The 72,089-nt window shown below is 43.6% G+C and overlaps 2 long non-coding RNA genes across 2 annotated transcripts; both read right to left on the reverse strand.

Annotated features, from left to right (window-relative positions):
• Positions 1-18,299: 18,299 nt before the first annotated feature.
• Positions 18,300-39,544, reverse strand: LOC140492396 (uncharacterized). The gene is made up of 3 exons (XR_011963550.1): positions 39,034-39,544; positions 30,367-30,465; positions 18,300-18,331 (listed from the first exon to the last, which is right to left on the reverse strand). It is a non-coding gene; the product is annotated as an uncharacterized lncRNA (long non-coding RNA).
• A 24,894-nt stretch (positions 39,545-64,438) lies between these two features.
• LOC140492397 (uncharacterized) lies at positions 64,439-67,577 on the reverse strand. The gene is made up of 3 exons (XR_011963551.1): positions 67,391-67,577; positions 66,875-66,928; positions 64,439-64,668 (listed from the first exon to the last, which is right to left on the reverse strand). It is a non-coding gene; the product is annotated as an uncharacterized lncRNA (long non-coding RNA).
• Positions 67,578-72,089: the final 4,512 nt, after the last annotated feature.

The following is a 72,089-nucleotide window of genomic DNA, read 5'->3' on the forward strand; positions in this document are numbered from 1 at the left end:
AATGTTAGTCCATAATCCTCAAGTTTAAATAAAATCGCCTGCTATTCTCTCGCAGTGCTACAGATTAAACACTCATTTCCTTTATACTCTCTTTCTCATCCAGGAATTAGTCGAGTGAAACTCCTTTGCACTCTCGATCGCAACAAAATCATTACTTACAAAAGAGAGTAAACCTGCCAACAGTGCCCCGAATACTGTCTCAGCAACACTCTACAACTGCAGGAAGATGTCTTTACTCCTTTACTTGAATAATTTTATAATGAATGACAACAGATCATTCACTGTCCTGATTACTTGCTTTTTAGCAACTGCAGTTCCCAACCTCTCATCTTCTAACCAATACAAAATGGAAAGGGCTACATTTGTTGCTCAAATTCAAATTACTTTTTTGCCTTGTGAACAGCTGTGTTCCAAAAACTGATACATTTGATACCATATGAGCAATGATCTTCAGTTCAGAGCAGGACCTTACTCTCTGTATTCTCCCCATTATCCAATTCTCAATCCAATTAGTATATTCACCCCTTACTGAAGGACGCTAACGTTCTTCGCTCACCATTCAAATGCCTTCTGAAAATTCAAAGACACCATTCCCATTGGTTCTCATTTGTCGATGTCACAATCTACATCCTCCAAAACTCCTACTAGTTTAGCAAAAACGATTTTCCCTTCCCTGAATCTCGGCTGACTCTGCAAATCATATCATCATTCTCCAAAGATCTAGTTGTTATTAATGACAAAAAAATCTAATATTTTCCTCATAACTGACGTCAATTTATCAATCAGTTGATAATCTGTTGTTCCTCTCTCTCTCCCTCTCCTGTTTTAAGTATTTACAACAACAGTAGCTACTTTCAAATCTGCAGGACCCTTTCGATAATATAAAGCGCTTTGACCAACTTTGACCTCCCTCATAGAGTGATGGAATTGACAGTACAGAAGGAAGCCACTGACCCATTGTGTCCATTCCTGCTCCGGACAGATCTATCCAGCAAACTCAACTCTCCAGCCCTAAATCTGTGACCTTCTCAATTCATCACTCATCTGGTCCAGAAACTTATCAAGCTTCAATACAATGAGTTTTTTTCCCAGTATTTCCACTTTAATAATTCTAATTTCTTGCAGTTCCTCATTTTCCCTAGACACTCTGCTCCTTAATATTTCAGGAGGATTTTCTGTTTTTTCCTCGGTGTAGACAGAACCAACATATTTACCTCGCCAGACAGAGATGGCCTCTGTCACCTCATGAATACACAAGAGGATGGCACTGTGGCATAATGGGTATGTCACCCACTCCTGCCTGGAATGTTCCAGAACAAAACCATTGTTGGAGATTGTGAGTACAGTCCTCTCCCTGGTGTGAGACTATTGGATATTGGAAGGAGGTTCACAGCTCTGAGATCTCCACATTGTTGAAATAAACTGGCTTCAAACTTTGCATCTGGAAAAATATGTCATTGGGAAATATTTGTAGAAGTTTCAGAAAAAGATCCGTGTCCTGCTCCTCCCTGTAGACCCAGACACTCTCTAAGTGCAGTGCCCACACTTTGTCCAGAATGGAACACTAGACACTGGAATCGTCCTGAATGATCGCAGCAGGTGATACCACAAATCCGAGAAAATCATCCACAGAACCTCCACTGACTTTCCACGACAGGAACAAGTCAAAACGCTGTAGACAGGCACATGCACTCAATGTTAAAAATGCTTTTCGCTTCAGTTTCTATTCTGGGCTGAAAATCCATAGGATCTCTGCATTGTCGCTGGCACCTGAAATATTAACAGCTTTTTTCTCCATGGAAGTATTTGACAATGAAACTGCACAATTTTCTTTTCCTGTCATGATAATAGCAACACTGCTATTTCTGATTGAGTTGTTGGTGGGGGGGGGGGGGGGGGGGGGTGGTGGGGAGCGAGGTGATGTTCTCGTGTTATTTTCTCCAGACAATACATCCAGAGAGCCAGGTACCTTCAATCTCCCTATAGCAGATGGTAGAATTTGAATACAATAAATTATTTGGAACTAACAATCTATTGAAACATTGATGGTTGTTAAAACTAATAACCCCTGGCTCAGTAGTGTCGCTCAGGGAAGGAAACTTGCTATCATCACTGGTCTGACCTACATGTTACTCCAGACCCTCAGCAATGGTAGATTCTCAAATGCCCTTTGAAATGGCCAAGTCAACCATTCAGTTATCAAGATCTACAAGATCTCAGAGAAGTGAAACCAGATAGACCTGAGCACTAGCAGCCGACAGCACATCGAATTACAGTGGTTCAGAAAGGCAGTCCCCCAACCGCTTCTCAAGAGCAAATAGGAAAGAGAAATAAACTCTGGCCCAGCCAACATCAAACATGTCCCATTCATAAAGGAAAGAAGATGGCCACACTGAGGGAAGAGATCGAGGGGACAGAATTCACTTCAAACAGGGACGTGCATATGTGCCCACACATGCATGAAACTCAGGAATATGGGAGGAGGTGAAAAATAAATTAAAATAATGTCACATTTTATTTCCATCTCTGCTGACTATCAATAATCCCTTTGTTAATGTATTCTATCTCTCTATTTCCCCATATGTTTATCTCACCTCACCAACACACATTAAATGAATTCCCAGCTGCTTTCGGATCTGATACATGGTGAGTGGACTCACAGTGTTAACTTTGTTTTTCTCTTGCCCCACTCTGCCCAACCTGCTCCATTTCCCCTGCACTCTGTTTCTTTTTGGTTCAGGCTTGCAGTACCTTCCATTGTTTGATTTAACATATGTTTCCTTACTTTATAGGACAGATACCTTTCGAATCCACATTGACAAACTGAAAAGCATTGCTCCCCGACCCACCTCATACACTACTCCTGCATTTCCCAACTACTAATCTACCCCTGCATCTCACATGTCTATTACACCGAGCTGCACATGATTGGTGGGACTGTGGGAGGAACCTGGAGCACCGAGAGGAAACACTTGCAGACCCGGGAGAATGAGAAAATTCAACACAAAAAGTCCTGAGGGCAGAAGCAAACTGGGTCCCTGCTACTATGAGACAGCCGTGCTAATCACTGAAACATCATGCTCCCACCCCCTCCCCAAACTGTGTCCCTGCTACTATGAGACTGCCGTGCTAACCACTGACACACCATGCCCCCCACCCCCACCCCCCAAACTGGGTCCCTGCTACTATGAGACTGCCGTGCTAACCACTGACACACCATGCCCCCCACCCCCACCCCCCAAACTGGGTCCCTGCTACTATGAGACAGCCGTGTTAACCAATGACACACCATGCCCCAACCCCCACCCCCCAATCTGGGTCTCTCCTACTATGAGACAGCCGTGCTAACCACTGAAACACCATGCCCCCCCACCCCTCCCCCCAAACGGGGTCCCTGGTACTGTGAGACAGCCGTGCTAACCACTGAAACACCATGCCCCTCTCCCCTCCCCCAAAATCGGGTCCCTGGTACTGTGGGATAGCCGTGCTAAACACTGAGACATCATGCCCCCCTCCCCCAAAACTGGGTCCCTGGTCCTGTGAGACAGCTGTGCTAACCACTGAGAAACCATGCCCCCTTCTTTCCCACCAAACCTGTTCTCTGGTACTTTGAGACAGCCGTGTTAACCACTGAGACACCATTTCCCAATTTCCCACCCCCACCACTCAAACTGGGGCCCTGGTACTGTGAGACAGCCGTACTAACCATTTAGACACCATTCCCCCCTCCCCCTCCCCACAAAACGTGTCCCTGGTACTGTGAGACAGCCGTAATAACCACTGATCACCGTGCACCCTCCCCCTTCCCTCAAACCGGGTCACTGGTACTGTGAGACAGCCGTAATAACCACTGAGACACCATGCCTCCCTCCCCCTCCCCTCAAACCGGGTCCCTGGTACTGAGAGACAGTCGTGATAACACTGAGACACGATGTCCCCCTCCCAATCTCCCTCCCAAACCGGGTCCCCGGTACTGTGAGACAGCCATGCTAACCACTGAGACACCATGCCCCCCTCCCTGCCCTGTCCCCCAAAACGGAGTCACTGTGCTCGGTAATACTGGGGAAAATGTGAATAAAAGTGATGAGCTTAGAGCTATGATGTTGTGGCCATAACAGAGACGTGGGTTTCTCAGGGGCAGGAATGGATGTTGGAGGTTCCAGGGTTTAGAACATTTAAAAATAATAGGGAGGAGTTAAAAAGAGGAGGGGGTGTAGCACTGCTCGTCAGAGAGGGTATCACAGCTACAGAAGTTACCATTATCGAGGAGGGTCTGCCGACTGAGACAGTATGTGTGGAAATTAGGAATGGTAAGGCAGCAATCACCTCATTAGGGGTTAATTACAGGCCCCCCAATAGAAGCAGGGAGATTGAAGAAAGCATAGGTCGGCAGATTTTGGAAAGGTGTGAATGGAATTGGATAGTTGTAATGGGTGACTAACTTTCCCAATATTGATTGGAACCTCCTTCCAGTAGATGATTTGGAAGGAGCTGTTTTTGTAAGGTGCGTTCAAGAGGGTTTCCTAACTCATTACGTTGACAGGCCGACGAGGGGAGAGACCATTTTGGATTTGGTGCTCAGCAATGAGCCGGGCAGGTATCAGATCTTGTGGTGGGAGAGCATTCTGGTCATAGTGACCAAACCATTGAGGAGCAGGTAAGCATGCTGCAACAGATAGAGATTGAGGAAGCTGATGTGTTGAAAATTTTGACAAACATTATGATTGACAAGTCACCAAGGCCAGACTAGATTTGTCCTCGGCTGCTCTGGGAAGCGAGAAATGTGATTGCTTCGCCGCTTGCGATGATCTTTTCATCCTCACTCTCCACAGGATTCGTACTGGAGGACTGGAGGGAGACAAATGTAATTCCTCTCTTCAAGAAAGGAAATAGGGAAATCCACAGATATTACAGACCAGTCAGTCTCACGTCTGTCATCTGCAAGGTGTCAGAAAGGATTCTGAGTGATACGATTTATGACCATCTGGAAGAGCATGGATTGATTAAAGGCAGTCAGCACGGCTTTGTGAGTGGCAGGTCATGCTTCACAAGCCTTATCGAGTTCTTTGAGGATGTTACTAGACAGGTTGATGAGGATCGAGCGGTGGTTGTTGTGCATCTGGACTACTGTAAGGCATTTGATAAGGTTCCCCATGGTAGGCTCTTTCGAAAGGTCAGGAGGAATGGGACACACGGAAATTTAGCTGTCTGGATACAGAATTGGCTAGTCGACAGAAGACAGCGAGTGGTACTGGAAGGAAAATATTCTGCCTGGAAGTCAGTGGTGAGTGGTGTTCCACAGAGCTCTATTTTTGGGCCTCTACTCTTTGTAATTTTTTATTAATGACTTGGATGAGGAGATTGAATTATGGCTTAGCAAGTTTTCAGACGACACAAAGGTTAGAGGTGTCGTTGACAGTATACAGGCCTATTGTAGGCTGCAGCTTGACATTGCCAGGATGCAGAGATGGGATGAGAGTTCTAAAATAGAATTCAAACTGGATAAATGTGAGGTGATGCATTTTGGAAGGTTGAACTTGAAAGTTGAGTACAGGATTAAAGGCAGGATTCTTGGCAGTGTGGAGGAACAGCGGGATCTTGGTGTGCAGGTACATAGATCCCTTAAAATTTCCACCCAGGTGGACAGGATTGTTAAGAAAGCATACGGTGCTTTGGCTTTCATTAACAGGGGGATTGAGTTTAAGAGCAGTGAGATCTTGTTGCATCTCTATAAAACTTTGGTTAGACCGCACGTGGAATACTGTGTCCACTTCTGATCGCCCTATTATAGGAAATATGTGGATGCTTTGGAGAGGGTTCACAGGAGGTTTACCAGGATGCTGCCTGGAATGGAGGGATTATCTTACAAAGAGAAGTTGACTGAGCTCGGACATTTTTCGTTGGAAAAAAAAGGAAGAGAGGGGACCTAATTGAAGTGTACAAGATAATGAGAGGCATAGATAGAGTTGATCGCCAGAAACATTTTCTCAGGGCAGAAATTGCTAACACGAGGGGTCATAGTTTAAAGCTATTTGGAGGAAAGTATAGAGGGGATGTCAGAGGCGGGTTCTTTACACAGAGAGTAGTGAGAGCATGGAATGCGTTGCCAGCAGCAGTTGTGGAAGCGAGGCCATTGGGGATATTTAAGAGATAGCTGAACATGCATATGGTCACAGAAATTTGAGAGTTCATACATTAGCTGTACCTCACATGAGGATCAATGGTCGGCACAACATCGTGGGCTGAAGGGCCTGTTCTGTGCTGTACTGTTCTATGTTCTGTGTTCTAAACTGTAAACAGTGACAAAACACCACAGATGTGTCAGGATCTGGAGGTAGAAACAGAGGCAGCATATAGGGTCTGATATGATCCTCTTCTGAAAAACTCATATCGGACTCAAAAAGTTAATTGTGTTTCTCTCTGTTCAGAACTTGCAAATATTTTTCTGAACTTTCAATTTAGTTACTCTTCTGGACAGTGGATGTTTGTCTGATCTGAAAGGGAACAGCGAAGCTGCCATTTCTGTTGATGCTCAAGAATTTGGTTATGGTTTTTGAATGAAAAATGAAAAACTATGTGCCTGACAGCTCCCCAAATACCGATAGTTTATTGCCACTGTCATAATACATTATGAAAATGTTGAACTCGGTGGTCATGACATCACATGATCAATCCGCTGAAAGTAACTGATTGAAATACTGATCCCAATTGTTATCAATGTCTTATCATGCTCCTGATTTTTCAGGCATCATACTCATCCAGCAAGGTCTTACCTTTCCGAAAGTTTACACACAGCAATGAAAACATAAAATATCTTTGTATTTTTAACAGGACATATTCATCCAGGGTTTTGGAAGGCACTAGCAAGGGCAGACTTTATTTGTCATCCCCAATTACTCTGGAATAAGCGACACAGAGTTGCCCTGTTTTAACTCCTCAATCCAAAGTGATGCAGATCCAGACAGAGCTGTTTGTAGGGGCATTTCAAGATTTTTAACAAAAACTTGTGAAGGAACAGAAAAATTAGTCTCTAGTCAGGATGACATGCAACTTGGAAGATACCTTTCAGAGACTGATTTTTCTCTTGTTCCCATTCCCAGTGCAGAATGTTCTCTAATTCCCATTAACCACAGTTTTGCTCAGGGTCCTTGATTCCACCCTCAGTCAAGTCCTGCTTCGGTTGAAAGGGAAGTCACTCTGCTCTCACTTCAAATTACACGGGAAGTTCAGTTGAAAGAATAAAGAGCAAATGACAAGAACATTGCTTGTTAGAACAATGTCCTTGCAATATTCAAAAGAAAATTGATGCACGGTCTTCCTTCAGGCATTATTTCGACACGACATCACCTTTTAAACAATATTCAGAATGGTGGGTATTTGTTCTTTTAATTTGCTTCCAATTCAACGTTGAAATGAGACCGTGAATTGATCTTCTATAGTGTGTTTATAATCCAGAATTTAAATCAATCCTTATCATCATTTCTCTAGTTCTTTCAAACAAAATTAATGAATGAGTCTGTGTCCATCCTTCAGATTAAAAAGTTCTTTTATCTTTAACTATTGCAATGAATGTTGTAAAGAACAATCTGCAGGCCCATGTAAAATGGAAATATTGCAGGGCATGGTGCCAAAAGTTAGTCAAATGTTTATGATGTCCAAGCCATATGAATAATACATATGGAGGGGTGGAGTATAAAAGCAGAATTCAGCTCGATATCCGAAATAATATTTGTGGCTCCCTCACAAAAGAGCACAGCTGATTCATGCTGTAAATTCACCAAAATAGAAAAAAAACAAGAGACTGGAATTCCCAATTCTGCAACAACATCTGTAGAACAGGAAGAAAATCAAGGTTTGTTTCTGAAATTTATAAATGTTGATGATAAGAATGTGGGAGATGGAGGGGATGTTGGAGAATGATGAACCATGTTGTCGATGATTAGCCGGGTGGGTCAGAGTGATCAGGAATGTGTTGTTCACAAGAGGGTACAAATGGATGGTCAGATGGTCAGATCAATGACTCATAAACGGTAACTCTGAAACATGCGAGATGCTGCATTTTGGAAGATGTAACAAAACAAGAGAGAAGTCAAACCATGAAGATCCGTTGCATTTGCTTTTGGAGCAGAGAAGAGTGAGGGGTGACCCTGACAGAAGTGTATTACAGCATGAGAGGTATGGGACGACTGAACAGATAACAACCATTCCCCTTAGCTAAACGGTCAAAAACAAGAGGAAATACGCTTGAAGTGAAAGAGAAATTTGTGAAATCTGTTTTGACCACAGAGCCTGATATGTGTCAAAAGTGTATTGCCTGAGAGCGTGGTTCATGAAGGTAACCTCACAAACGTTATGAAACACTTGTATCAGCACAGGGTGGTGCAGAGTCGATGGGCCTTGTCTTTATTACATGATTACATGTGGTGGCAGCCTTGAAAGCTTTGGTATATTCTGAAGCAGCAGCCAATTGGACTTGTTGGTTTGTTAAATCGAACTGTGCTCAGTAAGTGGCGAGATTACAAACAAGCATCATCCCATGGAGTATCAGCACTTACTCAATCTAGGACAGCCCAGCCATCTCTGAAATCATCCAGGATAATTCACATGCTCAGTGTAAGAATCGTCCAACACAGCATCCACATTATTCCAGCTGTTTGACACCATTATTTTAAGTTCACCAAGAAACAGAATTCGCTTCATTTTTATATAGACTTCTCGTGTAAGGTTATTATTTCTCTGAAGACTAATAAATTCCTAACATATATTTGTATTGACAAAGAGTTTGTTATCCTGCGAGCTGTTCCTCACAGCGTGGCGGCTGGTTTAACACTCCATCCATCACCAGTAATATTTACTCCCAGTTAAACCGGCACATGAGATGCACTGCTGGTACTCTCTCTAAACAGCCACTTGGATGGACCAACGTCAACTGGACTGGAACTTCTTAAGGGCAATTAATGCTGGTCTAACTCCATTAAAATCACAAATGAACTAAAAAGACAATCCGAATTTCTAATAATTTTAAACAACGAGGACATTTTATTGATCTGATGAGCTTGTAACTGTCTTTGAAATGTAGAAACTAGCATCAGGAGTAAGGAATCAAAATAGCTCCGTCATTAGATAAGGTCATGGATGATCTGATTTTGACCTCAATCACACATTCCTCCTTTGCTCTTACAATGTTAGTGCGTCATTCTTAGTCAATAGTCTGCCTGCCTCTGCCTAAGGAATATTCAATGTCTTATTCTCCAACGCTATCTGGGAAGAGAATTCCACAAAGACACAACACAATGAGATGATTACAACAAATCGCCAACTTCTTAACAGAGACATTCTTCAGTTTTATACCATCCAATCATGGTAATCTCTCATACAAACTGAAACATTGTTTCAGAATTCAACTTGAAAGACTACTTGGAATATTCTGGGGTTAAGCAAGATCACATGTTGTTCGCCTAAAGCCCAGCAGATCCAAGGCCAGTCAATTCAAGATTTCCTCCAGAAATACACACTCGTCCCCGGAGTCAGCTGAGTGAATCGTCTATGGATTGCATTTCATATCATTGTGGTCATCGCTCTCTCGGTGTGCTAACACCATTACCTTGTAGATCTGTAGAAAATCGCCCCTACTTTTAAATGTATTCTGTGTCAGAAAGTTTGAACATTTATCTTATCTCCCTAAACGTTTGATGTACACGTAAAGTTTTTATTTTGTAACCAAGGTGCCTGGTTCCTCTGCGCCTAAAGCCAATGTCTCCACTGAAATAATACATTACGTTTCCATTCAACCCGCCAATATCTTTGAGCACAGACACATTTTTCCTACTATGTTCCATACACCAATATTTGCCTGTTCACTTGGCCCAACCTGTATCTCTTTATAGACTCATGTCCTCTTCTTATCTTCCTTCTCCAACAGTTTCAACAATTTGTATTCTTCCCTAATACAGACAGAATATTTGGCCAAAGAAACACACTGTGGCGACATTTCAAAGTAATTTAAAATGAAATATTTTTACTCTATGTCTAAACTATAAATTTAAGACAAAGCTAAAGAGTGTTCCAGTCCTATCACTCAGTTCCCATTACTCAATGTAGGGTCAGATGGTGTGGAATGTGTGCGGGTAGAATAGAGGAACCACAAATGTGCAAAACCATAATTGGAGTAATATTCAGGCCTTTGAATCATAGTCAGGAGTTGGAGCGCATGATAGACCAGGAGATAGAAAATATATGTAGAAAAAAGGCAAAGTTACAATGAGTGGGGGGATTTCGATATGCAGGTGGATTGGGAAAATCAGACTGGTAGTGGTTTGCAAGGAAAGGAATTTGTGGAATGTCTACACGATGGATTTTTGGAGCAGCTTATGGTGCAGGCAACAAGGGAACGGGCAATCCTGGATTTAGTGTTGTGCAGTGAGGCATACGTGAGAAGTAATCTTAAGGTGAAGGAACCCTCCGGAGGCAGTGATCGTAATATGATTGAACTTAATCTTCAATTTGAGAGGAAGAAAGTAGAATCAGAGTTAATATTACAGCTGTACAAAGACATGAGAGAGGGGCTGGGTGGAATTGACTGGTAGAGGAGCCTAGCAGGAAAGACAGTGGAAGAGGAATGGCGGGAGTTTCTTGGAGCAATTTAGGAGTCACAGCAGAGATTCATCCCGAGATGCCTTGTCCAGGGAGGATGAGGTATCCATGGATGACTGGGGAATGCATGGCTAGGGTAAAAGAAAAAGAGAAAGCAGCTAACATGGCAAATGGCAGTGGGAAAACCAGAGGATTGGGAAGCTTACAAAGAGGAACAGAAGGCAACAAAATAAGAAATAACGAGGGGGAAGATTAAATATGAAGTTAAGCTATCCAGTGATAGAAAGGATGACTGAAAGAGTCTCTTTAGATATATTAAGGGCAAAAACAGGAAGCAGAAGTGGATATTGGGGCACTGGAAAATGACGCTGGATTGATAGTAGCGTGGAACAAATAATAGATGAGAAACTAAATAATTATTTCTTGTCAGATTTCACAGCGGAAGACATGAATAATATCCGAAAAATTCAAGTGAGTGAGGAGGCAGAGCTGATTAGGACAAATTGCTCGAAAAACTAAATGGGTAAATAAACTGGATGGAGACATCAATGGTGATATTCCAGAAATCATTGGAATCAAGGAGGGTCCCAGAAGACGAGAAAATTATGAACGTGACACCCTGTTTGTTTTTAATAAAACAAGATTTTTGAATTTTTTTTACAAAATTACAAAAATAGTACAAACTAGTGTATTCTGCTTTACAATATAATAACAACCCAAATATAGAATTTTTAAAAAACTATTAATCTATTCTCCAAATCAGCAAACCATAAAATAGGTTATCCTACATTACTAAAACTAAACAAAAGGAGAAAAGAAAATAAATAACTCGATACAAATGTTTTAAAATATATATTAAGCCATAACAGAACCCATACTCATACAGGATTCCTCCTCCCAGGACCCCCCGAAGCAGCCAGAACTATCCCCACGGCTAAGTAAAGGCCCTGAACAATGTGGCTGATATATCTGTGTCAATGTAGTTTAAAAAGGTCTGCCATGTTCTATGAAATAATTCCGTCTTTTGGTTCACCATATTCGTAAGGAAGTCAAGGGGGGTATATTCCATGATTATCCTGTGCCAATTTGAAAGCCCTTTGAAAGGGAACCTTCGGATATCCAATTCACTAAAACGTTTTTGCCCGGACGAAAGAAAAGAATAATGAATAATTTCCTCCTGTATATATCCAAAGAAGGGAAATTTGGGAACCCAAAAGTAGAGGCACTGGGTCCCACCCAATCTTTGCCAAGGCATTCTCTACTCTGTCCCAACACATGCAGATCTTATGGCATGTCCTCAGACAATGCGTGAGAGGACTAACTTCTGTTTTGCATATGGGACACATTGAAGATGCTCCTGCCTGGAACTTTACAAGTCACTCAGGTGGCATCTGAGCCCAATGAAGTATCTTGAATTGGATAGCCTGAGTTCTGTTACAGATAGACATCTTCCTAACGTTTTCCCAGACGTCCTCCCACATCTCTCAGGAGAATTCCATCCCCAATTCTTCACCGCAGATTTTATATAACCATTCCATGTCCTTTGATATCTTATTAAATAGTTTATGGTAGAGAGTACTGACCACGGGCGGGCCCATTGGCCGACGCACTCTCCTTTCCCTATCCGATTTATAAGGATCAATTATCAACATCGTCTCCTATTTGAAATTATCGAAAAAGATCGTTGCTACGCAGCCCAAACTTCTGACGCAGCTGTTTGAAGGACATCATGACTCCCCATCGAACAGGATTCCCAAACAGGAGATACCTCTTGACTCCCAGATTCTGAATACATCAATCAGCCCTGGCTGGAATCCCAACATTCCCACGATAGGGGTATGGGGGAGGATTTTTGTAGGTTACCCTCATCCTGTCACATTATCGTCCAGGCTTTGATTGTATTTAATACAATAGGATTTTTACAATGATACGTAATAACTCTCACCTTGTCCATAAATAGTAAATTGATGAGGGGATATTTTGCTTGGGATGCCTCAATATCGAACCAGATTGTTTGTGGATCACAAGAGACCCAATCAGCTACGGAGGTAATAGAGAACTCAAGTGGTACCTCCTCAAATCCGGAAAATCCAGCCCATCCCTTACTTGTGGAAGCTGCAGCTTTTCTAATTTAATAAGGGACCGTCTATGACTCCAAATAAAGGAGCCGAGCCAATCATAAAGCTTACGCAGCGCTTGTCTCAGCAGCATCAAGGGGAGCATTCTCATAGCGTATAAAAAGCCAGGTAGGATGTTCATGTTGACCAAAGCTATTCTACCGAGCCAGGATATTGGGAGATCTTCCCAGCGTTGAAGGTCCTATCATAATTTCTCCAATAAATGTGTATAATTGACTTTATATAGCTGACCAAACGCCGGAGTATTAAAAATACCTAAGTAAAGAAAACCTCCCAGTGACAACCCAAAGTCAAAACGGGATTCATCCGGAAAATTGGATATACTGGCAAGACTGCTCAGCGGCATAGCCTCTGATTTCACAAATTGATTTTATAACCTGAGAACATGTCAAATAATTTAACCACTTGAATTAAGCGGGGCACAGATGTCAATGGATTATTTAAGAATAGGAGGACATCAACTGCATAGAGAGTAATTTTGTGCTTACCCGATCCAACCTCCGGAGCCATTATATGAAGGTCAGCTCGTACAGATTCCACCAACGGCTCAATCACTTGTGTAAATAATAATGGTGAGAGAGGGCATTCCTGACGACAATCTCTGCCAACGTGAAACTATCTGAACGTAAACGTTTGGTGATCACCGCTGCTTTGGGATCATTATATAATACTGTAACCCATTTAGTAAAGACCTCTCGAACACCAAACCATTCGAGCATATAAACGAGATATGGCCATTCTATCCGATCGAATGCCTTCTCTAGGGAGACAACTAATCCTGGCGTCGCTCCCTGCTGGCAGGCTTGTGCCATATTTAAGACTCTTCTAGTGTTATTAGTTGATCTGCGACCCTTTATAAATCCCATCTAGCCTTCTTTAATAATGAATGGCAAAACCCTCTCCAGTCTTCATGACAACACTATTGAGAGAATTTTAAAATCCACATTCAACAAGATTATAGGTCTATATGAAGAGCAGTCATTTGGAGCCTTTTCCTTGTTGAGAATGAGACAAATATTTGCTTCTCTCAGAGAAGGCGAGAGGCAGCCCAGATTATGTGAGTAATTATACATATTTATAAGTGGCCCGACTAATTCCCCCATCTGGTCCGGGCTCCTTGCCACTCTGGAGTTGCATCACTGCCTCCTGTATTTCCTGGGTTGCTAGGGGGGCATTGAAGAACAACATCTGCTTCCAGGTTAGGGCCGGGAGGGCAAGGCTTTTTTTTAAATAAAGACTTTATCTTCCTTGTTCTATCCTCACAGCCCTGTGGCCTATAAAATTCGAAATAGAATCTTCTAAAGACTGCATTGATCTTTTTTACGATCACAGGTCAAGGTACCATTACTCTTTCTAAAGACATAATTGCTTGGGCGGCCTTCTTCTTTATGGCAAGGTATGCTAGATACCTGCCAGGCTTGTCACTGTATTCAAATAATCTCTGCTCTGCCAGTATTATCTCCCTCTTTGCTGTTTGATTAAGGTATTCAAGGTTACCCTAAGTGCTGTGACCCACTGTAGTTTAGTAATGGAGGGTCTTAGCCGCCTTCCGGCAAGCCTCGAGCAGACACTGTTGTTCTCCCTTTTGTCTTTTCCGGGGCACAGAATATGAGATAACCAAGCCTCATGCATGTGCCTTAGCAGTCTCCCACATCACCGACGGGTTACTGGCCGTGCCTGAGTTGATATCCCAGAAGGTTTTAAATTCTTCAAGAAATATTTTATATACTTACTATCCTTCAATAGGAAAAGGTCCATACCCCAATGTCGGGAAGCTATCTCATCATCACTAGTCTTAACCTCCATTTATACTGTGCCATGGTCGGAAATATATATATGACCGACTTCACAAAACAATATTGAGTTCAAAAATGTTGAGGGGACAGAAGCATATCGATTCCGGTATGGCACTTGCGTGGGTTAGAATAAAAAGTAAAGTCTCTAGCCTCCGGGTGAAGACACCTCCATACATCTACCAGCCCCAACTCCACATTCAGATCCGCCAACTGCCTAAATCTCAAAGATATACCCGCAGAGCTCTTAGGTATTCTGGCCATTCCTGGGTCGATGATACAATTATAATCCCCCGCTAAAATTGTGTGGTGCACCCCGAGAACCATCAACTTGGAGAACGCTTCCATTACAAATTTAAATGTGTGCACGGGGGGGGGGGGGGGGGCAACAAAGATTCAAAATCCCAGATTCCTTTCCATGTACTAGTGTATAACTTAATATATACCATCTAGAGTCATCTTTTATCTGGCTTACCATTTGGAAGGGAAGATTCTTCCGAATTAGAATGGCTACTCTCCTACTTTTTGAGCTGAATGATGAAAAGAACACCTGGCCAAAACCACCCTATTGCAGCTTCGAATGCCCCTTATCAAGTAGATATGTCTCCTATAGAAGGGTTACATCCGCCCTTTCTTTTTTAAGACTTGATAATAGCTTGTTCCTTTGATTGGTGAGTGGCTCCCCTTGACATTCCAGGTGCACCACCGAAACAAATGACTAGCCATGATCGTCCAAGCAAGCCCGAGACCCCCCAGGAGGGAGATCCCCACCCAAAGACATTGAATAAATCCAAAAATGATTCACACATAAAACACTCTTTAAAACAGCTAAATCAATAAAAAACTAAGAACTACTCCTAAAAACAAATAACATAAAACATACTTAAACGGAGACTTTCCCCCTTGTTCACAGGAGGCACTACTACCTTCCAATAATCCCGTCATAGCATGTCCCAGCCAGAGACATGCCCTCGGACAAGGCATTATAAATTAGAGCAAATAAATTCCAATGTCTTATAAGACAGAAGTTAAAGATGGGTGACCCTCCCACTTCCCCCCCCCCCCCCCCACAACACCATCACCTGGATACACATAGCAAAACAACACAAGATGAAAATACATAAAATTACAAAATTACAATCTCAGCAAGTAATAAGCAAACAAATTTTAAAAATCCCAGAAACATTCCCAACCCGCACGAGCTATAGATAAGAGTCCATAGAAAGGATAAGGAATGATCCACACACTACCCCCACCCCCACCCACCAAGGAAAGATGGAGAAGAGAAAGAGGAAGAAAGGAGGATGAAAAAAACAAAAGGAGGGCAAAATAAAGGCATTATCCATACAGTTCAAGTCCCACAGTCGACTTGAGAGCATCCAGGAATTAGTTTATTTCTTCTGGTGATCCGACGTTATGCACAGATCCTCCATGACTGCAGCACAGCGTTGCCGGATATTGCACAGAATATTGAATACTTAAATCCCTCAGACGCTTCCTCACCTCATCAAATGTCTTCCTCTTGCGGTCCACAGACGGAGAAAAGTCCTGGAACTGCATTATCCTAGAGCGCTTGTATATCATGTCATGAGAATCCTTCCCCGAGACTATGGAGGCCTCCAGCAGCATCTATTTTTCCCTGAAATGCTGTCGTTGACCTAGGACTGGGCGGGGTCGCTGGTCTGACCCCTTCTGGCACACAGCATCCCAGTGGGCCAATTCAGTCCACACCTAGCCCAGCTCTGACTCTAGTTACAGCAGCTGTGGGTGCCATTGCTCCAGAAAATCAACACGCGGGCCTTCCTCCTCCCGTTCGGGAAGGCCAAGCAACCGAATGTGTTTCCAAAGACCTGGATTTCCGATGTCATCAATATGTTCCTCTAAGTTCGGGACTCGATTTTCCAGAACCCAGACCTGACCCATGGATGACTCAGAAGTGGTCTTGGAGGCCATTGCCTGTTACCCCGCTCTCCCCGACACGCTGCCTGAGTTTCTCAATGTCTTAGTCATGTTTCTGCAGTATGACCGAGACTGACTCCCACCTGGACTCTGTCTCTTCAATGGACGTATCAATCTTCTCTCGGAGTTTTACTAGCTCCGAGATCAGGCTCACCCCTGCAGGTGACTCCCCCGGGGCGGACGCAGACGTCTGTCTTGCTGCGGGGTTGGGGGAGGGATCCCTCTCCGTTGTGAACTCCGAGAACCTTTGCCTTCGGTCATTTTAAAAAGCATCAAATTATAAAGTTTGATGTAGAATGGCAAGGCTGCTGTGCAAAAACTGGTTTAAACAATTTAACAGGTGAGGTGAGGTTGTGTACCCCACTTTGCCAGAGTCTTGGGCAGAGCTATGCAGTCTCATACCTACTGGGTCACCGCCATTTTGCATCTCCCTGACACCCTGTTTAAAAAAAGGAATAAGGCAAAAGACAGAAAATTACAAACTGATCAGCCTATCCTCAGTCGTGGGTAAGTTCCTGGAATCCATTGTGAAGGATGAGATTTCTGAATAATTGCTAGTGCATGGTAAAGTAGGGCAAAGTCAGGATGGCTTTGTCAAAAGAGAGGATGCTTATGAATCTGTTAGAATTCTTTGAGGATGGAACAAGCAGGTTAGACAAAGGAGAGCTAATGGATACTATCTATTTGGACTACAAGAAGGACATTGACAATGTGCTTCACAGGAGGCTGCTGAGTGTCAGGAGGCCCATGGTGTCAGAGACAAGGTACAGAAGCTCAGCTGTCTGGCAGAAAGTAGAGATTACAAATATTAGGGTCCGTCTCTGTATAGCAGACGATGGAAACTGGTGTTCCGCAAGGAAACCACAACTTTTTACTTTGAACATTAAGGATCGAGATTAAGGAACTGAGGGCATTCCGGCGAGGCTTTTAGATTTCGCAAAGGTAGGTAGAGGGACAGGTATCATTGAGGAGGCAGACGGATTTAGATAGGGTAGGAGAATGGGCAACGAAGTGGTAGATGGAGCTCAACCTGAGAAAGTGCGCGGTGATGCACTTTATAGGATAGAACAGAGGCATGGACTATTTTATAACTGGGGAGAAAATTCAGAAATCCGAAGTACAAATAGATTTTCTAGATCCAGTCCGGGATTGTCTCTAGGTAAATGTGCAAGTTGAGTCAGTATCTAGGAAGGTGTTATATCTGCCACACAGTGTGTTGGAAATCTTACATTCAGAAAAAGAACTGAGTCAACTCTTATAAACAATAATATTTGTTTATTGAACACATTTAATGTTAGAAAAATAAAATGCATTATAATGTAATGAAAAACATTACAAACTAACTTAACTTTGGATGATCACATCCCACCCCACGAGAAGGTGACCGGATTCCATGTGGTGAACACTAATTGTTCTTCTGATAGTCTCTTAGAGGTGTCTTCTCTTCAAGTGGTTATTATCGAGGGGTTTTGCAGCAATTCTTATCCTTCCAAGTCTTCACGCCTTTTTTGGAGGGTATGGAGGATCTGACAATGGAATGATCAGTTTCAGTTACCCTGATCAATCAGACTCAACCTGGGGTTGTCACATTGATGGCCCAAGGACGTCATTCCATTGTCCCATTCAGGTCCAACTTCATGCAGGTGTTACAGGGTCTGTAGCTGTCAAGTTCGTTGGTATTTGTAAGGAGATGCAGCCTGTCTGGATTCTGTAATATGGGGATTACCACAGAGACTTCTGTCAAGGCTGAGTTCTACTTCCCAGCATGCTTTAATCATTGTTCATTTTTGTAACTCCATGGTAAATTAATTATTGTCTATCGTAAGATTATTCTTTCAGGTGGTCCATCTGGTAAGAAATGCAAATACAGTGATAGCATTTATTTTCAGAGGGCTTCAATATTAAAGCAACACGGAGTATTGTCTACCGTTTTGGGCACCATAACTCAGAAAAGATGTACTGCCCCGGACAGTGTTCAGAGGAGCTTCATAAGAATGGTCTTAGGACTGAAAAGCTTAACATATGAGGTCTCTGTGTCTATACTCGCTGGAGTTTAGAAGGATGAAGATAGATCTAATTGAAACTTACAGAATACTGGTGGCCTGGTCAGAGTAGACGTTGGGAAGATGCTTCCACTGTTAGGAGAGAAAGGACTCAAGGACATAGCCTGAGAGTCAAGAGAAGATCTTTTAGAACAGAGATAAGGAGAAATAACTTCAGCCTGACAGTGGTAGAATAGCAGTTTCATTCCCTAAAGGACATCAGTGAACCAGGTGAGTTTTTCTCGACAATCGATTCATAACCACCATCAGTCTCTTAATTCCAGATTTGAAGTCAAGCTCCGTGACTTGTTGTAGCAGCATTTGAAGCCAGGTCAGTCGAACATTATCTGGGTTTAGCACATACGAATTCAGTGAAAACACCACAAGGCCACTAATTTGCCCAATCCTCCACAGTGTGACTAGCATATGCTGAATGACATGTCCTATGATTTGCCTTCATGTTAACTTTGACTTCCTTATCAAGATATGGATGATTTTTCCCCATTATGCAATTCCTCTTCGGTCTTTAGTATCTCCCTAGTTATTTGCCAAATTTCTTCATCTGTCCTGCCTTTGACTGTTCTTTTCTCCCCCAGTCCACCCAGGACAAATCCTTCCTTAGCCTAGTATAATTATTATTGCCTAACACTAAAACTCTCAGGTATGACTCAGTTTTCACTCTTTCAATCTGAATGTGAAACTCCAGCAAGTTGTGGTTCCTCTTTCTAAGGCAAAGCTCATCCACCAATTCTTCCTTGTAACATAATATCAAATCTAAATTAGCCCATTCTCTGGTTGTTTCCATGACGTCCTGCTCTTAGAAATAACCTCTCATACTCTATGAATCTTTATTCGAGGCTATCACTGTTAAGTTGATTAATTGAGTCAATTTGCATGTTCAAACCACCCATAGTTACTGTTGTGCCCTTGTTACAAACCCTCACTCTTTTTTAACCTCAGAAGGACTTTGGGGCAGAGAGGCTGAAAATTAATCTTCCCTAGAGGTTTCTTCCCATGCTTTTTATTTGCACTGAGACGGATTTCAAACATGTTTTGACACAAAACACTTTGAAAAGTTCTGAGTTCCCACTTGCACAAACAAATGTTTATTTTCTTTACACTAACCACATTTCACAGTAAATATTGAGGAATTAACAGAGCTAAAAGTGGTCATGACATATCTTTAGCAAACAGGATTGAGGAAAATCCCAAAGCCTTTGTTTTCATATATAAGGAGCAAAAGGGTAACGAGAGAAATGTTTGGCCAACACAAGGATAAAGGAAAGAAAGTTATGCGTTGTGTCAGAGAAAATGGGTGAGATTCTTAACGAGTACTTTGCATCTGTATTCACCAAGGAGAGGGACATGACGGATGTTGAGGGATAGATCTTTGAGTATTTTGGGTCAAGCCGACAAAAAGAGGGAGAAGGTTTTGGATATTCTAAAAGGTAGTAATGTAGACAAGCCCCCAGGTCTGGATGGGATTTACCACACGTTACTAAGGGAATTGAGAGAAGAAATAAGTGGGAATTTAACTTATAGCTTTACAGGATCCTTGAATATTGATGAGGTCCTGGAGGACTGGAGAATTGCTAATGACGCCCCCCCCCCCACCCCGTTTTAGAAGGGTAGCGGGGATAATCCAGGTAATTATAGAGCGGCGAGCCTGACATCAGTGGTAGGAAAGCTGCTGGAGAAGCTACTGAGGGACTTGAGTAAGGCGTTTTATTCGGTTCCCCAGGGTAGGCTGATGGAGTAGGTGAAGTCGCATGGGGCCCAGTTTGTTCTATATAGATGGAAAAAGAACTGGCTGGGCAACATGAGACAGAGAGTAGTAATAGAAGGGGATTTCTCAAAAGGGCATAAGCGTCGATTCTCCTGCTCCTTTGATGCTGCCTGACCTGCTGCGCCTTTCCAGCAACACATTTTTAAGCTCTAATCCCCAGCATCTGCAGTCCTCACTTTCTCCTAGTTTGCAGATACCAAGATTGTTGGAGTAGCAGATAATGAAGAGGACTGCCCGAGAATGCAGCAGAATATAGATAGATTTGAGAAATGAGCACAAATATGGCAGATGGAGTTCAATCTGTGCAAATGCGAGGTGATGCATTTTGGTGGATCCAATTCTAGAGCGAACCGTGCATTAAATGGAAATGTCCTGGGGAAAAATGACGTACAGAGAGATCTGGGTGTTCTATTCTTTGTTTCCTGAATCTGGCAATGCAGGTCAGTAAAGTGGTCATTAAGGCATTTGGCATGCTTTCCTTGATTGGATCAGTTCTTGAGTACAAGCGCTGGCAGGTCACCTTACGGTTGCTTAGGACTTTAGTTTGGCCACAATTGGAATACTGCATATAGTTCTGGTTACTTCATTACCAAAAGGATGTGGATGATTTAATAGAGTGCAGAATAGGTTCATCACGGTGTTGCCTGGGATGGAGGGTGCTGGTTATGGAAAGAGGTTGGGTAGATTAGGATTATTTTACTTATAAGGACAAAGGTTGAGGGGGAATTTGATTGAGGTCTATTAAATCAAGAGAGGGATAGACAGGGTAGATACCAAGAAGCTTTACCACAAATTGTGAACTCATGACCCCTAGTAATGGAGTTCCAAAGTGAGACGGAAAGGTTTAGGGCCTCAGGGATAAATGTGGGAAGCTCGGAGGTGGTAGGGGCAGGAACGATAGTGTCATCTAAGATGTATTTGCCAGATACATATGAATGGGCGGGGAGCAGAGGGATACAGGTCGTTAGAAAATAGGTGGCAGGTTTAGAAAATAGGAGGATCTGGATCAGCGCAGGCTTGGAGAGCCGAAGGGTCTGTTCCTGTGTTGGAATGCTCTTTGTTCTTTATCATTCATTCTAAAAATTGCAAGTTTTTAACTTATTGTTTGCTACAATTTAATAATATAAACCATTTATTTATTTGGCAGTGCATGTCAAATTATTGTCATTGCTAAATTTCAGACACAGAGTCATACAGATGTACAGCATGGAAACAGACCCTTCCGTCCAACCCGTCCATGCTGACCATATATCCCAACCCAATCTCGTCCCACCTGCCAGCACTCAGCCCATATCCCTCGAAACACTTTCTATTCACATACCCATCCAGACGCCATCTAAATGTTGCAATTATACCAGCCTTCAGCACTTCCTCTGGCAGTTAATTCCATACACGTACCACCCTGTGTGTGAAAATGTTGCCCCTTACGTCACTTTTACATTTTTCCATCCCAACCTAAACCTATGCCCTCTAGTTCTGGACTCCCCCACACCAGGCAAAATAGCTTGCCTATTTCCCCATTCAAACCCTCATGGTTTTATAGACCTCTATAAGGTCACCCCTCAGGGTTCCAGGGAAAATATCCCTAGCCTATTCAACCTCCACCTATAGTTCAAACCTCCAACCTTGGCGACATTCTTGTAAATCTTTTCAGAACCCTTTCAATTTTCACAACATCCTACCGATAGGATGGAGACCAGAATTGCACATAATATTCCAAAAGTGGCCTAACTAACCTCCTGTACAGCCGCAGCATGACCTTCCAAACACTGTACTCAATGCTCTGACCAATTAAGAAAAGCATGCCAAATGTCTTCTTCACTGTCTTATCTATCTGTGACTCTACTTTCAAGGAACAATGAACCTGCACTCTAAGTTCTCTTTGTCCAGCAACACTCCCTTGGAACTCACCATTAAGAGTATAACTCCTGCTAAGATTTGCTTTCTCAAAATACAGTGTCTCGCATTTACCTAAATTAAACTCCATCTACCACTCCTCAGCCCATTGGCCCATCTGATCAAAATCCCATCTTAATGTGAGTTAACCTTCTTCGCTGTCCACTACACCTCCAATTTGGGTGTCATCAGCAAATTTACTAAATATACCTCTTATACGCACAATCAAATAATTTATATGAATGACTAAAAGTAGTGGACCCAGCACCGATCCTTGTGACACTCCACTGGTCACATGCCAACAATCTGAAAATCAACTCTGCACCACCACCGTCTGCGTTCTACCTTAAGTCAGTTCTGTATCAAAATGGTTAGTTCTCCCTGTATCCCACGAGATCTATACTTGCAAACATCAAATGCCTTACTGAAGTCCTTTTTGATCACGTCCACTGCTCTGCCCTCATCAATCCTTTTTTGCTACTTCTGTAAAAAAACTCAATCAGGTTTGTGAGACATGATTTCCCACGCACAAAGCCATATTTACTCTCCCTGATCAGTCCTTGCTTTCCCAAGTAATTGTGCAAACTGTCCCTCAGGATTCCCTCCAAAAACCTGCCCTCCACTGACGTCAGGTTCAATGGTCTATAGTTCCCTGGCTTGTCCTTACCACCTTTCTTAAACAGTGACACCACGTTCGCCAACCTCCAGTCTTCTGACACCTCACCTGTGACTATCAATGGTACAGGTATCTCAGTAAGAGGCACAGCAATCACTTCCCTAGCTTCGCACAGAGTTGTAGGGTAAACTTGATCGATCAAATCCTGGGGATTTATCCACTTTTATGCGTTTCAAGACGTCATCACTTCCTCCTCTGTAATAAGGACATTTTTCAAGATGTTACCATCTATTTCTCTGTATATCTACATCTCCCATGTCTTCTCCTGAGTAAACACTGATACAAAATACTCGTTTAGTATCCACCCCATCTCCTGCGGCTCCACACAAAGGCACCTTGCTGATCTTTGAGGGCTCTATTCTCTCCCTATTTACCCTTTTGTCCTCAATGTTTTTGTAAAATCCTTTTGGATTGTTCTTAACTCAATTAGCCAAAGATATCTCATGTTGCCTTTTTGCCTTCCAGATTTTTCTCTTTAGTATGCTCCTACTGCCTTTATACTCTTCTGAGGATTCACACGATCTATCCTGCATATGCTTCCTTCTTTTTCTTAACTGGACCCTCAATTTCTTTAGTCATTCAGCACTCTCTATACCTACCAGCCTTTCCTTTCACCCTAACAAGAATATACTGTCTCTGAACTCTCGTTATTTCATTTCTGTACGCTTTCCATTTTCCAGCCTTCCCTTTCCCCGTGAACATCTGCCGCTATCAGCTTTTTAAAGTTCTTGCCTGATAATGTCGAAATTGTTCTTTCTCCAAGTTAGAACTTCAACTTTAAGTTCTTGTCTGTCCTTTTCCATTGTTATGTTCAAACTAATTGAACTGTTGGCAAATAGCTGGTGGTCACACATTTCAGTGAGAAATTAAATCGATTGATTACATTTAAATGCGTAAGAATGATAAGTCGATTTGATTGTTCAATCATTTGCTCACTTTGAACATGCAAATCAGTCAGAGGTCAACCACTTTGCAAATGATAGAGCAACAATGTACGCATTTGAATACTGAGATTCAATGTGTAATTGTGATCACCAAAATAGTCAGACAACATGTTCTTTTTCGATACAAAACAAAATGTGCATTCTTTACTTTTGTATCATAAACGTTTGGTGTTTATAATTTAATTCCATCAATGTAGAATCAACGTAATTGTTTTCAGAGATGGTGCAGTTATTGTGCAGTTGAATAATTGTAGCTCATACCTTATTGTTTCCCAATTCACAAACATGGCAAACTCCTGATCATTGTTCAGATCAGTAAACCCATCACTTTACATCATGACCGACATTAAAAGTGGATTCCAAAAGGCCTGAATTCGGTTACAGTGCTCCTGGACCTCACAGCTGCCTGTGGCACTGAGTGAGACACTTGCCTGCTCCTGAATCTGTCCAGAAAGTTTCCAACCTAGGTCAGGACAGACATTCAAATATTCCCTCTCAGAGAATCATTTGGAATCCACCTTTAGCAGCAGGAAACTAGCCAACAGGCTATCACTGCTCTCAGTGTAGGTACAAATGCTGTCTAAATTAGATACCAGCGACTGACGAGGAACCAGGTCTGACTAATTTATCTGCAGTCAGAGCCTGGCCCATGGAGCAGATGTATGGCCATTGAGTCTCAGAATCACATCGCACAAGTTACATATGGTGATGACATCTGGCATGTCCCCCAGACTCCATACATTTGTCCCGTGGACAAGACACTGGGTGAAAATGTTCACAACTGGCAGTCTATTGCAGCATTTTGTGTCTCACAGTGAACCCTCTGAAACTCTATCCAATAAATGCGCCTTCATATTCAACAGTATCAAAATAAAATTGTACATGTCTGTGGATGGTCAGATACTAATTCATAGGTCATCCAACGGAATGTATCTGAAGAAACCAGGAGCAAACAGCAAGCCAAGCATCGTTTTAATAATTGAACCTGGTGGATTTTGTCTGGTCTAGGTAACCACGCATATTGTGCTGGCATTTAGGTGAATGTAACAATGCACTTCAAAACTGGAAGTCTTGGTCTAACGTCCCACACCGGCTTCCTGACCTCATGCACCGCACTCCCTTGTACACCTCTCTCCCTCGCACACCTCTCTCCCTCGCACCCCTCATTCCCTCAACTAATTACAATTAATGAGAAGCCACAAACTGAGTGAAGCTTAGAACATAGAACAGTACAGCACAGTAAGAGCCCTTCAGTCCTCAATGTTTTGCTGGCCTTTTATCCTACTCTTAGATCAGACTAACCTACATTACCTTCAACATACTAACTTCCATGTTCCTATCCAAGAGTCTTCTTAACTATCCCTAATGTATCTGATTCTACTACCACCGCTGGCGGTGCATTCCGCCCACCCACCACTCTCTGAATAAAGAACCTACCTCTGACATCTCCTCTAAACCTTCCTCCAATCACCTTAAAGTTATGCCCTTTGTTGATATTCTGCCCTGGGAAAAGGCTCTGGCTATCCACTCTGTCTATTTTCTCAACATCTTGAACACCTCTATTATGTCACCTGTCATCCATCTTCGCTCCAGTGAGAAAAGCCCTAGCTCTCTCAACGTTCTTTCTTAAGACATGTCCTCCTTCCAGGCAGCATCCTGGTAGATCTGGTCTGTACACTCTCTGAGGCTTCCACATGTTTCCTATTATGAGGCAACCAGAACTGAACCCAATATTCCAAGTGTGGGTTGAACCACAGCTATGTAGAGCTAAGCATTAACCTCACCCCTCTTAATCTCAATCCCCCTATTAATGAAAGCCAACACACCACACACATTCTGAACAACCCTGCCAACCTGGGTGGCAACTTTGTGGGATCCATGGACATGGAGCCAAAGATCCCTCTGTCACTCCACGCTGCCAAGAAGTTTGCCTTTAACTCTGTGTGGTGTATGCAAATACAACCTTCCAAAATAAATCGCTTCACAATTTTTATGGTTCAACTATATCTGCCACTTATCAGCCCAGCTCTGCATGCTGTCAATGTCCTCTTGTAACATATACGAACCCTCCACACGATCCATAATTCCACCAACCTTCATGTCATCGGCAAACCTATTAACCCAGCATTCCACTTACTCATCAGTCATCTATAAAAATCACAAAGAGCACAGGTCCCAGAGCGGATCCCTGTGTTACACCATTGGTCACTGATGTCCAGGCTGAATACTTTCCATCTGCTACTACCCTCTGTCTTCTATGGGCCAGCCAAATCCATATCCAGACATCCAAATATCCCTGTGCCCCATGCCTCCTTACCTTCTGAATGCGCCTACAACGGGGAACCTTATCAAACGCCTTGCTAAAATTGTTGTTCACCACATCTACTGGTCTACCTTCATCAGTGTGTTTTTTCACATCTTAAAGAATTCAATAAGGTTTCTGAGGGTGACCTGCTCCTCACAAAGCCATGCTGACTATCTCTGATCAAACTATGGTTTTCTAAGTAATTGTAAATCCTGCCTCTCAGAAGCGTCTCGAATACTTTGCCCACCACTGATGTAAGACTGACAGTTCTGTCATTCCCAGGGTTATCCCTATTCCCTTTCCTGAAGAAGGGAATAACATTTGCCATCCTTCAATCATCTGGCACTACTCCAGTGGACAATGACAATGTAAAGGTTATCGCCAAAGGCAAACAAACCTCTCCCATCACTTCCTGGAGTAACCTCGGGCATACCCCATCTGATCCAGGTCATTTTTCTATCCTTATATTTGTACTTCAATCATTCTGTACTTCTTAACAACTTTTCTACACCCTGTCCAACCAACTGATTCACTGTTTCGATTTCAATGCTATAAAGAGTGCTGCCTGCCTGAGTAAGTACGGTTCCCAATGTCCTCTGAATCACAGAATGAAAAATGGAATACACCAATGCCTTCCTGATGAAGGGCTTATGCCCGAATCATGAACTCTCCTACTCCTCGGATGCTGCCTGACCTGCTGTGCTTTTCCAGCACCACACTTTTCGACTTTGATCTCGATCAACTGCACTCCTCACTTTCTCCATTACAGAGGGCTGTCCCCTCTGCACTCGGAGCAGGGAATAAACCATCAGAACTTTATTGTATGTGGAGCTGACTGGTCAGTTCTGGAAAGTTGCACTTGATGAATATATTTTTTTAAATTATAGTTCAACAAATGTTTATTCAGTGCCAGAGTTATAATTTTGGTTCATGGTTGAGCAGCCTGATAAGAAATAGTGAATGACTGAAGAACTCCGAGGTACAGAGTATTACTGGTGTTATATTCCAGCTGGGAATATTATCAAACAGACTGATTTTGTAAGAGAATGAATTGACATGTGGAGGTGTGACATTTTTGACATCACAGATACGTGTTTGGGGGAGGTCAGGACCAACAACTCAATATTCTGTTATACTGTAAAATATGGGCTGGACAGGAGAGGGTGTTGAATAGAAGGTGGTGTTGTATCATTAATAAAGGAGTCAGTTACTACATTAAGGAGGAACGATATCTTGGAAGTTTCTCCTAATGAGGGTTTATGGGCCGAGGTTAGGATCAGAACGATGACAGAACACACTGCTGGGGATATTTTATAGAGCCCCAGAAAGATGAAAATACAGGAGAAGATATATAACCAATTCACTGAGGAGTGTAGGAAAGCAAGGTGGAGATGTTACAGAGATAGGGAAGCAAGGCTGGTGATCTTACAGAGATAGGAAAGCAAGACTGGTGATGTAACAGAGATAGGAATGCAAGTTTGCAGATGTTACAGAGAGAGGAAAGCAAGGCTAGAGATGTTACAGAGATAAGAAAGCAAGGCTGGTGATGTTACAGAGATAGGAAAGCCAGGCTGGAGATGTTGGAGAGATAGGAAGGCAAGGCCAGAGATGTTACAGAGAGAGGAAGGCAAGGCGGGAGATGTTACAGAAATAGGAAAGCAAGTTTGCAGATGTCACAGAGAGAGGAAAGCAAGGCTAGAGATGTTACAGCGATAGGAAAGCAAGGCCAGAAATTTAACAGAGATCGGAAAGCAAGGTTGGAGATGTTATAGATAAAGGAAAGGAAGGCTGGAGATGTTGCAGAGATAGGAAAGCAAGGCTAGAGATGTTACAGTGATAGGAAAGCAAGCTGCAGATTTTTCAGAGATAGGAAAACATGGCTGGAGATGGCCGAGAGATAGCGTGGACTGCGCATGCTTGAACAGGATAGTGAGGTATTTTAAATTCAATCACAGGATATAGGGAGAGGTGTAGCAGCTGGAAGTTATAGAGATAGGGAGACATGTAGCGGCTGGCAGAATTTATAGCGATAGATGGGTCTGGGGTTTGAGATAAAGATTGTGGAGATATGGAGGGTTACTGAGATACAGATGGATGCAGCGGCTGGAGGAGATGACAGGGAAACATACAGACATACACGTAGATAGTCTAAAAATGGAATTGAGCGATGTCTTAATAGAGAAAATATTATAGAAATCTTTGGAATAGACAAGGCACTGGGAGGAACTGAAGGAATGAGACCTTGGATTGTCCAATCACGAGACAAACAGAGTTAGTGTCATACAGCACAGGACAGGCCCTTCGGTTGACAGCGGCACAAATAAAAAGCCCTGCAGACCCTGGAAACCCCTCCTTCCTAACGTCTGGGGGCAAGGGCTAGATTTGGGAGAGGTGTCCTATAGACTGCTCAAACAACAATGTGACATAACAACACCTCATTGTGTCAGATCAAACACTGACACAGAAACCTCCTGCTGAGCCCCTTCCCTCAGCCTCACGGTGGCAGATCAAACACTGACACGGAAACCTCCTGCTGACCCCCCTCCCTCAGCCTCACGGTGTCAGATCAAACACTGACACAGAAACCTCCTGTTGACTCTCCTCCCTCAACCTCATTGCGTCAGATCAAACACTGACACAGAAACCTCCTGCTGACTCCCCTCCCTCAGCCTCACGGTATCAGATCAAACACTGACACAGAAACGTCCTGCTGACTCCCCTCCCTCAACCTCACGGTGTCAGATCAAACACCGACACGGAAACTTCCTGCTGACTCCCCTCCCTCAGCCTCACGGTGTCAGATCAAACATTGACACGGAAACCTCCTTCTGACTCCCCTCCCTCAGCTGATGGATCAGTGTCCCTCCACATTGAACAACACACGGAGGACGCACTGAGAGGGTGACAGAGTTGAAGAATGTATACTGGGTGGTCCATTTCAAACCCCACCAAGAGTGGATCAGCAGCAGCACTGCTGATCGAGATGGTCGGGTCCAAATGGACATAGCTGTGAGACTGAGTCTGCACCGGGGCAGGGGGGAACGACTGAGAGGACGAAACACACGACCTCATCTTCACCAACCTACTGCTGCAGACACATTGATGATGACCATATTGGGAATGGTGACTACCACATACAGTATTCCGGGAGACAAAGTCACACATACATGCACGCACATGTGAGAGATACTATCACCATGCTAAACTGGACAGATTTCGAATAGGTCTAGAACGCAGCACTAGCATTTGTGAGGTGTTTCGAGTCATTACCAACAGCAGCAGGATTGTATTCCAGAACAATTTCCACTGTCACTACCTGGCATATGCTCCACATTACCTTGACCATCCGGCCAGGGGATAAACCCTTGTTCAATGGAGAATACAGGAGGGCCTGCCAGGAGCAGCACCAGCTACACCTCACAATGAGGTGACTTTACCAATCAAGACCACTTACTGACCAAATAGCATAAACAGCCAGTGACAGACAGATCTAATCAACAAATCAGATCTAATCTCTGCAATCCTGTCACATGAAATCAGGGTGAATTGTGTGGTCAATCAAACAACTCACTGGAAGAGGACGATCCACAAATATCACCTTCCTCAGTGATGGAAGAGGCCAGCACAACAATAGGAAAGATAAGGCTGAAACATTCTCAACAATGTTCCGACAGAAGTATCGATGGGATGGCCTATTTTAGTCTCTTCCAGATGGCAGTCGTCAGCTAATTCAATTCATTTTTGTTTGATGTCTCCAAGTGGCTGGAGGCATGGGATAATGCAAAAGCTGTGGGCCCTGAGAACATTCCATTGAAGCTATTCCTGCAGGGATATCGCACTGGAACCTACCTGACAATGTGGGAAATTATCCGTGCGGGTCCTGTACACACAGAGACAAAACATCTGACAATCAATGACTGCCCCATTGCTCAAATCCATATCACTAATAAAGTGTTGGAATGTTATTGGAATCTACAGTGGGATCAAGTAGCACTTCCTCAACACCAATCTGCTCACTGAAACTCAGGTTAGGCTCTGCCAGGGCCAATCATCTCTTGGGCATATTGAAGCCTTGGTTTAATGGTGTACAACAAGAAACCACATAGCTGAATTCTACAGGTGATGCGACAGTGACTGCATTTTAAATATTATCTTAACTGCATTTGACCAAGTGTCCAGGCTTAACGGCAAAACTAGAGCAAATAATGCTCGTCTGCACTGGCTGAAGTTATACCTGGCACAAATGACGGTGGTTGGGGTAGGTGGAGATCAGCCATCTCAGCTCCAGGACAGCTCTGCAGCAGTTCCCCAGGGGAGGGGTTTCTGGGTAAGCCTGTAAATCAGAAATGGAAAGGTAAGGCACCAAACTCCTACAGTTTGATAGGGCTGCTCTCTCGTTAGACAGAGATGACTGGTGGTAGTTTAACTGGACAGTCATCATGCCTCAAATGAGGGAGATGTTGCGTAGGACAGTCCTTTAGTCACCCCTGTCAGTGCAGGACTTGGACCCACCCTGTTGGCATTAATATCTAGCCTCCAACTGATTGAGCGAACCAAGTCCTCACTCAGCTCCTTGGGGAAGATACTGTAATATTATCCCATTTAGATATGTTGTTAAACACCTCTGGAGCAGGTGGAACTAGAAGCAAACTTCCTAAATCAGAGAGAGGGACAGTATCAGTGAGCTGTAAGAGTGATCTCTGCCTTCGACCCAATCATAAATGACCATCCCAACAGTGTGAATGCACAAGTGGGGATGTTTGCCATTGATGTTTGACAATGTTCAATGTCATTCGCGATTTACTCAGATACTGAAGCAGTCCTTGTCTAAATGCAACAAGGACCTGGAAATATACAGGTGTGTGCTTAAAAGTGACAAGTACCATTTCCATTACAAATATGCCAGACAATGATTTCCTCTAACAATAGAAAATTGAACCGTATGCTCTAACGTTCAATGCCACCACCATCACTGAACACACAACTAGCAATATCCTGGGGAGTACTGTTAACCAGAACTGGACTGACCATATGATTTCATTACCCATTCCTGTAATGTGGGCGGCACAGTGGCACAGTGGTTAGCACTGCTGCCTCACAGCACCTGAGACCCGGGTTCAATTCCCGCCTCAGGCGACTGACTGTGTGGAGTTTGCACGTTCTCCCCGTGTCTGCGTGGGTTTCCTCCGGGTGCTCCGGTTTCCTCCCACAGTCCAAAGATGTGCAGGCCAGGTGAATTGGCCATGCTAAATTGCCCATAGTGTTAGGTAAGGGGTAAATATAGATGTAGGGGTATGGGTGGGTTACGCTTCGGTGGGGCGGTGTGGACTTGTTGGGCCAAAGGGCCTGTTTCCACACTGTAAGTAATCTAATCTAAAGGTCTTATACTAAAACATCGATACTCCTGTACCTCTGATGTGGCCTGACCTGTTATGCTTTACCAGTGCCACACTTTGACGTATGAAAATTAATTGGCCACAAGAATATGCCAGGGGTTAGGAATCCTGCAGAAATAACTCACTTCATGATCTCTGAAAGCCTGTAAACCATCGGTAAGACTCATGTTGAATATGGGTGTGATGTAATACCCCCCCCCCCCCATTTCCTTGGGTGAGTGCAGCTTCACCCTTCATCCACTGACAGTCAGTAGTAGCAACACCTGCCATCTACATGGTGCTCTGCAGAAATTTACCAAGGCTCCTTACAACGTATTTCTGAAGCCCGACCATCAAGAAGGACAAGGGTAGCCGATACATGGGACCCCCACCATGTTCGCGTTCTGTTCCAAGCCATCCACCATTATGATTGGGAAGTATATTGCTGTTCCTTCAGTGTTACAGTTTCAATGTCCCTCCCGAATGGTATTGTAAGTCTAACTACAACACATGGACCCCAGTGGTTCAGTGCGGCAGCTCACCACCACCTTCTCAAGGGTAACAAGAGACGGACAATAAATACTGGCCCAATCATATTCTATGAATAAATTAAAATGAAAAATATTGTCCAAACATGCCCAATGCAGGACACTATGCTTTGGGTTTTGTGAGCTCAGGCTGGTTGGGTTCAGTTCGGAACTTGCTTGTTGTGAACAGCTAAAGAGTTAATCTGTCAGTCTCTCAGAGGCATGGCCTACATACCGAGCATCACACAGACATTGACATTCACACCCAACATCACTGAGCTCTGAGCCAGACATAGGCAATGCAAAATGTATTCATGTCTGACTAACATGCTTAAACACACAGTGAAATTGTTACCACAAAAATGATTATGATTGAATATTACCAGGGAGAAAGTGAGGACTGCAGATGCTGAAGATCAGAGTAAAAAACTGTGCTTCTGAAAAAGCACAGTCGTTCAGGCAGCACATGAGGAGCAGGAGAGTCGACTATTAGTTCACAACATTAATACAAAGGAAAATAATTGCATATTTTCAAAATTCCTGCACTTAATAATAACATGGTCTTGGGTGTGGGAATGATATTCATCATTTCAATGTTCCTTACTGTGAGTTGGGCACTGTTATCATCATATTGTTGTTATAAAAGTGAACAAAATAAATGGGTGGATTTTGTGCTTATTGGACAATCTAAAAGCTGGTATTATGACAGGATGTCGGAACTTCATTGAAGAGATTTTGCTGTTAATGATTAGAACAATGCTGTAAACATTTACACAGAGATTTCCAGCTCAAGTCACACACAAGGACGTTTGGGCTGGGATGATGCTGGCCATCAATGGAGCTGCACAATTCTGTTTGGATATTAACATTGTGGGGCTAACATGCATTGAATCAATCATAAACCAAATCCAATGTAAGATGCCATGTGCTGCGGGAGACCATCACCTTTACAACACCGTCATTCAGGATCGGATCCAAGGTTCAGAATTACAGAGTTTAGGGACACACCAGAAGAAATATACTTGCAAGACATGGCTGTTTACAGGTCATTGTTATAAAAATTGAACTGTGTCTGGACTAGTGCCATGTGCTAGTCCATTGACCAGTCTGCCCCACACACATCTCCCTGTTGTTCAGGTATGTCTCTAACCAGTCTGTTGTGTGAGTAACTGCCCAGCTCCAGCTTGGAAGCTCTCTGGACAGATTTTGGGGATGGTCAGTGTTTTGGAGGTCATGGTGAGGTCCAGTAACACTGTTTCTGAATTCAGGCTTTTCCTCAAAATCATTTCCAACAGCTTTGCTGCCTGCAAGATGGTGTGTTCACTGATCTGAACATGAATCGGCTGTTTACTACAGTCACTGAATTGTGTAATATTTAGGTGTGCGCTCTGGTATTTCAATTATTGTTCACTTCAATTGTTTTCAAATGAAAAATATTGATGTTTGGTTTATTTTAAAATATGTAAGAAATAAAGTGATATTAACTCTTAACTATACAAAATGTAAAATTGACCTGTTGCAAATTTCCCACAGACTAGTCAAGCAACAATCAATATTGTCTGTAAAGCAGGATTCTGCGAACAGAACTATGTCCCATGCAACATCACCATCCTGTCTGGGAGGTTCTGTCCCACTGAAAGAGCACAGCCAGGCAGAAGAGGGCAGATCCTGGGCATATAGGGCAGCATGGCGGCTCAGTGGTTAGCACTGCTGCCTTACAGCACCAGGGATCCGGGTTCGATTCCAGCCTTGAGCAACTAGCTGTGTGGAGTTTACACATTCTCCCCGTGTCTGTGTGGGTTACCTCCCACAGTCCAAGTATGTGCAGCTCAGGTGAATTGGCCATGGTGGTGGGTTGCTCTTTGGAGGGTTAGTGTGGACTGATTGGGCCGAAGGGTCTGTTCACACACTGCACGGAATCTATTATAATCATAGTGCTCAGCATTGATGCTGGGTTCTGTGGCTGCAAGACTGCTCTGTAGCAGGTTTTGCGGGAAACTATAAAAGGGAAACCTATAATTAATCACATTGTCACCTTTCTGCCGGCTGCAGATACACCTCTTCATTTCATATCTGTAAGAATTTTCAATACACAGTCCTTACAGGGAGCTGTACACCAAGATCCCTTCGAATGTTGATGCGGCCAGTAATTTTTCCATCCACTGAATGCTGCTCTCCTGCATGAGAACTTCCAAAATGAGTCACGTCACAATTGTCCAAATAAAGTTACATCTGTGTTTTCTCTGTCCAAGTCTGCAGCTGACCTATATCCTGCTGTATTCTCTGGCAATCATCCTCACAATCTGCAACTCCGCCAATCAATTTACAGATCTCCAGTCACAAAAACACTGTTCCACCACTCCTGTCTTCTATGGCCAAACAGTTCTCTATCCATCTTACTAACTGACCACTGATCCCACTTCACTTCACCTCACCTTCTGTATGAGCATGCCACAAGAAAACATATCAAAGGCCTTGCCAAGGTCCAGCCCCGCGCCCTCATCAATCAATTTTGTCACTTCCTCAAAACATTCAATCATGTTTGTGAGACATGATCCTCCCCACGCAACTGTGTTGCCTGTTGCTAGTAAGTCCATACTAGAGTACTGTTGGAGCTGCGCTCATTCAGACAAGTTATTATTCCATCATATTCCTGACATGAACCATGGAGAATAGATTAGATTCCTTACTGTGTGGAAACAGGCCCTTCGGGCTAACCTGTACACATCACCCCTCCGAGGAGTAACCCACGCACACCCGTTTCCTTCTGAATAAGATACTTAACGATTTAGTATGGCCAATTCACTTGGATCCTGCACATCTTTGGATTGTGGGAGGAATGTCGAGTGGGCAGCATAGACACCAGGCAGAGTTGGGCAGAGGGGCAGAGAAGAGTTACAGAGAGACTGAGAGAAGGTGCTGCATTCACTGAGGGTGGGAGAACATGAGCCTTGTTGCGAGGTGGGTGCTGTAACAGAGATAGAGTGAGGGAGAAGTCACAAACTGCAGATGGTGCCACTTACTTGGTGGAGTGGAGAAGGTCACTGGTCTCCTTCCTACACTGCTGGGCATTCACCCAGAAGGCTGGCACCGCACTGACCCAGGAGTCAGCCTCGGACCAAGCTGGAAGGGTCTGGTGTCATAGCTTCCCCTGCCAGCCCTGGAGGAAGATAATGACCCTCTCATGCACCATGTCATACTCCAGGACCAGGGGCTTGGGCACAAAGTGGGGCCTTCTGCCATGTCCAGGCCAAATTTAGATTCACAACCCAAGAGTAAAATGACTTTTTAAAGATGGCTCCTGGAAACAGGGAGGCCGGTGCATTCTGGGATATCCAGGCAGAGGGCAGTTGTTATAACAAATGGGAAAATCATCATGTTAATGTCAGATGAGAGGAAGACCACGCGGGCAGGGAGAGTAGTTAATGAGACAGATTGGGGATGGTATCATGAGAAAATGCAATTCACCTTGTGGAGAGTAACCCTCCATGAAACCCGAATAAAATGAGATATGCCCAAATCATATGATGGGTTGAGCCTCTGTCTGTCTGAATCAAAATTGGGATGAACTATTGAGAGCAACAAACTAGGAGCGGAGAATTATACAGGAGATTCAAATCCTTAAAACAGGGTAATACAATGTTCCAGACTGTTCAAAGGAGCCGGGGAAAAATCTCCAATCCTCACTGGATGCAGGGATGGTGCCGGAGGCCTGGAGAACAGTTAATACCGCAACTTTGTTTAATGTGAAGCAAGGGACTGACTGAATAGGTCGAGGCTGAAATTCTGAGACAGTGGATAAACGGTCACTGAGGAAGTCCCAGTGACTCCAGGACAGTCAGTCAGGATTTGTTCAAGGAAGATCGCGTGTAAATAATCTGACTGTCGGTTTGATGCAGTAACTTGTAACATCATGTGAATTACTCGGATTTGACAAGAGATCCCATGGCATACTGTTTAAAAACAGACACTATGGGGTCCAGGTGAATGGAGCAAACAACCCAGAGAAGTGTAAGTCAAGGCATTTGGGGACATCAACAACAGAGAGGAATGGACAATAAATGAGAATATGGTCAGTGTGGGCAGGTAAATGAAGGTAGCTGGAAACATCAATAATCTCGTTAATGTAGCAAATGGCATCATTTCCTCTGTCAGCCAAAGGGCAGAATTTCAGAGCATGAAGCTTATGCTGGAACTGTATAAAGAATGAGTTCAGTCGCGGCTTGGGGACTGTGTGCATTTCTGGTCACCCCATCACATGGAAGGATGGAATTAGCCTGGAGAGGATACAGAGGAGATTCTTCATCCTGTGACAGTGGAAGTGTAGTTATGGGGAAAGATTGGAACGGAGGATACTGAGAGGAGATTTGATTGGGGTGCACATATTGTCAGGAGCCTGGGTAGAAAGGGAGAGAATACCTTGTTCCTATTAGAGACCTCAGTTACCATTGGCAAATATTTAATGTAATTGGTTGAAATATTAGAGAAGTGATGAGGAAAGCTATTTCACGCAGTTTATGGTTGGGATCTGGGAGTCACGCTTGGAAGTGGAGTAGAGGCAGAAACTCTCAAACCATTTTAAAAAGGTGCCGGGACCTGCACCTGCAGGCATACACTGTCCGGGGAGAGAGAACTAGGGCTTTAAAAAACAACGTTACATCTTGTCCAATGCAGACAGCAGACAGTCATCTCCTCTATACTGTGTTATTTTCTGAAGTTATCAAATGTTACCAATATCTGATAGGATCAATAAACAGGGATGAGGGGTGAGGGCAGGGAGGAGCAGTGTGTAAATTGATGAGCATCACAATAATACTGATCCCATCCTTTATACACAATGCTACTTCACTGTGTCGGCCTGTTTATCCTTCCTGTAGAAATGGGGAAAATCTTTGATTATCCAGGTCTGTCGTGGTCACACTGCAACCCCATCTCCATAATCCCAGCTCAATCTGACCTGGTTCACACTATTTAACGCTACCAAATTAGTACCAACTATATCTCCCATTAATTTTCAATTGGCCTTGTTGAAAATTTCCCAGCTTCATTTTTGCCCCATTGAAGGCTGTTGTCAGTCAACTAATTGCTTCTCAATCTCAATTAATGCATATCATTCTCTACCATCATCCTGAACTTTACAATAAAATGATCGCTGCACCGCAAAACCATCCCCTACTGACACTGGATCCACTTGCCCCACCTCTTTCCCAAGGACCAGATCCAATAGTACATCCTCTCTTGGGTTGGAAACATACTCCTGCAGTGAGCTCTCTTCCATGTAATCCAGGAACACTTGACCCTCGTGATCCTTCACCACCAGTATCTCTGTCTGTATCTGGAAACATTAGGTTTCTCAGCATAACTAATCTGTAGTATTGCCATTGCTCTCAAATGATCCTGCATATTTAATCTCCATCATTTCTTTGGTTGCTGGCCGACAGATTGCACCTGAAAGTGTAACTGTATACTTGTTGTGTAGCTCCGGCCAAATTCATTCTGTCCTTGGACGGATCCTCTTCCTCTTGAACTCCTTAACTAACGCTCATCTCAACTAATACTTCTACCTTCATCCTTTCCCTTCCCTTCTATCATTTCAGAATCCCTTATACCTAGCAATATTTAACACCCAGTCCTGCCATTCCTTGAGCCAGCTCTCGGGGATTCGTCCATCAGATTTCCACACACCAATCGGCATCTGGAACGCCCCACACCCCGAGTATTCATGTCTATGCAGAGTACCTCAGATTAAGTCTTTCTTTCTTACTCCATCTTACACTGATTGGCTTGTTATTATAAATTAGTACCAACTATATCTCCCATTATTTTGAGAATCCTGGTAGTATCCTCTACTATTCCTTTTTGGATCCTAAGCACACACCAAGTTATTTTCAATCCCTTCCAAACACCCCGTTAGAAATTCAGCCCCAGCTCTGTCACGTTAGCCCATCCAGCTCGTACAGTTGTTGCCTTCCCCAGAACCAGTCCCAATGCCCGAGGAATCTGAAGCCCTTCCTGCAGCATCAACGTTCCAGTCACACTCTCATCTATCTAAAACTTAGAGTCCTGTTCTCACTTCGACATGGCACTGGGAGTATTCCAGGGATTGTTACATTTGAGGTCCTGCTTGCTAACCATCCACAAAGCTCCCTAAATTCTGATCCACAGATCACTTCAGCCTTCCTAACCAGGTCATTCCTACCAACATGGACATGATTTTTGACTGCTCACTGGCCCCCAGACGAATGTCCTGCAGCCACCGTAACATTCTCAGCCCCACTATCCTGGAATTATAGACATGCTGACATCTTCTTCAATTTCCTGTCTCCCCTGTGAATATTGCTCCTCCTTCCTTCTCCCTCCCCTCCTATACAGTCAGGTTGCATGTCGTGCCACAAATTTGGCTCTGACAGCACTCCTCTGAGCAGCCAGCATCTTCATCAGCTTCCAAACTGGGAAACTGAATTGGGAGGGAGACACCAGGATATTCTTGTATTCCCTGACTGTTTCTCTTCAATTGCCTAATCCCCCATGACCTTACTTCTTGCAGGCCGTCATGTCTGCAGGGTGATCTGCTGTGTGTGAGTGCTATCCCCCTAACTCTCAGCATCACAGATGCCCCATAGAGTCTCTAGTCACTGTCTGAGCTCCAAGACCCAGTGTTCATCTAGGACACGAGCAGGGGCTATGACTTCCAAATATAACAGAACGCATTTTCCATCTACAAACATGTCTTGCCATGTCTTAAAATGCAACATGTTTAGAGTAACTTAATTAATTACTTCGAATGACGTTAACATCCGGGAAATAACAATATGGTTAAGTCCCTTTTTCAACTGTCACTTACTGAGGGTAATTTATTATATTGGCTCACAATTTCACTTCTCCCTCTTATTTCTGTGTTCAAGCCTTATTTCAGAAGTTGAAATAATAAATTTGTTGACTTACACCAATTTACTGACAGTCGCTAATAACAGTCTATTTATCAGCCATTGAATTTACAGCCTTTTCTGTGATGGCTCTGCCACTTCTATGAAACTCAGTGCAGGCAGGTCCCAGCAGCAGAAAGTTATGTCTGTGACTTCCAGGTACATGTAATCCTCCAGCACCCACTCCACTCTGTCCCCTCACAGGGTCACAGTCTCTGTGACTCCCAGGTACGTGTAATCCTCCAGCTCCCACACCACTCTGCTCCCTCACAGGGTCACTATCTCTGTGACAACCAGTTATGTCTCGGCCTCAAACCTCAGTGCTGATTTATATCATCTCACTTTGCTGCCTCTGTCACTTCCACGTGTGAGTGAGCCTCAAACACCAGCTCCAAGTTGCTCCCTCAAATGGCACTCCCTCTGTGACTCCGTGCTGATTTTCAGTCTACTGCTCCGCTGCTTCTCCAACTCCAAGTCCCAGTAGGCCTCGATCCTCGCTACTGATTAATATTCTCCTGTTCTGTGCTGCTCTCTCTCAGGTTCTCTCCCTTTGTGACTCCCAGGTAATGGTCGGCCTCAAGCCTCAGCTGAGACTTTTCATATCCCATTCCGCACTGCACACTTATAGGATCGTCGTTGTGCCTGGAAGACAGTGGAAAAGAGGAGGATTAGGCAGAGCAGATGGTGTTACAGTGATTGAGCGAGCTTTATGGGATGGAACAGGTTATCTGGGGAGCTGGGAAGACCTGCAGCAAATAAAGACGTTTACTGGAAGATACAGCGAGAGTTGCACGCACTGAAGAAGACAAAGGAAATAGAGAGATTGTAGCATGTTCATGACGGAGCTTTATAGAGTCTAAAGGGCTTTTTCTGTGCTGCTTACAGAGATGTGTAGACTTCAACAAATGCAAATTGACAGCCAACAATTGTTGTATGGTACTGGAGACTGTGGAATGTTACAGAGTTAGAAGACTTGCAGCAACTGGGGGGGTATATATACTTTTGAAGCACTGGTGGTGTTCAACAACCCCCAAGACGTGAGGAGGTACATAGAATGGGAGCATTCCAAATAGTCGGATTGTAGGGTCTGGACGTCCTGAGATGGATACGGAGGATGAAAAGGGCCAATTTAACACATACAAACATTGCAATTATAGGGATTCAGGAAGGAACCCTCTGCTGTCATTGATTGCAGTTATATGGACAGTTACAGAAGCTGAAGGGGTCCAAATTTTTAAAGGGAGAGATTTCAGGTGATCAGATGTCTAAACAAGAATAAAGACATTTTAGAGATCCCTAGCACAGATGGGTCTGGAGGAGGTAAGATATTGTGAGGAACGATAAGTCTGGGAGTATGTCAGATCTAAAAGGGAGAGCTGCATTCTCTGTGTGCAGTTATAGACGTGAGGTGTGCTGTATTACCTGCTGGAGGGGACACAGATGACAACAGTTCCAACGGCTGGTGCAGGGGCGCAGGAAGGCAGCTCCCCACCACCTTCTCCAGGGAATTACAGATGGGAAGGTAATGGGGAAACTCTGCTGTTTACAGCCAGACAGAAAAATAAATCCAGCAGTGGGTGTGAAATGACATTTCCCTTTCAGAACAACATGCTTAGCATGGATAGAGGATTTGTCTGATTGCCACAAAGCAGAGAGAGTGAACAAAGTGGTCTTTATCACGATGGGAACTGATGATTAGGGAGCGCCGCAGGGTCAGTGTTGGGACAACACTCTACACGTTATTCATTCAGAGTCTGGACAAAGGATGTGAAGAGAAATGGGTTTCCAAGAAAGATTTCAGGGATGACATTCGTGCATTATAAGGAGCAGGTGAAGTCTCTGGGTCTGCACTTGATGAAGTTTCGAGTCGGGCGCAGAATCTCATTCAGACTGACAGAATACTGAGGGGTCTGGATGGAGTGGACGGGGGGAAGATGCTTCCACGAGCAAGAGAGACTGGGGGCCAAGGGCACAGCTTCGAAGTGAAGGGATCACCCATTGGAATGGAGAAGTGGAAGAATGTATTCAGCCAGAGGGTGATGGATCAGTGGAACTCACTGCCTCATGGGGCTGTGGATGCTAAGTGACTCAGTGTATCTAACTCAGAGATAGCAAGGTTCTTGATAACTAAGGAGATCAAGGGTTACAGGGAGTAAGTGAGAGCATGAGCTTGAGAAACAATTCAGCCATAATCAAATAGTGTAATAGACCTGATGGACCGAATGGCATAATTCTGCGCCTGGACATGATGGTCTTATGGACTGCACTTTTTCCATAGGTCTCTAACTGTGCAGTCATAATTTCTGGCATATTGTTTACCATACATTCCAACACTTTCCCCGATTACGGTTGTCACCTCTTGGTTTCAGATCAACTGCAGAAATCTACATCTCAGAGTAACGTGGGAATCGTTGTGTATAAATCTCGGAAAAGTGGCATACAGGGTCAGTAGGACACAGAGAAGGCAAATGGAATGCTGACATTGATTCCAAAGGGAATGGAGAATAAAAATAGGGAAGGCTTGTAAAAAATATAGAGGACTCCAATCAACTCACATCGAGAAAAATGAACAGGTTTGGTCCCCTATCTGGAGGTTAATAGCCTTGCATTGGAGGCAGCCCAGAGAAGGTTCACCAGGCTGGTCTTCAAAATGGGAGGATATTGATGAGAAGAGGTGGAGAAAGATGAACTTGCCGTCGTTAATTTTTAGAAAATAAGGCAAATTTATTGATACAACAAAGAATGTTGTGTTCTTACAGATTCAGTACTGAGACATTGTAACGGGAGATAAAGGGGAATACAGACACCAGAGAGACTAACAGAGAAAAGCTGGGTTGTAGAGACTGGAGGATGTTACAGAGTTCGGCTGGTTTGAGATCACTGTTGGTGGTTAGAGATCAGACAGGTTGTCGGACTGAAAGATGTCAAGGGTTATCAGTGGTTATCAGTCCTGAAGGAGTTACAGAGAGCGGGAGGAATATAAGGACTAGAGATTAAACAGATAGGGGTGGTTGTTGGCGCTCCAGGAGATACGGAGAGGGGGTGGCTTGTCGGGACTGGAGATTACACAGAAATTGGTGGGAGTTGGAACTATAGAAGTTTTTAGAGAAAGGGAGGGTTTTGGCCCTGGATATTACACAGATGGGGTGCTATCTGGGATCAGTACTCAGAGATGAGGAAGCTATCAGTGGGCCAGGCAATGGCCTCGCGTTACTCTCACTCGACCGTTCATCCAGAATTTAATGCCAGTTGCAGGGATATCCATCTGACTACTTAATACCCTTTAAGTAAGGAAATCAGTTAGAGGCTGCCGGTCTGGACTACATATTAACCCAGAACCAGAGCAATGGGTTTGACTCTCAAATGCCCACTGTAATGGTCTGGCAAGCCACTCAGCTCTAAGACTGGTCAGGGTGGGGATGCGATGCTGGCCAGCCAAAGACAGCTACATCCCATGAGTGCATCACAACCAATCCTGCTGGCAGCAGTGTCTTGGCCAATCATGTCGGTAGGTTTATGGACAGGGCTTTAAACTGACAGAGAGGATGCAGGGACAGGGTTCAAGTGAAATCAGCTTTCAAAATCCAAAGAGAAAATGTGAAGCATCGGAATAGTATGGGAATGTGGCTGAAGACAAGCAGAAATGAACAGGAAGGGACAGAGTTGAATTAAAACTGTACACCAGCGAATAGGATTGAGACAGGACATTGTGGGAAAATGTAAATTATTATGTTGTTGTTTTAGTGGAATGGACAAAGTAACTGCAATAAGGTGACTTGTGACACTGAGAAAAATAAGATTTCGTCAGCAGACAGACGTGATTACATGGTGAACAAAAGGTGGAACATAAATATTCAACTGTGAATAACCTTAAAGGTCTCAGGCAGAATGGAAAGGCAAGATGGGAACCCTGACACTAATGGATAACAAATGTATTACAGAGAAAGCATGTGGCCTCAGATTATGCAGCTGAATCAGCCTAAATGCAAATTCTAGGTGCTACGTGTCAAAAACAAAAGCAAGAGAACAGGTTTTAAGCTGCCTAGCATTATTTCGTTGCGCATCCCTTCATTAAACAGGAATTAATTGCACTTCGTAACAAAGGTGGTGTGATGATTTTGGGAGATTTCAATGCTTGTATTATCTGGGACAGGCACATTGGCAAGAGTGATATTATCGTGGATCCTCTTTGAATTCTTTAGTCAGTGTTTCTTGGAATAACACATTGTGCAACTGGGTAGGGATGTAACTATCACAGATCGACCATTGTGTGTTGAAGCTGAGTGAATGAGAAATATTGCACTGAGATCCTCCAAGAAATTATACCGGAATTCAAAGAGATTATGACATTTTAAAATGACCATAAAGCACACCCGAGCATCAGTAACAAAACCAATTACATAATTTTGAGAGAGAACTGACCAAGGTAAACAGGGGAAACAGACTGAAATGTCAGGCTGTAAATGAACAGTGGAAAACATTTAGAGCTAGAGAGACCTAGAGACGTACAGCACATAAACGGACCCTTCGGTCCAACTCGTCCACGCCGACCAGATATCCTTTCCTAATCTCATCCCATCTGCCAGCACTTGGCCCATATCCCAATAAACACTTTTTATTCATATACTAATACAGATGCCTTTTGAATGCTGCAATTGTACCAGCTTCCATCACTTTCTCTGGCAGTACATTCCATACATACACCACACTCTGCGTGAAAAGGTTGCCCATTAGGTCCCTTTTAAATCTTTCATCTCTCACCCTAAACCTATGCTCTCTAGCTCTGGTCTCAACCATCCCATGGAGAAGACCTTGTCTGTTTACCCTATCCACGCCCCTCATGTTTTTATATACCTCAAGAATGTCACCCCTCAGCCTCTGACGCTCCAGGGAAAACAGTCCCAGTCGTTTCAGCCTCTCCTGATAGATCAAATAGTCTATCCCGGCAACATCCTTGTAAATCTTTGCTGAACACTTTCAAGTTTCACAACATCTTTCCAATAGAAAGAAGACCAGAATTGCACACAATATTCCAAAAGTAGCCTAACCAGTGTCCTGCACAGCTGCAACATAACCTCCAAACTCCTGTACTCATGATCTGACCAATAAAGGAAAGCATACCATACACCTTCTTCACTATCCGCTTACCTGCGACTCTACTTTCAAGGGGCTATCAACTCCAAGATCTCTTTATTCATCAACACTCCCTAGAACCTTCCCATTAAGTGTATAAGTCCTGCTCAGATGTGCTTTCCCAAAATGCAGCATCTCACATTTATCTAAATTAAACTCCATCTGTCACTCCTCAGCCCATTTGCCCATCTGATCCAGATCCCGTTGGAAGCTGAGGCAACCTTCTTCGCTGTCCACTGTATCAAACTTTGGTGCATTCTGCAAACTTATTAACTGCACCGACTAGGTTCATGTCCAATCATTGATATAATGATGAAAAGTAGTGGACCCAGCCCCGATCCTTGTGGCAAACCATCGGCCTCCAGTGTGAAAAGCGACCATCTGCCACAACCCTCTGTCTTCTACCTTCGAGCCAGTTCTCTAGCCAAACGGTTAGTTCTCCCTGTATTCCATGAGATCTAACCTTGCTAACCAATCTCCCATGAGGAACCATTTCAAGCACTTCACTGAAGTCCATACAGATCACATCCAATGATTGGCACTCTTTTTGTTACTTCTTAAAAAAACGCAGTCAATTTCTTGAGACATGATTTCCAACACACAAAGCCATGCTGACTATCCCTAGTCACTCCTTGCTTTTCCAAATACATGCAAATCCTAAATCGCAGGATTCCCTTCAACAATTTACCCACTACTGATATCAGGCTCACTGGTCTATACTTCCATAGCTTTCCCTTACCACCTTTCTTAAATGGTGGCACCACGTTAGGCAACCTCCAAAATTAAAGCACCTCACCTGTAATGATCGATTATACAACTTTCTCAGCAAGGAGCCCATCAATCACTTCCCTAGCTTCCCACAGAGTTCCAAGGTACACCTAATCAGTTCCTGGGGATCTATCCACTTTTATGTGTTTCAAGACAGCCAGCAACTCCTCCTTTTTAATATGGACATTTTCAAGTTGTCACCATCTATTTCCCCACATTCTATACCTTCCATTTCCTTCACCACTGTAAACATGATGCAAAACATTAGGTTAATATCGCCCCCATCTCCACCGGCTGTACACAAAGTCTGCCTTGCTGATCTTTGAGGGGCCCTATTTTCTCCCTCCTTACCCTCTTGTCCTTTATGTATTTATAAAAACCCTTTGGATTCTCTTTTACCCCATTTATCAAAGCAAACTCATGTCCCCTTTTTACCTTCTGATTACCTTCTTACATACACTCCTCTTGCCTTTATAGTCTGAGGATTCTCTTGATTTCTCATGTCTATACCTGACAAATTTTCCCTTCTTTTTCTTAACCAAAAGCTTAGTTCTCTCGTCATCCAGCATACCGTGCAACCACCAACATTTCCTTCCACCCTAATAGGAATACTGTATACTGTCTCTGGAAAGCCGTAATCTCATTTTTGAAGGCTTCCCATCTTCCAATAATAAAGGTTTCATTCTCCCAATCCCCAATTCATGCATCTGACGAAACTGCTATTTGAAAATAATGAAAAAATAATGCACATTCTAAATGAAGGCTTTGATGAGGTGAACTCTGGTCAGTCCCGTAGATCTGGAGGTCACCAGATGCACGCTGAGTGCTTTCTACCAGAGCAGCACCAGGTCAGTGTCAGGCACACAGACAGAATGGGCAAATAGATTCACACCTGACCTCACAGCTCCCAGCCTGGGAACCTGAAGCTGTGCACAGCTATTCTGGTAAACATCTCCAAAATTAGGTCATCAATATCGGCCCAATAAGTCTAATCAAGAATGAACCAGTCATTCAGACTAAAATATCCTTCAGGTTCCACAACCCATTCCCGGTCCCATCCTGCAGGTTCTTTGAATCTAGCTCCATCTAACCTGCTTCAGCATCCCTATCCCCTCCTACATTTGTACCATCCTCCAGGTTCTTCAGCCTTTCCTACCTCGTAACATGACCCGGAATCTAAAACTCTTCCTTCCTCTGCAATGTTCCCCAGAAGGGTACTGGAGGATGGTGCAGGCTACAGAGGATTGGAAGATTTTACAGTTATTAGTAATGTTGAAGTGGCTAAATTTGGCTTCGGTAATTTTGAGGGTTCACGCCAATACAGGAGGTTACGGAGCTAAGGAGGATTGGAGGGACAGGAAGGCGGTTCACAGTTTATGGGTTTTGTGGGAACTGGAGGAAGGTACCAAAACAGGGAGGGATTAAGATTGATAACCTCTACTGAGTTAAAGGCAAGATTCTTGGTGGTGTGGAGTAACAGAAGAATCTTGGGGTCAACATCCATAGATCCTTCAAAGATGCCAGACATGTTGAACGGGGTGGGAAGAAGGCGTGCAATGTCTTAGCATTCATTAACAAAGGGAATGAGTTTAAGACCTGTGCGTGATGCTGCAGCTCCATATAGCCCTGGTTAGTCCACTCTTGGAATATGGCATTATATTCTATTCGCCTCATTATAGGAAAGATGTTGAAGCTTTCAAGAGGGCGCAGAAGAGATTTATCAGGAAGTTTTCTGGATTGGAGGGTAGGTCTAATGAAGAAATGTTGGGGAAGCCAGGGCTTTTCTCATTGGAATGAAAAAGAATGAGAGCTGCCTCGATGGAGATGTACGAGATGATGAGAGTGATACATAGAGTGGATAGCCCGAGAATGCTCCCATTGTGAAAATGGCTATAACGATCGGGCATAATTTTAATGTAATTGGAGGAAGGTTTATGGGAGATGTCAGAGATAGGTGCTTTACACAGAGAGTGGTGAGTATGTGGAATGCACTGCCAGCGTTGGTGGTACAGACAGTTACATTAGGGACATTTAATTAACTTTTGGATATGCACATGGATGAGAGTAAAATGAATTTCTCAAAAAGAAGACCTGTGCCCTGTGATGTTCCAAGGGGATCCGTGCTGGGTCCACTGTTGTTTGTGATATACATAAATGATTTGGAGGAAGGTATCGGTTATATGATTACCAAGTTTGGAGATGACACTAAGATTGGTGGAGTAGCAGATAGTGAAGAGGACTGTCAGAGAATACAGCATTGTATAGATCGATTGGAGAGATTGGCAGAGAAATGGCAGATGGGGAGTTCAATCCAGGCAAATGCGAGCTGATGCATTTCAAAACATCCACTCCAACAGCAAACTAAATGGAAAAGTCATGAGGAAATCTGACGGACAGAGAGGTCTGGGTATTCAGGTTTCTTGAAGGTGACAACGCAGTTCAGTAAAGCGATCAAGGTGGCATACAGCATGCTTCCCTTCACTGGATGGGATATTGAGTAAAAGAGTTGGCAGGTCATGTTACAGTTGTATTGGATTTTGGTTCGACAACATTTGGAATATTACATGCAGTTCTGATCACCACATTACCAAAAGGATGTGGATGCTTTGGAGAGGGTGCAGAGGATGTTCACCAGGATGTTGTCTGGAATGGAAGGGACTAGCTTTGAAAAAAGTTTGAATAGATTCAGATTATTTTCATTCGAAAGACAAAGGTTGACCGGGGACCTGATTGAGGTCTACAAAATCATGGGATGTACACACAAGGTGGATAGCATGAAGCTTTTTCTCCCACAGAGTGCAGTGAATGGACCAGATGACAGAGATAAAGCGGGTTGTATAGACTGGAGGACCAAACAGAGATATGGAGGGTAGTCGTTACTGAAGATGTTTATAGATATAGGAAGGTTTACTTCTGCAGATTATTTAGATATGGAAGTGTGGTGTCTGACAGATATTCCAGAAGAGCAGTAATTTTGGTTGGAGACAGTTTCAGAGATAAGGGAGCATTAGTAACACCCTCCATTTTGGTCAAAGTGGGAAGGGTTGTAGGGGAGGGTGACGTTTCTACAGATGGGGTGTCGGAGATGAAGAAGATTATGGAGATGAGTCAATGCATGGAGATAGAGGAGGAACTTACATTGATAGGGTGGGTTCTGGCGACAGGAGGATGTCACACAGATAGTGAGTCTTGTCGGAACTGGATTGGGAGAATCACAGGCTTTTAGTGGGTTCTGCAGATCGAGAATGCTGCAGGCACCTGAAAGGATTGTCGAGTCTCCAGCAAGTGATCTTGTCTTTAGGACTGGAAGAGATTATGTTGATAAGGAAAAATTGAAGACAATGTATGCTGTTTTCTTTTTCTTGAACAGAGCCTCAGTATCCCTCATGAGCCAGGGATAGCTAAAACTGCCATCTTTTCCCTTCACTCTAACAGAGACGCATTGGCCCTGGATTCTTGAGATCACACTTTTAAAAGCCTCCCATTTGTCGGTCATTCCTTTTCCTTCAAACAGATTCACCCAGTTGATGGGAGCATGATGTGGAGGAGCCGGTGTTGGACGGGGTTGTACAAATTAAACATCACACAACACCAGCTTCCAATCCAATAGGTTTATTTGGAAGCACTAGGTTCCAGAGCGCTGCTTCTTCATCAGGTGGTTGTGGAGCCCAATCATAAGGCACAGAATTTATAGCAACAGGATAACAGTGTCATGGAATGTAATACCAAACACAATTAGTTTAGTTTTCAAATTATAGAATCATCATCCGCACTTGGAAAGCTAGTGCTTTGAAATAAATCTGTTGGAGTATAACCTGGTGTTGTGTGATTTTTAACTCACCCAATCGACAGCTGCTCGATCCTGCCTAATGTCCCCAGACCTGTCCCTGCTCCAGTTAAAGACATTAATCTGTGGACATGTCTGATCTTTTTCCATAACTTTGTTAAAATTAAGACAGTTGTGTTCACTGGACCCAAAGTGCTCTCCGAGTGACTACTCAGTCACTTGCCTGACCTCGGTTTCTGAGGGGAGGTTCAGTATTGCACCTGTCTGAGCAGAGTGGGGCCCTCTCCATATTGATATATGAAACTTCCTTGGACACATTTGACAAACACCACCCCATACGGGCCTTTTACACTCCAGATGGCCCAGTCAATAAAGGGGAAGTTAAAATCTCCAACCAATACTATATTATTTCTATAGGCACCTGCAATCTCTCTACACATCTGCCCCTTTAGTACCCGCTGGTTATTTGGGGATCTAGAACACCATCACAGCAGACTGACCATCCGCTTTCTGTTTCTAACGTTTCACCATATGACCTCATTTCATCACAACGAAAAGAGTATCCTCTCTAAGCACAGTTGTTATATCCTCCCTTATCAAAAGTGCAGCTCCCCCTCGACACTTACTTGCCCCTCTGCCCCGCCTGTAGCCTCTGTATACTTGAACACTGAGCTGCCAGACCAGCCCTTCTTCAGCCATGTTTCTGTTATGGCTATAATATCCCAGTCCCTAGAGTCAGTCCATGATCTGAGCTCGTCTGCCTTACCAGTCAGGCCTCGTGCATTGAAATGAATGCCCTTTAAACCAGAAGTCTTTTTCCCTTCCTTGACTATGCCCTGGGATATTCTGGATAGGAAACTTGCTCTTGCTGGCTGATGCATTTTTCCCTTGACTGATCGATGGTACCTCTCTTATTCAGAGTCCAAACCCCCTGTCAAACGAGTTTAAATCCTCCCTGCATAACACTGGCAAATCTCCCTGCAGTCCAGAGATTTTAACAATTGATTATTGAGGGTATTCGCAGGTAAAGGGACGTCAGGCAGTTGGGAAGCTTTGAAAAGAGAGATAAAATGAGAGTTCACGGCCAGCATATTCCTGTTAGTCTGAAGGAAAATGCCGATCACAAGTAGGAAACACTGGATGACTTGGGGTTATTAAGGCTCTGGTCAAGAAAAGGGGGCACGTGTCACATATAGCCAGCTGGATTAAGGGAATCCATTGAGGAATATTGCGGGTGGAGTAATTCACTTAAAAGGGAAATTAGGAGGGCTCAAGGGGGACCACAGAAAGCTCTGGCAGATCAGGCTGAGGAAAATCCAAAGAGAGTCTACAAGTACATTAACAACAGAAGATTAACTAGGGGCAGAATATGGATAGATATGGCCATTCAAGTGTAGAATCACAGGAGCTGGGCGAGATCCTAAATGACCATTTCACGTCAGAACGTACTATGGACAATGACTAGCAAACAAAGAGTCCCTATTACAGAAGAGGTCTCAGAACACAAAGGTAGAGAAAGCCCATGTCCTAAACAAGTGTATCCCGGAATATTGTGACAAAGTAGTGGCAGGGGATTGAACAGGGATATTTGTTTCATTGTCTTTCGCATTTCCACTGGGTTTAGGTGGCTGAGGGGTGAAAACCATGAAGGGCACAGGTAAGTTGATTAGCCAACGTTGCTACCCCAGGGTAGTGGAGTCCATAACTAGATGGGATTGAAGTGCAGAAGGAGAAGGTGTTAGCAATTCTGGGAAGTGTAGAAAAACAGTCCCCTGGGCCAGAATGGATTTATCATTGGACTCTGGAAAGCCAGGAAGGAGACTGTCAAGCCTTTGGCTTTGATCGTTAAGACATCAGTGTGTACAGGAATCGTGCCAGAAGGCTGGAGGACAGCAAATGTTGTCCCCTTGTTCAAGAAGGGGAATAGAGACAACCCTGAGTAATTATAGATCCGGAGCCTTACTTCGACTCTGGGTAAAATGTTGGAAAGGCTTGTAAAAGATAGCATTTATAATCAGCTGGAGATGAATAAGTTGATTAGGTATAGTCAGCATGGTTTTCTGAAGGGTTGGTCATGCCTGACAAACCATATTGACTTCTTTGAGATGGTGACCAAAGAGGTGGATGAGGGTAAAGCAGTTGGTGTGTATATAGATTATAGTAAGGCGTTTGATCAGGTTTCCCACGGTAGGTTATTGCCGACAATACAAAGGCATGGGATTGAGGGTAATTTTTGCTGTTAGATTGGATAATTGGCTCGCTGAAAGAAAACAGAGGGTCGTTATGGAAGTGAAATACTCATGCTAGAGTTCACTTAATATTTGGGACTGCCAGGATCTGTTTTGGAACCATTATTGTTTATCATTTATACAAATGACTTGGGTGAGGGCATTGAAGAATGCGTTAGCAAATTTACGGATAACACTCAGGTCGGTAGAGTTTGGATAGTGACGAAGGCTGTTATAGGTTACAGAGAAGCATAGATAAGCTGCAGAACTGGACTGTGATTTTGCAAATGGAGTTTAATGTGGAAAAGTGTGAGGTGATTCACTTTGGAAGAAGTAACAGAAACATAGAGTACTGGGCTAATGGTAAGATTCTTGGCGGTGTAGATGAACAGAGACATCTCTCTGTCCATGTACATAGATGCTTGAAAGTTGCCACCCAGGTTGATAGGGTTGTTAGGAAGGCATTTGGCGTGTGAGTTTTTATTGGTACAATCATGAAGTTTCGGAACCATGAGATAGTGCTGCAGCTGTATGAAACGATGGTGCGTCCACATTTGGAGTGTTACCTATGGCTCAGGTCACCGTATTAGAGGACGGATGTGAAAGATTTGGGAAGGGTTCAGAGGTGATTTACTAGCGTTTTACCAAGTCTGGAGGGAAGGTATTATGACTCAGGCTGAGTGACTTGAAACTGTTTTTGTTCAGGAGAAGACGTTTGAGACCAATTTATTTAAATATATATGATTATCAGAGGGTTAGATAGGTTTGACAGTGAGAGCCTTTTACCTCAGTTGGCGATGCCTAGCACGACGGGTGATAGCTTTAAGTTGAGGAAGAGATTAATATTAATAAATAGATATAGGACAGATGCGAGAGGTAGGTTCTTTACTCAGAATAGTGGGGCATGGAATTCATTGCCTGCAACAGTAGTAGACTCGCCAACTTTAAGCACATTTAAACGGTCATTGGACAGGCATATGGATGAGAATGGAATAGAGAAGGTTAGATGGGCTGCACATTGGTTCCACAGGTTGGCGCAACATCGAGAGCCGAAGGGCTGTAGCGCGCTTCCATGTTCTATGTTCTGTCTTCTAGAGGGCATAAGTGTGAGATGGGAGAGAAAAAATTGAAAAGGGATTGGAGGAGAAGATTTTTCACACAGAGGATGGTGCACGTATGGAATGAGCTTCCGGGAGAAGTGGTAGAAAATAGTACAATAACAACATGTGAATGACATTTGGGCAGGCACAGAGAGAGGAGAAGGTTTGAAGGGATTTGTCTCATATGCAGGGAAACGTGACTCATTCAGGGACTCTGATCAGCATGGGCTAGTTGGATCGAAGGAACCGATTCCATGCTGCATGACACTGTTCCAGGTATTGGAGGAGGAGACTAATCGAGATAAGGCATGTTATAGACACTGAAGCAAGTTACAGCGATCGGGATGGTAGTCTGGAATACAGTATATTTCAAGTATGTGTAGGGACTATCAGGAAGGGAGGAGGTTACTGGAAATGGAACTCTTATAGTAGTTACAAATTATTGAAGACACTGGTCCACAAGACATGCCACAGATACAGTGTTGCAGAGAAGTGAGTCTCAGTACAACAGAAATTACAGTAGGGGTGGGGATTGAGCCCGGAGTGTGTCTGTACTGTGCTCCCCCTCCAACACTGTACCTGTGTCATGTTTTGTTAATCAATGTTTGGAGCTCTCTCATTGCTCTCTGCTCTGTTCACTGTGAGTGATCTTACCTCACTGCAGGATTTATTGGAAGACCCAGACCTCCCTACCCTTTGTCTCTCTGGCTGACCAATCATCTTCAATGTGGTGATGGACGACACACCCAGCAGGTGGGAAGTACACTGAGTCAGGAAATATCTGAGAACCTACAGGAGACAGAGGAAAAGACAGAATTGGAAATTAGACTGATGTAGTGAGGATTACACATGGAGAATGGCACTGAGTCCCACAGAGATCTGGAAAATCCCAGTCTCCATCCCTGGCCTGTGCTGCTTTGGCTCTCTGGAGTGGGTAATTTTGTTAGCTCAGGATCTGGAGTAGCTGCAAGAGCGAGAGGCATTGACAGAGGGATATCACATGGAGAGATACTGAGTGATATCACCAGAGTGCAGGAAGGTGTGAGGATCAAAACGTTGTATGTGAAGAATGGGTTTAGCTTCATGGTGCACTGGTATAACTTATCAGGGATGAGTAAACTGTGAGCAGGTGAAGTGATGGCCAAGTGGTATCACTGTATCCAAAACCTCAGCCAATGTTCAAGGGAGTCAGGATTGAATCCCACCATCTGAAATGGTGCAATTTTAAATCAATAACTTTTAAAAATTGCAATTAACAATCCACGAGTAAGCATGAAACCATTGCTGAGGTCGAAAATAACCTTTGTTCATCCAAAAGACACTTGTTCTTCAGACAAGGATATCTGCCCATCCTCACATGTGCTGCACGACTTACCCACAGCAAAGTATTTGGCTCTCAATTGCCCTCTGAAATGGCCAAGCAAGCTACTCAGCTCAAGGGCAGCTAGGTCTGAGCAACAAATGCTGACCAGCCAGATACACCCACATCTCACGATTAAATTAAAACAATCCCATTGCGCTGGGCTCCAAGGGAACCATATGTATCCAGAGAGATAGGTTTCCCTGTGTCCCATGCATTCGTGATTTCTGAATGGTTAGAGGTAATGAGGTGCTGTCTGAAAGGATGGAGAGGTGCTGTGGGGACTGCAGAAGGTTACAGCTATATCATGTGCTGGAGAGGCTTCAGGGTAGTTTGGTAAGAGTTGGATGTGCTGGACAAGATGACACACCTAATGATTTTTGTAGCGTTTTGGGGATAGTGGACATAACACTAAGTTTCAAAGTCATTTTGGAAAGAGATAAAAAGAGTGCAGATGTGAAGAGGCCAAATTTGGAGAAGCCCCCAGTTGATAAAATATCACTGTCACTGGGCATTATCACGATCATGATACAGCACCTGACAAACACAGACTGGGAGGAACTATTTGCAGTTGGGCTCATATTCGGAAAAAGGAAGTATGTTAAAGTGGTACAGTGAGAATTCAGGGCAGGTTTGGCCCCCGATGAGTAAATGTCAATGGCAGTAACTCCAGCGAATACTGATCAAGTGATATCGTGAGCTGGATAAAGACGTACACTGCGATGAAAATAGGCAAAGCCCTTCAAACGTATAGAAAGTGCAAGGGGGTCCTTCAAACTGAGGGTCAAAGAATGAACATGAAATATCCTTGGCAGATACTTTTAAGTAAAGGCTACAAGGTATTTGATCAGTATAGTTCGAGGGTTGCTCATGTTACAAACCAAAGGAACAATCTGTACATGGAGCCAGAGGAAGTAGGTGAGGTCTTCAATAAATGCCTTCCGTCCTTATTGACACAGGGGAAAGGCATTGTAGCCAAGGATTTCAGTTGAGGATGGTGAGGTTCTCGAACATGTGTCGACCAATAAGGAGGGGATATTAAATATTTTCACAGGCATAAAGGTGGATAAACGCCCAGTGTCCAATGCAATGTATCCCAGGCTGCTATGGGAAGTAAGGGAGGAGATTGCTGGGGCCCTGGTGGATATATTTAATACTTTGCTGGCCACAGGTGAAGTGATGAATGACTGGAGGATCGCTAATGTGGTTCCTTTGTTCAATAAGAGCAACAGGAATAGGCCAGATAATTACAGAGCGGAGAGTCTGACAGCAGGAGGAGGGAAATTAGTGGAAAATATTCTGAGGATGAATCAAAACTTGCAACCGTAAGGGTCAACTCGGCTGCGTCATCACGGATTTGGTAGAGGAAGATATCGCCTCAGAATTCAGTTGCGTTTTTTGATTTGGTCTCTCAAAATACTGAGGAGGGCATTGCAGATGATGTGGTTTACATGAACCTGAATAAGGCCTTTTACAAGGTCCCAAATGGAAGGCTGGTCCAAAAGGGAAGAGCCCATGGGATTCAAGGCAAATTGGTAAATTGGATACAAAATTGGGGGATAAACTTCTTCGTATTTGAAATCCTTTCACCAGCGGGTGTACCATGGGGATCTGTGCAGGAATTGTTGATTCTTCTGTGGAATAATAACTTCAATGTAAAAGCATAAGGTGTCATTAGTCGGTTTGCAGATGACACGAAAGGTGACGGTGTGGTTCACAGTGAGGGGGGATGGTCTCTAGATACAGTCTAATGACGATCAGATGATAATCTGAGCAGAGTTTAGTACTGGTCAGTGTAAGGTCATACTCTGTGGGAGGTATGATAAGTGAAGGACAGACATAATGAATGCTCGATCCTTGCCGAGTACTGAGTAACAAAGGGATCTTAGTGGACATGTGCCTAGATCCCTGAAGGTGTCAACACAGGGAGACAGGGTGGAAAAGGCACATGAACTGGGAGCGGGAGGGGGCCCCATACCCTGGTGGGGCGAATTGCTTGAGAGGATATAAACTAACCTGGCAGGGTGTTGGAACCTCAACAGCCATAAGGCCAGAAAGAAGATTGAGGTCAGTGCACAAGTTAAAGAGAGAGAACATTCAACAGACAAGGCAGGCAAGAACATAACAGGGAATGTGGAGAAACTAATGATTAAACTGCACTTATTTCAATGAAAGACGCCTGACAGATGAACTCAGGGCATGGATTGAAACATGGGACTGGGATATTATAGCAATTGCAGAAACACAGCTGAGGGAGGGGCAGGAATTGCAGCTCAATGCTTTAAGGTAGAGATGCTACAGGAAGCTTGGAAGGGGAGGCCAGAGAGGACGTGTGGTAGTGGGTTTTAGAGAGGATACTCCTGTGGGATCGCCCAGCGAAGCTATTCTCGTAGAACTGTGAAATAAAAATGGGTCATCACTTTGATACGATTGTCCTACGAACCCCGAATAAGCCGTGGCTGACTGTGAAACAAATATGTCGGGAGATCTCAAATATCAGGCAAAATACTAGGGCTGTTATGGTTGGCGCTTTTAAACTTTCCAAAAATAGACTGGGACTGCCATTGTTCAGTGTTTTCAAGGGAGGAATTTGGTAATTGCATTCCATGAAAACTCCCAATCAATATGCAAATGTCCTGAATAGGGAAAGGGGGAAATACTGACTTCCCCTTGGGAAACAAAATAGGGAAAGGGACTGAGGTGTTAGAGGGAAAGCATTTTGCCAAAGTGACCACAGTTCTATTCGTTTGAAAATAGCGATGGAAAAGGACTGGCCGGGTCCACAAGTTCAAGTTATAAAATGGGGCCAGACCAATCTTGATAGTCTTAACCAGGAACTTTGAAAATGTGATTGGTGTGTCTATTTGCAGGGAAAGAGAAGTCGGCAAATAAGAATATTTTAAAAGTGAGATAAATTGAGCGTTCAACGCCAGCATGTTCCTGTTAGTGTGCAGCTCAATGCTGACAGCATTAGGAAACACTGGTTGTCTATTGACGGTCAGGTCAAGGAAAAGGGGGCACGTGTCAGCTGGATCATGAGAATCCCTGAGGAGCATAGGGGCTGCAGGAATACACTTCGGGTGGAAATCAGGAATGCAGAAAGGGCACTTGAAATCGCCTCAGCAGAGAAAGATAAGACGAATCCGAAAGTGATTGTGCAAATAAATTAAGAATATACAATTAAGTCGAGACAAAATAGGGGCCCTTAAAGATCAATGATGCCATCGATATTTGGAACTGCAGGATATGACTAAGTCCCAAAAAAAGTTTTTCACTCCAGAACTTACTATGGACAAAGACTGGGGAACTCAGGGAATAATTGGAGGTCTCTTCAATTCCAGTCTCCCCGCTATAGGAAGGATGTTGTGAAACTTGAAAGGGTTTAGAAAAGGTTGACAAAACGTTGCCAGTTTGTTGCTGAATAAGCTTGGGTTATTTTCCCTGAAACATCGGAGACTGAGAGGTGACCCTACAGAGGTTAATATAAACATGAGGGGCATGGATAGAGTAAACAATCAAGGTCTTTTCCCAGGGGTTGGGGAGTCAAATGTAGAGGGCTTAGGTTTAAGGGCGCCCTAAGGGACAGCTTTCTCACGCACACGGCGAGATGTGTATGGAATGTGCAGAGAGAGAAAATATAGGAGATGGATGCTATGACAACTTTTAAAAGGTATCTGGATGGGTATAAGAATTTTAATGGTTTAGAGGGCAATAGGCCAAATGCTGGTAAATGGAACGGATTTATTTAGATCTTCTAGTCAGCATAGATGAGTTGGATCGAAGGCTCTGTTTCCACGCTGTACATATCTAAGACTTGAAAAGAGTGCATGTTACAGAAGAGATGGTACTGGAGGTTTTCATACACAATGGTATGGAAAGCCCCAGGACCTCATTAAGTGTATCCACAGATGATGGTTCATAGATGGAATGGACTGCCAACAGTTGGGAAGTCTATTGCGTCAGGAACTTCCTGAGTACCGACAGAAGACAGAGGAATGGACAGAATGGGAAATTAGACAGATGCGGTGAGGGTTACACAGGGAAAATTGCAATGAATCACAAAGAAACTTGGAAAATTCCAAACTCCATCCCTCGCCTGTGCAGCTGCGTCTCTCTGGAGTGGAGAATTCTGTTAGTTCAGGATCCAGAGTAGCTGCAAGAGCGAGAGGCGCTGAAAAAGGCAGCAATTAGACCCACACAGGGAGGAATACCACATGGAGAGAGACTGAGTGATATCATCATTGTGCAGGAAGGTGTCAGGATCAAACAATCATGTTAGAAGAATGGGCTTAGGTTCATGATGCACTGGTTTCAGTGCTCAGAGATGAGCAACCAGTGACCAGTTGAAGTGATGCCCCAGTGGTAATGTTAAGGGGACGCAGGTTTTAATGCCACCATCAGAAATGTTGGAATTTGAAATCAATAATTTTAAAAATACCAATTAACAATTCACAAATAAGTATGGGACCATTGCCGATGTACAAAACAACCCAAACACTTGTGCTTTCGAGAAAGACATCTGCCCATCCTCATGTGGTCTGATCGACATCCCCACAGCAAGGTGTTTGCCTCTCAATTACCATCTGAAATGGCCAAGCAAGTTACTCAGCTCAATGACCACGAGGGCTGGGCAAGAAAGGCTGGTCAGCCAGAGACACCCACATCCCATACCTTATTTTTTAAAAGATCCATTAGGATGGTCCCACTGGAACCGTGCTGGGACCAGTATCCTGGCCAATCATGTCGGTAGGTTTATGGACAGAGCTCTAAAATGACAGCGAGGATGCAGGGACAGAGTTCACGTGAAAGGAACTTTCCAAATCCAAAGAGAAAAGATGAAGACATCAGAACAGCACAGGGGTGTAGCTGAAGACAAGCAAAAAGGAACAGGATCATTGTGAGGCATGACCTGCCCCTTACAAAGCCATGCTGACTATCTCTAATCAAACTATGAATCATAAATCCTGTCTCTCACAGTCCTCCCTAATAATCTGTACACCACAGACATAAGACTGACAGTTCTGTAATTCCAAAGATTGTCCCTATTCACTTTCCATAACAAGGGAATAACATTTTCCTGCCTCCAATCTATCTGGTATGACCAGTAGACAGTGAGGAAGCAAAGGCCATCGCCAAAGGCGCAACAATCTCTTTCTTCGCTTCCTGTCGTGACTGTGGATGCAGCAGGTTTATCTATTTTTATGTTTTACAAAATTCTCAGCGCATCCTCCTTCTTCACATCAACCTGTAAACATGTATCAGTCCTTTTCATCGTTGAATACTCTGGATAATTTAGCCTGGCTGATTCACCTAACCTGCACATTTTTGCTGTCAGTGGAAAGCCGAGCACCGGAAGGAAACACACACCGACAATGGGAGAACATATACAGTCGCCGGAGGCTGGAATTAAAATCAGGTCCCTCGTGCTATGAGACAGCAGTGTTAACCACGGAGACAACGTGCTGCCCCATGTAACCCTCTAGACGTCTATTTGATTCTTGCTTCCTCAACCATAATTCAGCTTCCTTCTTCCTCTTGACTAGACATTCTACATCCCTTAGAAACTTGTCAAATGCTTTGCTGAAGTTCATTTGGACAACATTGAATGCTTTGCCTTCATCCAGCTCTTGGCAACCTCCTCATTCCTGATGAAGGCCTCCTGCCTGAAATGTCGATTTTCCTGCTCCTCAGATGCTGTCTGACCTGCTGTGATTTTCCAGCAATACCCTCTAAAGTCTGATTTCTAGCATCTGCAGACCTCACTGTCTCCATTTCCTTGAAGAGTCAATCCGGTTTGTGAAACATTGTTATCCGCTCACAAAGCCATGCTGACTATCTCTAATCAGCCCGTGCCCTTCCGAATATACTTAGCTCCTTTCTCTCAGAAGCTCCTCTAACAATTTCGCCTTCACGGGGCTGTAATCTCCCGGCTTTTCTCTGCACCCTGAAGTGATGGAACATCATTAGCCGCCCTCCAGTCTTCCGACACCTCACGGTGTCTGTTGATAATGTAAATATCTCTGTTAGGGACACTGCAATCTCTTCCCTAGCTTTCCACAATATTCTAGGATCAACCTTTATTTGCTTTACGACTCCAGCACTTCCTCTTTTCCATTGAGCATTCTTTCCAAGACATCACTATTTGTTTCCCCAAGTTCCTGAACTTCCATGTCTTTCTCCACAGTAAATTCTTACAACACTATTTTGTCTAATTTCTCACCCATCTCCTCTGGTTCCACACATAGGTGACTTCATTGATCTTTAACGGGCCCTATTCTCTACTAAGTTACTCATTAGCACTTCTTGAAACTTGTGCAAAGGCTTCTGATAATTCAAGTAATCCATAACCTCCGTACCACCACACATCTCCGACACCCTTATCTACTCTGCCATTTATATTCACACCAGAAATAAAATCCAACAGGCTCAATAACAAATTCTCTTGTATAAAATGTGTTTCTAAGGGTCCAGTTATTGTTTATTGACATATCCTTTCTAAAACATTTCAGCATGCTCCTGACTTACTGTCAGGCTAACACTATTTGGTTTCAGACTGACAGCAGAAAGGGTTGTGAGAGTTCTTGGTTATCAAGATGGAAGAGGTAGCTTTCAGGGTCATCAGGTAATAGAGAAGGCAAATCAAATACTGACATTTGTTACAAAGGGAATGGCGTCTAAAAAAGAGGGAGATCTACGGTAAGGTACAATCATACCACACCTAGAATATTAAGAGCAGTCTGAGTGCGCTAAGGAACAACATAGTCACATTGGAGGCAGGCCAGAGAAGGATCACTCGGCTGATCCTGTGAATGGAGGGATTTTCTAATGGGAAGAGGTGGATTAGACTGAGGTTGAACCCATTGCCGTTCAGAAAACATGAGAGAGAAGTTGAATGAAACATTCATGTTTCTGGGGGGATTTGACAGGTTAGATGCTGGGAAGTTAGAAAACAGAGCAGTAGAGCACCGTAATAGGCCCTTCGGCCCACCATCGCTGTGCTGTCCATGATTCTATTCTAAACTAGTCCCATCTACCTGCACATGGTCCATATCCCTCTATTCTCTGCCTGTTCATGTTTCTGACCAAATGCCACTTCAATGCTTTGCTCATATTTCTGCTTCTCCGACCTCCCTCAGTAACTTCCACTCTCTACGTTAGAAAAACGTGCCTCACACATCTCGTTTAAACTTCTTCTTTCTCAGCTTAAACCTGTGTGTTATAATATTTGAAACTTACACATTGAAAAATAGATTCCGACTATCCACATGATCTGCCCCGTCCTAATTTTATTTTCTTGTACCTGGTCGCCTGTCAGCTTCTGATACTCTCACAAAACAATCCAACTTTGTTAAATTTCCTCTTATACCTAACACTCCCTTCAAAAACCTAACACGTGCTACATGCTGATAAACCCCTTTTGTACCCTCTCCAAAGCCTCCACATCCTCCCTATTGTGTGGAGATGAAAACTGCACACAGTTCTCCACGTGTGGCCAAACAAACATTTTATACAATTACAACAGCAGATGCAAACCACTATACCCAACGTTTTGACCGATGAAGGCCAGTGTTCCGTTTGCTTTCCTTCCCATCTGGAACACTTCTGTTGCCATTTTCAGGGATTTACTGTCTTGCACCAAGATCCTTCTGTATATCACTGTCCCTCAGGATGTTAACTTTCTTCTTGAATTTGACATGACCTCATAATTGTCCAGCTTAAACTCTATTTGTCATTTCTCTGCACATCTTTCCAACTGATCTGTAACTTCCTGCAACCTTCGATCTCCTTGCTCATTAATCCCAACTCCACTAATTTTCATGTCATCTGCAATAATTATCTCTGTCACTTCCTTTCGTTTCAGTGGTGTGAGAATCTCCAACCAGAGAGAATAAAATCCCAGCAAGGGCTCATCCATTGAAGATGGAGATGAGGAGGAATGTCTCCATTCAGAGGGTTGTGAGTCTGTGGGAATTCCTGACTGCAGGGGCCTGTCGAGGCTGGGTCATTAAGAGTATTTACAGCAGAGATGGTCAGGTTTTAATTAATCAGGGAAACAAGGGTTTTGTGGAAAAGGCCGGTAAATAGAGTAGAGAATCATCAGATCAACCATGATCTGACTGAAGGGCAGAGCATACTTAAAGGGCCAAATGGCCTAATTCCGCTCCTCCATCTCATGGTCGGAACTCAAACTCAATTTGTCCTGCATAACATTATGGGGCTCGACTCACAAAACACCTTTATAATGGGATTACTAGATATTTATTATTGCATAGCATTTGATCTACAAAGGACAATTTTGTTGATAGAAAAACATCTCGTATACAATCCAGGATTAAATCCATTACAGCCCTGATACTCATGAGTTATCCAGTCGGGATGGAGACTACTGTAACACACATTTACTCTACTGCCCTTGCTACAAGTACATTCAGTATCCTGACTGTAACCATATTGGCATTACCATCACTGGCTGGTTCCTATAAATGAAATCCTGCTAAATGCTGCTGTTGCTTGCTTATTCTCAGCTCCACTCAGATAAGACTACAAATTTTGATCTTCACTTCCAAATGAATGTTTCATTACTGCGTTCAGCTCATCCTTTCTTCACAACTTGTTGGCTTTTTGCCTAGCCTGCCTCGATCCCACAAAACCCTTCAGTATTCACTTCCCTGCAATGGCCATTCTGCAGCAACATCTCCGGAATAAACAGTTCCATCATATCTGTTCACTGTCATTCCATCTCCTTTATAGTGAATGCAGTGAGTCATTCCTCAGTAGTGTGGGATTGAACAGATGGATAGAGGTTACAGAGGCTCGAGGATATTCGAGTCAAACAGAATTACATCTGGTCAAGAACGTTAGTGCGACAAAGGGGTTTGTGGATTGGAGGAATTTACAGAGATAGAGGGATCTGAGTTAGATTCTGGAGATAGGGATAGGGATGGAGATTGGCTAGAGGCAGGCAGGCTGATAGGCACAGATAGAGGGTCTTCGAGGCATAGTCATAGAGTCATGGAGGTGTACAGAATGCAAACAGACCCTTCGGTCAAACCCGTCCATGATGAACAGAGACCCCAACCCAATCTCGTCCGACCTGCCAGCACCTGGCCCATATCCTTCCAAACGCCTCCAATTCATAATACCCATTCAAATGCCTCTTAAATGTTGCAACTGTACCAGCCTCCACCACTTCCTCTGGCAACTCATTCCATACACGTACCACCCTCTTTGTGAATAACTTGCCCTTAGGTCTCTTTTATATCTTTCCCCTATCACCCTAAAACTCTGCTCTCTAGTTCTGGACTCCCACACACCATGGAATAGACTTTGTCTATGTACCCTGTCCATGACCCTCATAATTTTGTAAACAACTATAAGATCACCACTCAGCCTCCGACGCTCCAAGGAAAACAGCCCCATCCTGTTCCACCTCTCCCTATAGCTCAAATACTCCAACCCTGGAAACATCCTTTTAAATCAATTCTGAATGCTTCAAGTTTCACAGCATTTTTCCGATAGGAAGGAGACCAGAATTGCACGCAATATTCCAACAGTAGCCTAACCACTGTCCTGTAAACAACATGACCTCCCAACCTTTGTACTCAATACTCTGACCAATAAAGGAAAGCATACCAAACGCCTTCTTCACTATCCTATCTACCTGCGACTCCACTTTCAAGGTGCAATGAACCTGCACCCCAAGGTCTCTTTGTACAGCAACTCTCTCTATGACCTTACCATTAAGTATGTAAGTCCTGCAAACATTTGCTTTCCAAAATGCAGCACCTCGCATTTATCTGAATTAAAGTCCATCTGCCACTTCTCATCCCATTGGCCCATCTGGTCAAGATCCTGTTCTAATCTGAGGTAACCTTCTTCACCGTCCACTACATCTCCAATTTTGGCATCATCTACAAACTTACTAACTGTACTTCTGATGCTTGCATCCAAATAATTTATGTAAATGACAAAAAGTAGAGGTCCTATCATCGATCCTTGTGGCGCTCCACTGGTCATAGGCAACCAGTCTGAAAAACAACCCTCCACCATCATCCTCTGTCTTATACCTTTGAGCAAGTTCTGTATTAAGTGGCTAGTTCTCTCTGTATTCCATGAGATCTAACCTTACTAATCAGTCTCGCGTGGGGAACCTTGTCGAACACCTTACTGAAGTCCATATGGATCACATGTACTGCTCTGCCCTCATCAATACTCTTTTTTACTTCGTCAAAAAACTCAATCAAGTTTGTGAGGCATGATTTCCCACACACAAAGCCATGTTGACTATCCCGAATTAGTCCTTGCCTTTCCAAATATATGTACAACCTATCCCTCAGAATTCCCTCCAACAACTTTCCCACCACCGAGGTCAGGCTCACCGGTCTATAGTTGTCTTGGAGTTTAAGGGTGTTTCAGGGAGAAGACTATTGTATATACTAACAGAGATATGGAAGACTGTAGTGACTGAAGACGTTTAAATATGTAAGCGGACTTCTAGGCTCTGGAGGCGACGTAGACAGGAAAACAATGGACAATGCCAGGTTGCTGGGTTGGAGACAGTTACACATGTGGGGACGATTGCACAAACTGAAAGCGGTTCTATTGTTGGGACGGTTGGTGGGGTTGGGAGGGGGTGTTGAGGGTGAAGTTTACATAGATTACGTTTGAAGAATTGGAGAAGAATAAGGAGATTACATTTTTTTCACAGCTAAGGAAGATTGTCGGAGCTGGAGAAGTTTGCACAGATAGGGAAAGAAGAAGAGGTTAAAGACTAATACAATGACATGGAGGGTGATGTTGGTAGGAGGAGCTTACAGGGAGAAACAGCACTGTCAGGGTTTACCGGGATGAACGAATTTAGTATTTACTGGAAAAATGTATGGATTAGGGTGTTAGGGATTGGAGAACCTGACAGAGACAAAGAGCATTGTGTGATATAGAGGAGATTCCAAACAGAGACAGGATTATTGGGACTGGAGGATATTACAGAGGTCCCTAATACAACATGGGGCTGGATTGATGCCTGGGACCTCTGTGCTGTCTCAGTGAGTACAGCAGAGGTGAGAGCAGCACTCTCACAAGATGGTGGGAATGAAGCCTAGAATGTTGCTTTTCCTTGCCGAGAACTGTGTCTACGTCCTGTCTTCCACGTCGGAATATAGAAGGCCAGTAACTCCTCCCTGTGCTGTTTACTGTGAGTGATCTTTTCGGCTGCAGGATTTACTGAAGGCTCCAGATCGCACTCTCCATCTCTCTCTGGCTGCCCAATTGTCTTCAATGTGGCAATGAATGAGAATTACGAATTTGGCGAAGTCAGGCACATCCTGATTACCTAAAGGAGAGAGAAAAACAGACAGAATGGCAAATTAGACTGAGGTAGTGAGGATGACTCATGTCGAGTAGCACTGAGTCCAACAGACACCTGGAAAATCCCAGTCTCCATCCCTGGCTTGTGCTGCTCCGTCAGTCTGGAGTGGAGAATTCCTTTGGCTCAGAATCGTAGACCAGCTGCAGGAGTGAGAGGCTTTGACAGAGGCAGCAATTAGACCCACACAGTGAGGGATACCACATGGAGAGAGACTGAGTGATATCACCAGAGTGCAGCAGGTTTTCAGAATCAAACCATTGTGTCAGAAGGAGTGGGTCTGATGCAGTGGGAACTGTTACCAGTTCTAAGGGAGAAGTCAGCTATTTTATTGGGATGGTACAGTGGTGGAACCAGTGCCCTGGTCAATCATATGACCAGGATTGTGCAGAGTGCTTGAAACTGGCACCCATGAGAAGGTATAGGGCTCAGCTGAAAGGAAATCCGAATTCCACGGGGAGAGATTAAAATATTGAAACAGGGGGACGTGGTTGGGGACAAACAGAAAGAAAGAGGAAGGAAGTGAGTTCAACTAATATTGTACACCAGCAAATATGTTTGTGACAGGAAATAGTGATAAAAAGTAAATTACTGTTTCTAAATTTGGATGAAAGAAGTATTTGCACTAAGGGATATGCACGTGTGACTTGTGATTTCTATCTACTCACCATCAGGGAGACATGTTCACAGGGTGAACAAGAAGGTGGGGCATTAATATTCACAGCTACATAACATTGTGGAAAGTCAGGCAGAATGGGAAGAAGGATGGGGATCTCTCATCGTTAGGGATAACAATGGGATAATCAAGAAAATATGTGGCCTTAGATATTCAATCAGTCGTAGACAAAATTCTGGGTAATAAGGGTCAGAACACAGAAGTGCAAGAGCAGTGTTAAGGCTCCTTTACAGCATTACATTGTGAGACACTGGATTAACAAGGAATTATTTGAATTTGTAACAAAGGCATTGGGATAACAGTGAGGGGATTCAACTTTCCTCTCTCATTATCGCATTGGTGATGGGTCACAGATTACGCTGACTATCTCCCACGCTCCGTGGGAGTCTGTAGGTGGCTGTACAGACTGATGTGGCCTCCCATAGACTCTGCAATACTTGGGGCAGAAAGTGGCCGGGTGAATGAGATGGGTGCGGCTTTTGGCTGACAGCACGCTCCTTGTGCTGTTTTCTCCTGGAATCTCCACAGTAAAATCCAAACACTTTTTTTTCAGATCTCCCCCATCAACTGTGATTCCACATAAACGGCCTCATTGACCTTTCAGGGGCTTTTTTCTCTCCCTCGCTATACTTTAGCCCCTGTTGAACCTTGTCAAAATGCCGCTGAAATTTTAAATATTCCCCACCACCAACAGCCTCCCACAGCCTTATCTATTCTGCCAGTTATGCTCATACCAAAATATAGAATACAACAGATTTAAAAATATTCTGCTTCTAAAAAAACATATTTCCCCCATTATTTCTCAGTGTCCAGTTATCATTTATTGTCATATCCTTTATAATCCAGTTCAGCATGTTCCCGACTTGCTGTCAGGCTAACACCGTTTGGTTTCAGGCTGATTGCACAGAGGGTTTTGATCAGCATGTTCAACACAGCATCTTGCGTCCATTCCTGTGCTGCATTGTTCCACGTTCTATTATGCATCAAGGAAGTATCTCGACCAAGAAAAGACTCGGGCCACTCAGGGATGAAAGAGAAATGAAAGGGGTTGTTGGGGAGGGGGATTGGTAAGGACAGGGAAGGGGAGGTGAGGCGGTAAGAACAGGGAAGGGAATACAGTGTGTAAGAGGGAGCATGAAGAATAAAAGCAAGCAGGAGTATAGGAAAGTCTGAGAGATGTTTGTGAGGGAGGCCACATAAACGAGTGGAATAAATTAACATCACATAGCATAGGGACATGCAGTGATAAAACCCTCATTTGAACATGACTGGAAGGAATAACAAAAAACTATCACATCGGGTTAAAATCCACATTACTAAAGGTGGTGCAGGTTGGACAATGGAAAAGAGATTGTCATGGAGGAGAGGGCTTAAACAGAGCAATGGATGGACATGGATTCAGATCCACAGTAAAGGGATCACACCAGGGCCTGACCAATGAACCACAGCAAAGCAAGTTCAGTATTGGATTATAGATGAATGCTCAATATTATTCACCTCTGAACCAACTTCATTGTCCTTCAATGTAAACTCTCCGGCTGGATTTTTTAGCTGAAAAGATACCACAGAACTGAAATCAGAGAAACACTTCAGTTTTCATTACTTCTACTACTCTGCAAAATGAGATGACAAAAGACACATGTTGAGACACTTTCAGAATAAACAAATATATCTCTTGGTTTGAGTGCTAAACATCCACTTGTTAAAGGAGTTTCCAAAATCCACCATCATCAACTCAGGACGGGAATTTACAAAATGATTTGAGAGATCTCGTACTTTAATGACAAGGTTATGTTGTAGAGATGATTTGAGAGATTTGATATATGCATCCCATTTTAAGATATTTTTCTAACTACAAATTCTGTTTTCCAAAGATTGTTTGGAAAACAAAAGGTTGGAATAAAAAGAAAAAAAGTTATTCATGAACAGAATCAATTTTCTGTAATAACTGAATTCAATTGCGGGTGCAGCGAGCCAGCATGCCCAGCAGTCCTTAAAGCCCTCCATACTCACGACAGGCGAGGGCAGCACATTGGCAAAACCGACTTTATCTCCGTTGGAAATGGGAAGAGATGCGTTTTTGCACATGTTAAGGCTGCAGGAGCTGTCGAGCGTTTAAAAACCCTTTCAGCGAGAAGCGACTACGTTGAAAAATAACTTGCAATTAAATGTGTCGCAGTTCCGAGATGAACAGCCACCATCTTGGCCAGGGATCTGGACGCATGCACATACGGGTCCGTGACGTCACAGTGCCGGGCGAGGCCGAAGGGTGACTCATGCAGATGCCGAAACTCTGAGAGTCAATCAGACAGTGCTAGAGGAGGTCAGCAGGGTCTGGCAGGAGATGTGGACGGAGAAACAGAGTGAAACATTACAGTCCTGTGTGGATTTTCTTCAGAACCCATTACCCGGGTGCTGCAGTGTCCTCGGCGATAGCTTTTATCAGTTTCACCCTCAGGTGATCTTTGAAACAAACAGCAGTCTCCCTGAAAATCTGGATTTTCTGCAGGAGACTTTTTAACGCACATGCTCAGATGCGTCATGTCCCACTTGTGAAGCAGATGGTGCTTGAGAATCCAGGCCTTCTTAGTTCGAGGGGAGTTCCTCAGGGTCTTTTCTTTGGCCGAGCCTACTTCAGCTGCTTCGCCAATCACTTTCCCTTCAGAAGTAGGGATCTTGGTTGACGATTGGACAATATTCAGCATCATTCTCAACTGCTCATATACTGATGTGCATATATCAATGTGTTCAAGTTGTACGTTTGCTCGCTGAGCTGGTAGGCTTGCTCTCATTGAGAACAATCTTACAACCTGAACCTCAACCTGAGCTAAAACTGTTCTCAAAAATCGCATACCCATAAGCAGCAAGACCGGGCCAGCATCTAAAATTTGCACAAGTGGCACGGAACAGTCGTATCACATCTATGCCTGGCAAAGACCATCTTTAACAAGAGAATATCTGAGTATCCCTTGTTGACATTAGACAGCAATATTATTGTTGAATCCTCCATGAGCAACATTCTGGGGTGTAATGTTGACCAGAGACTGAACAGGAGTGACCATACCACTTGAGACAAGATCAGGGCAGAGGCGAAAAGTCTTGCAGCTCTCAACTCACCTCTTGACTGTCTTCCTACAAGATGAAAGTCAGGTGTGATACGGAGTCCTCTCCATTTTCCTGGTTGAATGCTGTTTCAACAACACAAGAAACTTGTAAACATCTGTAACAAAACAGTACTCTTCATTACCAATTACCTTCACCATTCCCTTTCTTCACCACTGATGTAAAGTAGCAGCAAGAGGTATCATCTCTTCTGTAACATTCTTCTGGATAATGGCCTGAACTATCCACCAGTTGGCTACATACATCCCACAACGGGTTTGCGCCTCAGGACACACAATGTCACATAGGTGTTGGGAATAACAACCTGAACTATTCAGGAAGGGTCCGTTTTGCTTTTGATGGTGGCTTTTGCATCTTTTGGATCATTTGGGATAAGATGGAGAATAGAGGAAAGTAGACTTTCTGAAATTGGATTTGTTAGTTCTGAGATTTTACCCTGTATGGACTGCGATAATATTTGAAAATCATTTCACAAAGAAATAAATTGAAAGAATTGAAGAGGATTGTTTCAATTCAAACATGATATAAAGATCCAACAGTCACGAAATTCATTTGGACGTAAAGGGAACATGTTTATCTGGTATGTCTGTAAGCAAAGATTTCAAACAACATAGTGAGTGGTGAACCATCAACGCACGCACGCACGCACACACACACACACACACACACACACACACACACACACAAGAATGCGAGCGTTCCTCTGAACTGACTGCAGAAATTATTTAACATTAACCAGTTAACATTTTTAAAAAAACAGACAGAGAAGACATAAATATGTTGTGTTTCTGTGAAAGGATTCAACAGATATGTGAGGAGATCAGCACCATGGAAATGTCTGGATTGTGAGAAGGATTGCAAATTCCCAGACCATCTGGAGGCTCATCGACACAGACATTCTCAGGAGACACCGTTCACCTGCTCTGTGTGTGGGAATGGAATTACTCTGTCATCCAGCTTCTTGTAACACCAGTGGGTTTACACCGACAAGAGACCTTTCCCCTTATTGTGGGGAAAAAAATCTTTAAGGTCTGTCAAGGTCTTAAATTCAATGGTCTTTAATTAACATCACACTGTTCCCATGGGGGAGAAGTTATTTAGCTGTTCCATGTGTGGAAATGTATTCACTTGGGGGTCCAGCTTCATGTCACACAAGCGTCTTCATCATTGGGAGAGAAGCTTTGTCTGCTCCATTTGGAAGGAATAAACTTTATAGTTCAGCCTAATGTCAACTGTTTAGTTGACACTGGGGAGAGACCAATCATCTGCTCTGTGGGTGAGAGGGATTTACTAAATCAGCAAAGCTTCAAATACACAGGGTGGCCATTCTCGAGAGAGTCTGTACGCTTGCAGTGAGTGTGGGAAAGAATTCACTTCATGACCTGTACTCTGAGCATCAGTATATTAACACCTTTTACCTGCTCCTTGTGAGGGAAAGGGTTCATTCGATTCTTATACCTCAGCTGGTATGGCTTTGTTCACACCAATGAGAGAACAGGTAAATGGTATGACTGTGAGAAGAGTTTTATGAGTAGCAATGATTTAATGAAAGACCAACAAACACATTGTGGGAAGAGGCCATTCACCTGCACTGTGTGTAGCAAGGGATTCAATTATTCATTCCCACACATGGTACCCCAGTGAGTGGGCATCGGTTTAGCTGAGTTTGGTATGTTATTGGTTGGCAGAGCAACGTGATGCCAACAGCATGGGCTCAATTCCCGCTACCAGTTTGAGGTTACCCTGAAGGACTCTCCTTCGCAAAATATTCCCACTCCTGAGGTCAGGGGGCCCTCTGGTCAAATCACCATGAGTCGCTTTTCTCTCTTTTAAAGAGAGCAGTCCCTATAGACTGCTAAGACTATGGTGACATACTCATTCCAGTGAGGTCTGGTGTGATTGTATTCTGCTGTTATTGCATCTAGAACTGAACTGTGTTCATTCTGCCAGCAGTGGATTACTGCATTGGATGTGAATTATCTCTTGAACTGAACTAGTGTTTAATTGTTCAGGTATCAATCACAGATTTTTTTTCAACCATGATTTCTCTTCCATGAGATGAGACTGGTAGATATCCATTTACTGCCCTGTTCTTGAGTCTTTTATTCATTGCTAAGGCTTAGTTTGCATTTATAACTAAATTTTCATACATTCAGGATTTGTGAATGTGCTTCATAGCAACTGAAGTCATTGTGAAGTGTTGTCACTGTTGTGGAAGATACAGCGGATAGGTTGTGCCGATGTGCAGTGGGAACCCAGTCCCACAGTGAGAGCACGTGAATGATTTCTCATCAGTGTGAACACATTGATGGGATTTCAGTTCCTGGGAACTTATAAAGCACTTCCCACACTCTGGCATTTAAACAGTTTCTTGTCACTGTGAACCCGTTGGTGTATCTGCAGGACAGATGAATTAAGTGCATCTTTTCCCAAATTCAGAATGCCAATGTGAATTCCCTGGTGCCTCAGTGAATTTGATTACTGAGAGGTCCTTCCCCACATTCAGAGCAGGTGAATGGCTTCTCTCCAGTGTGAAAACATTTGGATTTCAGCAGGTTTCTGGAATCAATTAATTTCCTCCCACACACAGCAGATGAGTGGTCTCTCCTCTGTGTGATCTCTCTGCTGCTATCTCAGCAGACTGAATGACTGACTGTATCCTTTCCGACAGTTACAGCAGGTGAACGGCCTCTCTCCAGTGAGTTCGCAGATGTAAAGTGAGATCAGATGTTGGCCTGATCCCCCTCCCACTTTGAAAACACTTGAATTGTTTCTCATCAGTCTGAATATATTGATGATGCGTCAATTCCTGAGACCTTTTAAAACATTTGGCGCACTCTGGACAATTAAATGGTCTCTCCTCAGTGTGAACCCACTGGTGTAACAGTTGGATGGACAACTGAGCAAATCCTTTCCCACACTACGAACTGGTGAAACGTTTTTTATCCCAGTGTGGCTGTACTGATGAATTTGCAGAGTAGACGGTTAATTGAATCCTTTCCACTGTTAACTCACTTCCAATTTCTCTCCAGTTACATATTGAAAAGACAGAAGATTGGCTGAAGCGCCGCTCACAGACAGACCACGGGATGGGTTCACTCACCTATGAATGGTGTTTTCTCCTTTCATTCTCAAAGGTCGATGAGATTCAGGCGACATCAAACAGAGTAACTCCATCAGATTCTGATGTGATGCTTCATTTCAGTTTCCCAACTGCAAATCTTCATCTTTAATATTTCTAAATTTAAAACAGAAATAGTTCACTAAGAGATAACTTTTAAAAACACCAAAGCAGAAAATTTCATTCCGCATTTGATGTGGATATTCCAGATAAGGTCAGCATTTATTGCCCGTTGCTAATTTTACTGGACAAGGTGACGATGGGCTACCTTCTTGAACAACTGCTGTCCATTTACTGTTGGTAAACCCAAAACACAAAGAATGCAATTTCAAAATTATAACCCAGTGACACTGGAGAAATGGCAAAATATTTCCAGGTCACAATAGTAAGTGGTTTGTAGGGTTTTCCTATCTATCGGCTAACCTTTCCTTTTAGATCCAAGTGGTTGTGAGTTTGAAAGGTACTGTT

Source organism: Chiloscyllium punctatum, chromosome 21 (assembly GCF_047496795.1).
Source record: "Chiloscyllium punctatum isolate Juve2018m chromosome 21, sChiPun1.3, whole genome shotgun sequence".
Classification (NCBI taxonomy): Eukaryota; Metazoa; Chordata; class Chondrichthyes; order Orectolobiformes; family Hemiscylliidae; genus Chiloscyllium; species Chiloscyllium punctatum.